Source organism: Macrosteles quadrilineatus, unplaced genomic scaffold, assembly GCF_028750875.1.
Source record: "Macrosteles quadrilineatus isolate MER2022 unplaced genomic scaffold, UCM_ALF_1.0 Scaffold_5__1_contigs__length_97177068, whole genome shotgun sequence".
Classification (NCBI taxonomy): Eukaryota; Metazoa; Arthropoda; class Insecta; order Hemiptera; family Cicadellidae; genus Macrosteles; species Macrosteles quadrilineatus.
This window is the reverse complement of record NW_026542598.1, coordinates 78058160-78130248: the sequence shown is the minus strand read 5'-3', so window position 1 is coordinate 78130248 and position 72089 is coordinate 78058160. Positions and strand designations below refer to the sequence as shown.

Below are 72089 nucleotides of genomic sequence, written 5' to 3'. Positions count from 1 at the left end.
TGTTGTGACGTCACCTCACAGAGCTCTCGGCCACAAGCGTTACATTTATGCATGGTTGTGGGACATAATAATTATTAATGTACTTGTGTTTGACACAGCGTAACTGCTGTGACGTCACCTCACTTGACAAAACACGCCGTTACAGATTTCAACCATCAGCGACTGATTGACAGTTATAATTAAAACACAGCTGAAGTAATTTCCTCGATTTATCAACAATTCATTTAATTTGTTTAAAACTATTATGATTTGTCATTGACTTTGAATTTTAAAGTAGATTTCTTATGCTATTGTATAATTTGGGGATAGTTTACTGTGGAATATCAATAAGCACTTTTAAGTGCTGAAAACACTTTCCACATATTAGCAAAACATACCCAAAATTAATCCAGCTAATTCACAGGGATAAAGAATCTGGGAGGAAGTATTGGTTTATTGGTGGTTGCCAAAGCATTTGTGACTGTGCATCTGAGTTTAGATATCGCGTACAGATTCAAGATTCAAGATTACGCACGTGGAGAGCTACGGAGAAGAGGACGCGCAGAGAAGAGAGCGGATGGCATCCACGTGGAGAGCTACGGAGAAGAGGACGCGCAGAGAAGAGAGCGGATGGCATCCACGTGGAGAGCTACGGAGAAGAGGACGCGCAGAGAAGAAGAGAGCTGAAGGAGAGGAGCGCAGACAGAGGCTCACGTGTTTCTAAGAGCGGTTTTGTTTGTTTATGACACCACACAAATAAATTGTCCCTTTGTATTCTATGTTTCATGTTGTGATTTTAAGGGTTGAGAAGACAGCTAATTACAATTATTATTCAAAATTATAGTTAAATAGCATACCCTATGACTTGGTCCTGGTTAATAATTACTACAAACTTATATACTATCTTATAGTACATTCAAAAATACTTAAATATATATTTGAAAAGAATTGCATTTTAAGATATATGATGAATATTTTATCTGTGATCTAAATAAAATAAAATTTAATCCATTTATATGTGATCACCAAAGTTGAACATAGAGTATTTAAAAATTAGAATATAATACAAATTAATAGTCTATCCATTATGATTATTAAAAGGAAATATAAACTATTTTTTTCAGTTTATATATCTTATATTTCTTTTCTGATAATTATGACCACACTAGCATGTCATGCGGTTTACAGATTTCTCAACAGTTCATCATCCTTTCTGCATTACAAAATATTAATTACATTCCACTTTTTACTGTTGCATTCAGTAAAGTTGAAATTCATTCTCGGGTTCTCCCCGTCTACTTCGGTCAGGTAGCCTGTCTCAACTGATTCCGAAACAGGTTCTTCTGAAGTAGTTGGGATAATGAAGTAGCATTGCAAATTTGGATAACATTTGTGTACTTTAAAACGGCATAAAGAAGTTGTAGTTTTTAAGCATGTAAAGTGTAACTTAAATATTGATCTAGACTTTTCTTCAGCCCGGTCACGTTAGATTTTTGCAACGTCCCTTTCAACGACTAAAGTAATTATTAACTTTAAATTGAAGGCAAAACCTATACAATTCTATGAGTTTTGTAACGAAGAAAATAATTATTATAAGTGTAGCGAAAAGTAACGTTCAAAACACGAGTGAAAGTGGGTCTATACATATTCTTGACCATTTAAAGTGTTCGACAAATCTCGCACTTCAAACATGGTCTCAAATATGTAATGACTCACTTTCTACTCTTGTTATACAATATACTATTACCTACGTTTCCATGTTTAGGAATGGTAAAGGGCAACTTTCCAGTCCATCAATACGGATGGAAATGTACCTGTTTCTTTGTAGTACGATGTAAACCATTATAAGAAATTGTAGTACTACGCTTTTGTGAAGCACTAGCTACAAACATATTTTAAAATAGAATTCAGGATCAACATCTAAAAAGACTATTTTGTTACAAATGGACGATTTAATGGCACATTATATTTTATAACTGAAGTTGGTGATTTCTATGGATTCACTAATCATTGAGGTTCCCTAGTTTAACACTTTTTACTATATCATTGGCTTTCTTCCTCTTGAAGAAGGAGATGCAGTTTGCACCTTTTGGTCCAAATCCGTATGGTTTGTGTTTCATGGTGTTCAAATAATACGTCCCTTGTGCACTGAAACAGGTCAAGAATAATCGGTAACAGTAGAAGACACATGCTCTATATCATACTGATATCATACCCTAATTATACTGATTGACTTTTTCTTCTTCGTAGTATTTAGGAATACACTTCCTTATAATAATATGTACTAAATGTTATCAAAAATCAATTTTTTAATTATTTTATATACTTCTGTGACCTTAAACAATTTCAAAACAAATATTACCGATTCAAATAACAACCACTTATTGTGTGTGATTAACTGTCAAGTTACAGCAGTCTTGAAGAAGAATCTCGTTTAAGCTACGTACTGGTTGAATGCTGTTACAGCCCAAACCAAGAGTACCTACTTGTTATTGTTCGACTGTAATTTACTAAATATCTAGTAAATAGTTATACAAAGAGTTTATTCACCCAGGAGCTGGTGGAAATGTGAGTGAAGTCTTTTCCTTGAAACTGCAGAGACAGGACGAGAACAAAAGATAACTGCTGCACTTCCTCGCTGTCCACAACTCAGGGTATAAAATGACATACCAGAATAACGTGACAGACCTTTGATGACTGCAATACATGTTGCGACCTATAAAAGAGTATATAAGAAATATGCGGAACATTTGGCCAGTTTTGGGGCCCTATGGGCTTATTGCGGGAAAAGGGAAACCTTTCTATATGACAAGCGGTGTTTACACTGTCGTGGGGCCACGTCCGTTAACAGGCGTGGTGGCCACGCCAAATGGACAGCCGTACGCAAATGCCGTGGCGCTACGGTACCGTCCCACGGCCACAAGCAGCCGTGTAGTGTAAACAGTTTTCTGGTAGAAGCGTATTCATTAAAGGCGTGTTCATTTTTATTTACGGGTGGGTTATGGATTGTGCCAACAGATTAATTATTGAAGGTTGTGCTGCAGTGATTGCTATTTTAGCTGAAGAAATAGCACGGCATTTAAGTGTTATTAAAATATAGAAACCAAGCGAGCTTTCAATATTTGTATTAAATAAATAAGGTTCACTTTGATACAGATCAAGCCTTCGAATTGTTTGACCTTCCATTAATTTTAAAGATTGCTTTGTTTTCACCGCTTCAATTGATTTGACTTGTGTCAATGTTATAGATTTCTTTGTTTTCACCATGTTACCGTAAACTAAGACGACAACAACCACTAACTTTAAAGAACAATTAGTTAAACCCTTAGTACACACAACGACGAGACGGAAGACGATAACTCTTCACCACGTCTAGCCTGGTCTAGCCACACCTGCAACTGGCGTAGCAACCAAACACGGTTTGGTTAGTTCCAAAGGGCGTGGGGAACAGGCGTATTGGGTTGCCACGTCTGGTGCTCTCACGTCTCCACTGATTACACGAGGCGTGGCCACGCTTCTCAAGAAAGTGAGAAAATTTCTCACCTACACGCCTGATTTTAGTCGTGGCCCCACGACAGTGTAAACACCGCATGGTGGCAAAAATAGGTCCGCCCACACCTCCACCGCCAGCTGTGACGTAATGCATTCAAAACCTTTTGACAACGGAACATCTTGACATAAGAAATAGGTGTTTTCACAGTTTTAGTAACCCATTATCGTTAGCAAGCTAAATAATGTGCATTTAGATTGGCCGGAAAAAGGATTAATATCACAGATTAGTATTGAAGCTGTAATATGAATTAAAATAATTATCGTCTAATACTTACTAAAGAAACACCCAGGCTGGAACCATCCGTTGTTTATGACGAAATCAGCTGTTGCCTTGTGATCAAATGAACCAGCGTAAATTGAGTTGGTGTGGAAGACAAAGACCATTTCAGCATCGTCTTTAGAGATCACTTTGTTTTTCATACTGAATAACGTCGTTGAGAATGGTTCTAGAGCTGAGGAATAGAAAACATGCATATGATAATTTACTCGATACCAAAAAGGTCTAAAATGTATATACTGTTCTGAAGTATCCTTAATACATTTTAGTATACTCAGTGATGTTATTATTTTATGAAAGATTGTTGTTAAGTCAATTTGTCATCGTGATATTTAAAATGTCTTTGTTCCTGCCAGTCTATCTGTAATTCCAACCCATCACATAACTATATTTAGATCTCCATTGATGCATTCATTAATCGCAAATCACCTTTCCTACAAAGATGACGTATCACATTGGGTATGTTACATACAGACTTTACCTTCCTTATCATTGATTGAATGTCCATCATAGTGCTGTTCCTGATCAAAATAAAACAAACAACACTAATATATCTATTTAAGATTCTTTTTTTATAAGTATTATTTTCTTACAATGTAACTTCCCAAAGGATACATAAAAATTCTTTAAGCTTAAGAAGAGTGAAGCAATTTGCTAAAATTTAATTTAATTATCACTAATATATTTTTCATACCCACCCGTTATAGATTTTATCTTCTTGCCATCGTTTTTCGAAGATACATAGCGACCTATATAGCCTGAGAGCTGAGCAGAGAAGCTAAAACCAAAAAGGTGTATTTTGTTGATTTCTATTAGATTTTCGGCAATCGCAGAGTTGAAAAAGTTACCAATGACTTCGCTTAAATCCTGCAACGTTAAAAGTATGTTATTACAGTCGTTTAAACCAAGAATTCAGTCTTTATTATTCACCAAACACATTTACAATACTAGATGAAAGCAAAATCAACAATGGTTATAAAAACCGTCTGTTGTGGTTAGCACAATTACAATACATAGTAAAACACAATAGTAAAAATTACATCATAGCCCTAAAAGCATAAAAATGAAAAGCTATCATTTTTCATAGTCCTGGCCACTCTTCCACCAACCTTTAAACCCCACTCCAACTCAGACGAAACGTAACGTCTTCCAGTTTACACGTTCCGTCTTGCATGAACATTTTGTCGTTGCAGACAAATCGTTACGTTTGATCGTAGAGTAACCACGCTTAACTTGAGACAACCCAAACTGACCTGCAGGGCCATTACCGGCTGGTCCCGCACGACACTTTTAAAATCCTATTAGTGACACTGCTGATTATTTTCAGTTCGATATTAACATTAATACACATATAAACGTATGTATTAATTTACTCGTTTATGTTAAACACATTGATTAAAAAAAACATTTCTGTTTCTGTCCCATCTAAAACGGATATCTAACACTGTCGTTTTAGATGGGACAAAAACAGAAATGGTTACTATTTTAGATAGAGAAGAGGTATCAAACTCTGGTTTTCAGCATTCCTCAAGATTTTGTAAACACTTCAAAATGAGGTCTCACTTGAAGGGTGTTTACATTTAAAGATTTTGAGTTGCCCCTAAAATCCCCCATTTTCAAAATCGTCAAATAAAACTTCCTTCTAGGTTTGCACGAGTACGAAAGGGATCTCTATATATTTACTTAAAACAATATTATATGAGAAGGGTCTTGACTTGTTATTCACCTTGTAAAAAAGCAACTATGCAAGGACCAAGAAACTACTTGGTTTCAGTTATTTTCAGGTCAAACCGGTGCTGTAAACCAAAATATAAAATAATATTTAATCTGAATGATTAAAAATATAAAAATTACAAATACAATAAATTAAGTCTGAAACATATACATTTACCTCATACTTTGATCCTCGCCCAATCATTACTTCGCGGATAGTCTCTTGCATATAGCGCTGCAATTCTTTTATATCAAATGTAAAAACATTATATTTCTTTAAGAAATTTCTCAATGCCAAAGCTGCAACAATAGGAACAAATTTAATATATGTAATGGATCAACTTTATGTTTATAATTACAATTAAACCTAACTTGTTACTTAAAACAGTAAAGAAGCTATGCAGCTGTTTTAATGTACTGGTAAAAAAACTTAAATAAAACCTTATAATAACAGTCCATTTGATTTAGGAGGTTTATTGAGAAGAATATTACAATATTTTCCCCATTTTTTGCCCTAAAAACATTAAAGTTCAAAAATTTCTTTCCATACAGTTTGCTATAATGAAGTGTTTCTGAAGGCAAAGGTATGAGCACATAATTGACGCAAAACACAAAAGTACGAGGGAAGGTGCTAATTGAATACCGAGAAGGAAAAGTACTCAGGGATAAGTGCCCAGGACTTTTTTCTGGGAAAGGCCCGCTCTAGAGGCGTGTTGAGCTTGGTGCAACCCACACTAGAAGGGTCTGACTTAGGGGAGGTACGAATGAGGCATTAGTTTCAAAATTCCTCCGTGAACAGCGCTGTAGTAGAGAGTACTTTGGCAAAGAAGGTTTACTAATCGCAAAAATAGTTCTGTTCATAAAATAAAATTATAAATGCCTCAAATTCAATTTTATTATTTTTTTATTATAAAATTAAACTATCATAACCTAACCGAACTAACCAAACTTGCTGATAATGAAATAATATAACAAAAGTTTAATAATAGAAAAAATAATTCTGTTTATTAAATAAAACTAGAAATTGCTCTACTAAAATTTTATAATGACTTAATAATAAAATTAAACTGTCATAACCGAACCAAACCAACCAAACTTGATGATAATAAAAAAATCTTGGACAAAAAGTTAATGCCACGAGCGGGATTAGAACCCGGGAACTTCAGCACATCAGCCCGGCACGCTAACCATTAGACCACCGAGGCCGATGACTACTGATCGTTTTGTTACGGTAATGGCGTTCCCTCAGCTAATAAGAAGCGCACAGCTATCATCGTAGCCTCTTCTATACCTCCCCTGAGTAAATACCCACACTAGAACCGTGATGAACATAGAATATCTTTGTCTGCACATAGATTTGCATAAGAAATAGTAAACATCTTTATTATGTGGTAAAATTTTAAAGTTATGTGATGGTTCTGTTCATGGATTGTCTGTGGATACACCAAAAATAAAACTCTAAAATCTTATTAAAACCTGCCTAAAATAAGTTCCTTATTCGTTCAGTGTTATTTAGCTAAGGGTCGAGTTGATTTAAGTTGTAAAATCCGTAATAATCATTGAAGTGTTTTTGACTGAAACTATACCTGTAATTGTGTTTTTGACCATGTCGTCGTTAGGAGAACCATCAACAGTGTGGATGATAAAGATAGACTCTTGTTCTGCTTTGTAGCCATTTTCTTCTTTTAACAGCTCCTTCGCCTCGACTAAGGGACTACTGTGGTACTTAAGTTGTAGTTCTTTAGACATAAATATTTTGAAGGCATCTTTCACTGTGCCGCGGTATTTGGGAATGACATCATCACTCTGAACAGCATTGGTTCCAGCTGGAACCCACTGTTTGCTGGAAGAGATTTGAGTTTTTAATGTTCTACATTCTTGTATGTACATTACAACTTAACCATCGTTTAAATTTGTGAGCTGGACAAACTATTGCACTTATAACTAATAAAGGGAACTTATATATCCCTACTAATAAAGTGGAATTTTCTGGTGAGTTCACTTGTGAGTGGAAGCCGAAGCTTTAGTTGAGTGCGGCTTTACATTTCGAGAGCAGTAATACACTCAATATGTTGTCTATCCCCATAACTGACTTATCATAACACAGAGGTGAACTTTTTAGTTTTATATGAAATGTCATCTAGGTTATGTTTGCTTTTATATAATTTCTATTCCCATGTCATTTTTATAGAGTAAAAGGAATCTCTTGTGGTGTTCTTGTTCGTGGATTGTTTGTGGATACATTAAATTTGGCAAAATTATTTATTTAACCCAATACTATTAACATATGGACAACAAAAACCACAATGTACCTGCACTGTAGCAGCAAACCTGAGTGCTTGTTAAATCTAATGTTACTTAAAAGGTGAATAACAATGTCTTGATTAAGAAAAATATTTGAGTAAAAATACAATCAGACAAATTGAAATTCATGTAGCCTACTCGTTGTTAGATAATGTGTTAGTAGTTAATAAAATTATCATGTATAAAACTGTAGTTGTAATTATTATAACGATCATTTGCTGTAGCGGTGGTATTTTTTAATTTTTTTTATGAAGAGTGGGAAAATTTATGCAAATAGGTGGCTAGCCTGTTGTGTGGGACTCCAACGGGCTTAAGGCCCAGAGGCTACCCACTAAAAACCTCCTCTACTCTTCGGCCACTTGCCTAGGGAACACTTGTCGTACTTCATCAGAACTAGTCCGAATTTGCCTACGCCCGAAGGGCTTACTCCATGTCTAGCTGTTCATTTCTTACAGAATCTAGACTGTGATCCGATCTAGATAGTTATTTTTAACTTAAATGACATTCCGGACAAAGTGCGACCAACAGTCCCAGTTGTCCTCACTCTCCAGCAAGGTCTCACAAATCGATTCAATCGACAGCACCCCAAGATGTTGAGTGGCCTCCCGGCGGAGGATATTCCGGCGGAAAAAATGTGTTCCTCGTCGTCAGGAATGCATGGGCAGTAAATCCAGTCAGGTGAATTCGTTTTGGCCATCAAGTGCAGGTACGACTGAAAATAGCCCTGACCTGACAAGAACTGCATGAGATAGTAGTCAACCTCACCGTGCTGCCGTTCCACCCACGGTTGGACCTGTCTGATGAGTCTGGCAGTCCAACGTCCTCGAGTCTCCCTTTCCCAGCTTTCTTGCCACATCTGAAAAGTGCGCTCTTCCGTTTTTTCGGAGTCATCCTTGATGTTGCCTTGTCTCTGGTAGATTGCCTTTGTCTCCCCGCTGCCAAGAGTTTGACAGGAATAACTCCAGAAACCACCAAAACGGCCAGTTCGGAAACCGTACGGTACGCGGAAGCGGAGTGCCGCCTGACAATGCATAACAATGGTGCGAGCCTCAACCTGTACGCCTTTTTTGAGTAAAAATTCAATCAGACAAATTTAAATTCGCTTAGCCAGGCTTGCTGTAGTGGGGTATTGTTTTCATTACAAATAATAATATTATACAATTCTGTCTAAAACCTATAATAATATAAATGTATGTCAATACTTACTCGACAAGGTGTAATCTAATATTCGCTTTGATATCTCCTTTTGGCAAACTCTTGGGTGTCGGTAGAAGGTTGTTTAATTTATAGGCATTCTTCCATTTTGTATAACCTGTCCTCCAATTAAAAGTTTTCCTCCATTCAAGAGCTTCCACATTCAAACCTTGCAAATTGACTGAAAAAATGTCAAACATTTGTTACTTTAAATAATTGAATACGAAATCAACAAAAACAAAAACCCAGCTTATACAAACTGCTTAGTCATTGGGAATTAGCCATACAAACTGTTTATCCATAATTCAAAACAAACACACACACGCACACATTCACGCATACAATGAAACAATGATATTTACAACATATAAATATTTTCATCAATTAGTAAACACATAAAATAAAATACTTACTAAAAATCAATAATAGAAGAATCTGTTTCATTTTCCAACATGTACATCCATCCTAAAACATTTGGAACGTTGTTTCCATGAAGTGGAAAGCCAAACGAGTGATGTGTACCACGTCAGTACTAACACAAGGTTGCTGTTTTTGACGGCTTAATGACAGCAATAACTCAGATGTGAAACATTATAATTACATTGCCTCCACCTCTAGCAAAAATGGTTACCCAGCAAAATAAAATACTAGTTTTGCAAATATGAGTTGAGTGGATAGGAGGCTTGAGTAGAATTTACGTATCAGCTGAGATGATATAGGCAGAGATGACTATTTACCGATGACAGACGACTGTATCAAGTTAAAGGCTGAGATTACTTGAATAACGGCTGTCAATGATGTGAGTTGATGACTAGGGTATATGATTTGGTTGAATTATGCCAAAGGGTGTGGTGTTAATAGATTTTGAAACAAAATAAAGAATTTTGCTGTTTTTTATATATGTTATTTTTATAACAGACAGCTAATCTATACTTATACACACGAGGTGGTGCCCGTCTGTCTATCTGGGTGGCTGTCCCAGCCCGACTAAAGTACTTAGGTGATAAATCCAAAATTAATATAAACAAGGTCCAAATATCTAAGGATGTCTTAAGCCTATTCACTTCCATTTACCTGGTTGGTTTTTCACAACATTATTCAATTAAAATTGTCAGATTGTTTTCCATTTTAATAAGTGTTTGGTTTTGCTCGTACAGAAAAGGTAATACGATCAATTTATTACATTGAAATGCTGATTGGAACTAGGCAATAAACACTCTTGATAAATCTGATAAAAATATACTCATAAGCGAATTTTGCCTCTTAAAAATCTTATATACATATACCAACCATTCTGGTTCGCGAAATCGTTCTAAAAAACGTTGGTTTACATTTTTGTACAGAATTTTAATGGATCTTTTTACTCGAGTTATAGCGTATGAACTTGAATAAATGGTTCTTTAAGCCACCTGGTACGTTGAAACGAAAAAGTAAGTCGGTCCCGGTTCTAGGTATTACCATTATACCAACGGCAATAGCTTATTTCCAAATGGACAAATTGCTAGTACAAAAAAATAAATAAAACATCCCTAGGTAATTTTTGTACTCAATATTCATCTGACCATCGGTAAAAGTTTCACAAAATTACACTTAACCTGTGAGTAATTGTTGTCAATCGTCATAAAACACCTGCGTGGCAATGGCCTACTGTACATGTGTCGGTACACTTTACTAGTTCCAACTACTCTCTCACTTTGCTTTTTTTCATTTCAATGTAGGCAGCGTTAAAAAGATTGTAGAATCGATACACTTCTTGAAAATTTAAAATATACTTTTACTCATAATTTTTAGTAGTGTAAATAATTGAATTAATTCAGGTTTACTAATTATTTATCAATAATGTTGGTTCAAAAATAATGTAATAATTTATTCAAGATACAAATTCAAATATTCATGGATAGTCGAATCAATAAGACATGAAATAGTGTAACGTTTGAAAAAACCTTATAGCGATTTCCCACTAGCTATTACCTCTCATGATAAAACCTCAAACTGAACCCGATTTACTTTTTAAAATTTTGATGTCCCCAAAGGCATAAATACACCATACGTTTAAATTGGAATATATGTATGTACATGGTACATACATGGTATGAAATGGTACGAAACCCCCATTTCTGAATTAATTGCGGTTTACAAGTTATAGCAACTTTTGTGAGATCCCTTGCAAAATATGATAGTTACTCCCACCCCTAATTCACTATAAGGGTCGTTGACAAGCTAACGGTAGTATTTATTTTTAATTTAATATACACTTGACATCTGTTTCCAGAATTATTATTTTTTTTTCAATTGGCATAACAATGCGATAGACTGAGCCGCAATTGGTTTAGTTCATTTTGATCTATAATCCAATTTTACACCAACAGTTGTAAGGGCGTGGTGCAACTTTAATGTAACTTTATTTCAAAAACAGTAATGTAATAGTTAATGATTGTGTATCTTGCAATATATTGTCTAGGGGTTAGAAATAAATTAAGTATTTTTCAAAATCGTCAATATTTAAGTATCCTAAAAAGGGAAACCCGTTTTATAAAGTATATGACAGTTTCATCAGTAAAATTTTGGAATTTGCATTTCAAAATTAACATGGAAGTTGAAAAACATGAAAATGATATAAATTTGAAATAAAAACTTCACTTATATTTTTAGAATTTTCAATTTCATGAGGCCTTTTGCCAGCTATAGTTGATATAAAGTTGATATCATCAGACACATCACAAAACTAAAGAATAGGGTAGTAACTAAAGAGTGAGGCGAAAGGCCTCAAATTTCTAAAATATTGGTGAATATGATAAGAATATGATTTTTAAGTAGAAGCTTTTGTAACCAACACTATAGAAACAGGATGACGTTATTAATTCACTATTAATTGTTATGCCTATATTCAAGAGATGTATAATTCTATAGATTTCTAGGCCCACAACCATTCTAGTTATGTGATCCGTATACGGTTACATGGTTATATAGTGTAGGCTCGTCATTACCACATGATTGCATAGTGATATGCTGCAATATGCAATCTGTTTACCACTGGAATTGCTACACCTAATACCACTGCATACTAGGGTTGTATTCCATATTGCTCTCTTATAAGTAAATGGTACACAATATCATTGTGTAAAATACATAATTTTTCACAATCCATGAGGTTAAACATTAACTTTATCAGTAGTTTATCGTTCTTTGCCATATTACCTTACATTTCTAATTAATAAATACTAAGATAACTTTGTAATGAAAAAGGCTAAATCATGTAAGTAAATGTTCACTTATTTAATATCCATAAAACTATTTGGTTACTTTGGCAGAATTAATTGGTTGATGTCGAAAAAAATGTAATTGCTAAAAGAATTATGTAATAAAACTATACTCTGAACCATGAGTTTAAGTAACAGGTAAAAGATCTAATAAACGTTTATCACACTTAAATTTATGAAACTGAAAAGAGGTGAATGTATGGAATTTACAATAAAGTTGGTGACACTAAAGTGTTCTCGAGTAAAAAAAGATCCAGTTGTATGAAATTTTGCACAAATGCGCAAACCTATGTTTAACCAGCATGGTTGGAATATGTATGGGGAATGAGGTAAACTTGGCTTATCGATGTATCCTATTTTGCTAAAAACTTTTATTGCCTAGTATCTATCAGCATATAAATTAAATAAATAGATCTGTACTATAGATGAAACATATTCCCTTATTTGGTTATATTATGCTATTATCTTCCCTGTAGTAGCAAATCCAAGTACTTATTAACATTAATTAAAAAGGATATGTATCTGACAATTGTAAGGGAATGATTTTGTAGAAATCCTGCCATTGTGAATGGAAATTCGTTTAGTCCGCAGTTTTGCTGTTTCGAAGATATTTCTTTATAGATGTGAACCTATCATAGGTTATGGAATTAGCAGAATTAAAATGAAAATGACGGCATGATTTAACCCATGAAAACATATAACCTAGTTATAAACTCACATAATTGATAGGCAATATCCAGGTCATTTCACCTTTAAACTCGACACAGTTCTCTGTCATCGCTGAATAGTCGTCTCAGTCGTCTGCCTAAGTCATCTCAGCTGATACGTATTAATAAATTCTACTCAATAATAAATAAATAAATAATAAATTCTACTCAAGCCTTCTTGCCATAAAACTCATATACGGTGGCGACGTCCTGTAATCCAGCTACTAGGAGGTCACGAATTGTGGATATTTATATGCATGCACTGTGTATACGATACACCCTGGTGTGGATTAACGTCCACACTAGTGAATACTACGACTATCCGCAGTGCTATCCTGATAATTAGACCAATTCGTTAATACCAAGGCAAAAATGTGGTTCGGATTCCACTATAAATTATAGGTCCCTTAGTTGCCATTAGTTGTATGAGCTATTAATTAACAGCTGTGTCTAAGGAATATGTCGGCCTTAGTCACTAACAAGACTACAAGATTGCGCCACTCATCCTACACTCATCTCCATTCATACTTGGCTTAAAATACCTACTTTGTATGGTCACCATTTCATTAAAAAGTATTTAAGTATTAAAAAATATGTAACGCCAGTATTTTATTTTGCTCAGTAGCCACCTAACTACTATAGGTCGGCCGCTTAGAAAACGACCTCCTCCAGCATTGGTTTAGCATTAGCGCGCAGGTCGTTTTCTAAGCGGCCGAACTATAGTGGTGGAGGTAGTACAGTATGATTATGATGTTTCACATCTGAGTTATTGCTGTCATTAAGCCGTCTAAAACAGCAACCTTGTGTTAGTACTGACGTGGTACACATCACTCGTTTGGCTTTCCACTTCATGGAAACAACGTTCCAAAGGTTTTAGGATGGATATACATGTTTGAAAATGAAACAGATTCTTTTATTGTTGATTTTTAGTAAGTACTTTTATTTTATATGTTTACTAATTAATGAAAATATTTACATGTTGTAATTATATAGGCATGGGCGTTTCATTGTATGCGTAAATGTGTGCGTGTGTGTGTCTATGAATTGTGGATAAACAGTTAATATGGCTAATTCCTAATGTTTTTGATTCATTCATTGACTAAACAATTTATATCAGCTCAGTTTTTTTTATTTAGTATTCAATTGTTTTAAATATACAAATGTTTGACATTTTTCAGTCAATTTGCAAGGTTTGAATGTGGAAGCTTATGATTGGAGGACAAGTTATACAAAATGGAAGAATGCATTTAAATGGAGCAACCCTCTACTGACACCAAAGAGTGTATCAAAAGAAAATATCGAAGCGAAAATTCAATTACACCTTCTCGAGTAAGTATTGATATTTATTTATATATTGAATTATATGCTATAGAGAGTATTTTATAATATTATAATTTGTTATGAAAACAATACCCCCACCACAGCAAACCTGGCTAAACTAATTTAAATTTATCTGGTTGAATTTTTACACAAATCTTTTTTTACACATGACATATTTATTCACCTTTAAAATAACCAACCAGGTTGAACCACTGGTTAGGTTTAATTCTACAGGAAGGTAAATTATCGTGTTTTGTTGTCCAAATGATTATAGCATAGAATAAGACATTTTTTTCAAATTTAATCAATCCATAAACAATCTTAAAAATAGCAAAACCCAAGAGTTTTTTTTCATAAGAATAACAAGGAAATATAAATTCGCTTAAAGCAAACATAACGAAGATAAAATTTAGGTGAAACTAAAAAAAAGTTAGCTCTGTGATATTTTAGTCATTAAACTATGGAGATTGACAAAATATTGAGTGTATTACCGCTCTCAAAATTCATGGCTTCTACTCACAAATTTAAGTATGCACCAGCCACTTTCAGTATTATAATTGGAATATACTATTAAATGCAATATTTTGTGCAGATCACAAATTTAAGCAATGATACAGTATAGTTGTAATTTTCAAGAATAGAGAATTATAACATTCAAATATATTCTAGCAAACAGTGGGTGCCAGATGGAACCAATGCTGTTCAGAGTGATGATGTCATTCCCAAATACCGCGGCACAGTGAAAGATGCCTTCAAAATATTTACGTCTAAAGAACTACAACTAAAGTACCTCAGTAGCCCGTTAGCCGAGGCCAAGGAGCTGTTGAAAGAAGAAAATGGCTACAAAGTAGAACAAGAGTCTATCTTTATCATCCACACTGTCAACGGCTCTCCTAACGACGACTTTGTCAAGAACTCAATTACAGGTACTGTATATCATTGGTCTAAGAATACTCCACTGATTGTTACGGTGTTTTACAACATTTCAACTCGATCCTTAAGTTACTGAAAGATACAATACGATGAAGTCCTTTTACAAAGTTATTCATGGTTTCCATTAGGTAATATTGGTTATCGTTATTTTGAGTCTCAAAATCGGTACAATACTGAACTTTTTGTATTTTTGATGGAATTTTAAAACAAAACATGGCATGTGTCCATAGTGTCATTGTTTGTTTAATCAAAGACTCATTTCAACTTTCTATAATTTCACCGTGGGAAACTGTGCTGTCATTTAAATACCGGGTGTCCCAAAAAGAATGGATTAAAAGTAAACTAGTATAAAAATAATTATAAAAGATAAAAAGTGAATTTTAGCCTGGATACAATTTTTTCTTTCACTTCGAAATTTTTCCCCACCGTGTTTTCACCGCCTAACCTCTAAACTTTCTCCATTATTTGCTCGAAGAATGTCAAGTCAGAGTTCCAGCTGTGACTGCACATTGAAGGCGCATTTTATTAGATTTTTTCTAAAGGCCTCCCTTATCTATGCTTTAAGTACACCTATGTTTTATATCAGCGGTTAAGAGACATACTTGATCTTTCACGAACCCCCAGACCAAATGAATTACCCCACAGATTTTGGCTCTATAGACCATTCAATACACCGTGCTTTCAACTGCAACTCCGTATTGCAACTTATGTAGACAAGTTTATTGCAACTTTAACTGGGTTGAAATCCCGGGATATCACCAATGGATTATATCCAAGCGATAATGCCACAACCCCCAGATCTAGCCTGAAGTAATGTAAACCCCCGTCGCAGCAAACCTGACAACTAAGCGAATTTCCATTTGTCTGAATTGATTTTCAATTAAATATATTTAAATAACATTATAGGTCGAGTGCCTAGGTTTGCTGCTACAAAGAAACTAATAAAGTGTGTTTTTTAGTAAAATATTAATAGCTTAGTACAAAATAAATAAGTTTGCCAAGTTTGATCAAAATACATCCTTAAACAACCAAACTACAAAATTTTACAATATTCTCTATAAAAATAACATGGGAATTTTTAATTTAAAATTTTTTAAATTTTCTCCGTTACCAATAACCGTACAAAAGTACTTTTATTTTCTAAATCATTTGTTTTTTAAGCTCTTTAAAAAGGTATAAAGAGAAATTGGGAATCTTTGTGTTTTGAGGGTCAAAAGTGAGAAAACCCAATTTTTACCCCATAAAACCCCCCGTAAAGCCCTGTTCCCATGGTCCGATCATGCTGGTTCGCGAACTCATTTAAGTTTTTCCCGCTTTACACCTTTAAACCAAATTTCATCTGACAAAAAATACTCAAGTTATCGCGCGTTCACGGACACATATATATATATATATAAATCTATATATATATATATATATACATATATAAAAATTTGAACTAATGGTGTTTTTGGCCTCTGGGGACATCAAAATGAAAAAGTAAATCGCTCCCGGGCTTAGATCTTACCATGCCACCTACGGTAATAGCTATTTCCCTATAGGGAAATTCGCTAAAACGATCCCGGGCTCGTCCCTGGCGTCTTAGGACGAAAAATAGCAACTTAATTTTTTGAAAGATTAAACGTGCTAACAACAATAAACCAGCTGATTACTGCCGAAGGGTACAAAAAAAAACATTAATATGCCTTAAAATGCATTAAAATTAGCCATAGTTGTCTTTTCTATGACCCTTGAGAACACGAAGACTATGAGCGCGTTCTGGGAACATGCACCGGTGCACCGGTGTTGCCCCGGTTGACACTCTTTGGTGTCAGTAGAGGGTTGCTCCATTTAAATGCATTCTTCCATTTTGTAAAAAAAAATGTGTCGTTCTGGGAGACCGGTGAGTTAACCTAGCAGACAGCTATTTCCTCTTTTTCCTCCACCGGTGCAAGATTTATGCACCGGAGAAATTGTACGGTGCATTATACACCGGCGGCCTCTGATTGGTCAGTTTTTTTGACAACAGCTTGCAGCCACGGCAAGATGGCGGGTCCACCTAATAATGTTCATTAGTTTTATAGGTTATGTTGCGTAATGAGTGAATAATTTATTCTATGAGGGGGTTAAATTACGTATTAAGTGAATAATTTTCAAATAATTTATTCTGTGAGGACAAGTTTGTTTGGTTTAAATATTATAAAGTAAATAATAGGTGAATGTGTAAATTATAATCCGATGTGTACCGTAAACCGGTGAATAACCGTTCTGGGATACCAAGACTCTTGCTCCGGGGCGGTACCGGTGGCTAAGTCCATGTTCCCAGAACGCGCTCTATGTTAAGCTGATCCATTCTTTTTGGGATACGGTGTATTTGTTTAAAATTGGTACAAAAAAAGCTACCAATAACACGCAATGTTTAAAACATTTTTCTATTCGTTTAAGTAAATCTCCTCAATCAAATAGTCTATAAGGGTTTTTGAGTTTCATACCTAGACAATACAACACTTCCACCTCTTATTGATTTATTACATATTAAAATTGTTTTTATATTTAATGTTGCAGCTTTGGTATTGAGAAATTTCTTAAAGAAATATAATGTTTTTGCGTTTGATTTGAAAGAGTTGAATGACTATATAAAGCAGACAATCTTCGAAGTAATGTTGGGCCGAAGATTAAATTATGAGGTAAATATACTTTAATATACATAGGTTATTTATATTTGAATTTTATCTTACAAGATAATCTGAAGTGATAATGCCGTAACCCCTAGGTCTAGCCTGAAGTAATGTGAAAAACAATTCCGGGCTCGTGCCCAGCGTCCTAGAAAAAAAGTTATTTATATTTACAATTTTTAAATTTGTCATTGTTTGGATTAAATATTATTTCGTATAATACTAGCTTACCCATCGAGCGTTGTTGAAGTTTTATAGGATTATTAGGGAAAAAATAATATTGAGTAAGATCAAACAAATCGTACTTCCACCATAAATAACCGTTATTTGACGAATAGACTTTCGTTAAGGTTATTGCTATCAAATTCCAACACGAGGTAAAATTTAAGTTTAAAAACAACCAAAATCGTAAGATAAATAGTGAATAACCCTCTCTATACAATGACATAATCATGAACATTACTTTAATAGGAAGTACCAGGAGACCGAGCATTGTTCGTATTGAATTAAACAACAAACCTATTAGATAAGTTATTTAGCTAAATAATTAAAGATATTGTTATTATGTATGGTAATTTATTGATGTGAGGAAATTTTAGATGATACAAAGATTACTCAACACCCAAGACGTGGCTTCACCCTGACACTCCCTCAGACAACTTCAAAATACCAGGATACCGTTTGTTGCGCTCTGATCGCCACCACATTTCTGGCTTATTTGAGGAGGAAGCCAGAGGGGGCATTGCCTTATACATCAAGGAAGGAATTACGTATGACCAACATATTTTTCCAGCCAACCTTCCACCTGGAATAGAAACACTTTCTGTTGTCATAAGGCTAAAAAGCCAGAGACTGGGTCTGTATGTAGTATACAGGTCTCCAAACGGATGATACACTAGGGAACCTTGATTCTTTGATTTACTCCCTATTTGTTGACTTAGCAGTTGAAGTCGACTCTGTGATCTGTCTAGGTGACACAAACGTTGATCTCATGTCAAAAACAAGTAGTGATTCTAAATATTTATGCCAACTCTTGAAAGAATCAAATACAATCCAGTTAATTAATGAGCCTACGAGGGTGACAGCAACTGCAGCCACCTTGTTAGAGCACATAATCGTGGACAGGTCGGTTGAAGTCAAGAACCCTGGCGTTATAAATGCACCTAGATTATATTAGATCACAGAGGGAAGTCACTTATAGACCACAAGCTTATTTTTGTGAATTGGTCCTGAGAAAAGAAAAAAAAGATACCAAAGTTTATCAGATATAGTGATTTTTAAAATTCAATGTTGACCAAGCGGTAAGAGAACTTTCTGAAATAGATTGGAAAAAGATAACGATTTTACAAGGAGTAAATAATATTGAAAATGCGTTGACCAATGAAATAAGAACAGTATAACCACGCACCTATAGTGTGTAAAAGGGTAACCAAGGAAGTAGCTCCGTGGAGAAATGGTATGATTAAGAAATTGACGAGAGGAAAAAATAATTAAGGAATATATATTGGAAGTCAAGAAGCAATCTTGGTTGGCATAAGTATAAGGACATAAGAAACATATTGAATTTAATGGTCTGGCATGTGAAAAAAGGTTTTTTACCAACAAACTGTCGACAGCAAACAGCAAAGATTTCTGGAAATGTATAAAGAATAAGAACAATTGTATATACATTATTGACGGTTTTTAAGCTAATGATATTAATGAATATTTTACAAAAAGGGGTCTGGTATCAAGGCTGATGAAAAAATTATTACATTTTATATGACTAAAAACAAGATGAAACAAGAAACGAATTTAGATTTAGTGCTGTCAACGAAGCAACTGTAGAACTAGTGATGAATCAAATAAAGTCTAAAGCTGTAGGCGGTGATGAAATATCAATAAATATGTTAAAAGCTGTGAGTCCGTTTGCTATTGAAGCAATCACACATCTTGTAAATGAGTCACTCATCAGTGGAGTATTCCCGAATGCATGGAAGCAAAGTATTGTCAGGCCATTGCTAAAAACAGCTGAACCAACTATGGTAGAATATCTCGGACCAATTCTTCCAGTACTTCAAATACTTCCAGCAATATCTAAAATATTAGAGAAAATTTTGATTGACCAGATATCCCAATTTATGAATGACAATAGGTTGCTACCTAAACTACAGTCAGGTTTTTTTTTAAACCATAGTACATGTACAGCTTTGACAAATTTATTTTGTGACATGATTGATGCCAAGGACAAAGGGAAACATTGCTCACTTGTCATACTTGATTACTCCAAGGCATTTAATTCTACCATTCCAACCATAGTATGCTGATTGCCTAAATGAAATATATGGGTTTTAGTACTTCGCTCTTACCTTATCGACCAACTGCAGGTTACCAGATTGGGTGGTGAAACATCTGATCCCCTCGTCAAAAAACGGGGCGTTCCTCAAGGTACCTGTTTGGGGCTGTACTTTACACGCTTTACACAGCTGACTTTCCCAGCTGTGTAAAACGTTGTACTGCTTACTTGTGTGTGGATAATTCCACTTGTCTTATGAGCCTGGTTAGCTTGTCTTATGGAGTCGATCAGTCGACTCATGTTTTGTCGATCTTGTCGACAAGATCGACAAGATCAACACTGATCTGGATAACATCTCCAAATGGTCTAACATTAATGGGCTTAGGCTAAATCCAGACAAGTGCACTGTACTTCATACTGTCCCTGTGAACCTAGTACAAACACTAAGAGATAATGGCTGGAGCATCAATCTTCATGGCAGGAGTTTGGCGGTCTGTGACAAAGCCAAAACTCTTGGCGTCTGACAGAAATTTGAATTTTAAAGATCACATCACGCATGTCTCCCAACGAGCAATAGGAAGACTGAGAGGTCTGTACAGGTTCAGAGGTATGCTACCTGAGGCTGCAAAGCTTTAACTCATGCAGTCACTGATATTGTCAGTAGTCTACTACTGCTTCCCTGCATATGGCAATAGTAGGAAGACAAGTGCAGAATACAGCAAATTCAAAGCTCAGCAATCAGATTTGTATTCTTCCTTAAAAAATGTGATCATGTTTCCCCTTTCCGTGAAGCAGCCGGGATGTTACCCAGGGAAGCCTTGCGCAGGTTTTGACGTGCTGCATGACTCACAGTGTACTGACTCTCTGTGAGCCCGACTATCTTTGCGAGAGGCTTTCTGTCCGGGATGACATCATACAACGTAGGAAACGTCATGGTGGGAGGCTTCACTTTCTAAGGGTCACCTCAGAATTGGGAAAGATAAGTTTCTCATATTGTACCAAGATTGTATCAAGATCGGACCCACATTGTACATCGGACTACCCGAGAGCCTAAAGCCCGTTGCATCCAACAATACCTTTAAGATAAAGTTTAAAAAGTTTTTAAAAGATATAAATTTTTAGTTGTAAGTACAGTAGTTTAATGACAAAAGTTGTCCTGAAAAACTTATATGTATCAGAGAAACGCTGGCTAATAAAGACGCGTTTATATATTTATTTAAAGAAAACATTTTGATACAACTTTACAAATACATATATTGCTTTAAAATTACCTGTATCAGCTATTTTATTAACTACAGCTACAAAAAGGCATTGACGATAGTATGATCAATTTAAAGAGCAGTAAATCGGAAACTGGATATTTCCCAGCCTTGTGAAAAACTCCAATTGATTTCTCGTGGCCAAATGCCCCATGATAAAAAAAAAATTAAAATCCTCGGACGAAAATAACAGTTTGACGGTTTGTCCGTACATGCGCTTGTTTTAGATTATAGGATTAAAACAGGTAGCCCACTCAACGACGACCAAATAGGGAGGCTAAGAAAGCTCTTGCGGCCTTCTTTTTTCGATTTTTCATTAATAGCTTAAACAAATTTGGCAGAAAGTTTTTCATGTGTAAATATTATATACGTAAGATTGTCTATAAAAAGGTCTCATGCATATTTTTGCTAGGATTATTACTTATATTTAAGACTATATTTAGGGGAGAAATTAGGGGGAAAAGAATTGCAGAGCCGCTTGAGTAACTCACTTACTGGGGGATAAAAATTCTACTACCTCTGGATGTACTAGAGAATTGAAATTTGGCAGAGTCCTTGGTCTTGGACCTAAACCTCCTGTAACATAACAAGTCGTATATTCAAATGCCCCCCCCCCTAAAAAATGAAATTCCCTCCATGTTATTGTTTTGTATGCTGATTCAAACCCCTTAGAAACGAGTCTCAAATGTAAATGAAATGAAAACGATCAAGGCGTTGTGTAGAAAGTGATCTAAAATTTTCTGAAAAATCCAAAAGTGATATTTTAAAACATATACTCCCTTTAAAAATTTAATATCGTGGACAGCTAATAACGCCTTAATTTTGTTAATTCTATGAGCTCTAACAGGACAACAGCGTATCGTAGCTCATTTTTGACAATTTTCAACCTTTTTAATAGCTCATTTCTTTCTCTCTGGCACTAGTTGTCGGGTTATTGGCAAACATTTACACTTAAGGATTAGTAAATTGTTATTGTATCAAGGTTATAGAACGTTACTTTGAATATATTTTTCGATTTATTTAAGTGATTAAAAGCCCTGGAAACTAGAATTAGTATTTGAGGAAAAACCACGAACATTTAAAATTGATTCAGGGGCAGATTTAACAGTAATTCCCCCTGTCATAGTTGATCCAAGTAGGATCCAGCCGACTCTAGTTGAGTTTGAGTTATGACATAAAACAGTGCATCCACTTAATTCTTAGTAAAATAGTACACAATTTCTAAAAAAAGTAAATTTATCATGTCACTGAATTTTAAGACAGAAATACAGCTGTAACACAGACACTCGCCACTAACATCTGATTCCTACTGCACTAACTAAATGAATTCGTTTGTAGGAGTATTTTAATGTAAACCATTTGTATAAATTGTAATTTTTATTTTTCATTCAGATTTATAGCAGCACTTTAACCTGAAACTATCCGAAGCCAAGTATTGTCTTGGTCCTTGCTTTCTTGCTTAGTTGTTTTATATAACCATTCTGCAATTTTTCCTAAGACTGAATTCATGGTTAAGCAATAAGCAACTATAATAACATATGTTTAATATTGCAGGCATTAAGTGAAGTCCTTGGTAACTTTTTCAACTCTGCGATTGCCGACAATCTAATAGAAATCGACAAAATACATCTTGTTGGTTTTTGCTTCTCTGCTCAGCTCTCAGGCTATATAGGTCGCTATGTATCTTCGAAAAACGATGGCAAGAAGATGAAATCCATAACGGGTGGGTTAAAATATTTTTTTCGTGATTTCGCAATTTGCTTTGCCCTTCTTAAACTAGGAGAATTACTATGTATTCTTTAGGAAGATAAATTTAATTGTAAGATAATAATATAAAAGAAAAATTAAATAGATTAGTGTTGTTTGTTTTTGTTTGATCAGCAACAGCACCATGATTGACATTCAACTTATGATAAGGAAAGTATAGCCAATTAACTTAATTTGATTATTGTGTAAAATCTAAGGAGAATTTTCGGTGATAACATACATTTGTTCTTAACAATTGGCCTTCCTTAGTTACCCTTCGTATATTATCAACATTTCTGGCCATCTATATTTCCTATTTAACGTCAATCACAACCCTAGTACATTTTAAAGTCTTAGAACTAGAGTTAATAAGTACACGCATTTTATAACCGAATAAACAATTTTTTTATTACAACAATTATAACCTGTATGTATAAAAATTCAAACATTGAACATTTAATCATTGTTTCAATGATTAACACTTTTTATCAATGATAACACATCAGTTGAGTATAGAAATTTTAAAATATACTACAATGGAGCTGACATCGGAAGATGTCGTGGAACTATGGGAATATGATATCGTACTTATTCACATTAATGAAAACGGACCTTCTTCTTTTTGTTTTGTTCTGAAACATTTCTGAGTATTAAACTTATTAAGGTCACAACAGGACAGTACACCTGTTTTATACCTCATTGGTAACAATGTAAATTAACTCAAGCATTTTTTTAACACACCATGTTTTCCGCAGCTCTAGATCCATACTCAACGACGTTATTCAGCATTAAAAACAAAAACAGCGTGATCTCTAAGAACGATGCCGAGCTGGTATTTGTCTTCCACACCGGCTCATTTTACGGTGGTACATTTGATCGCAAGGCAACAGCTGATTTTGTAATAAACAATGGAGGGTTCCAGCCTGGGTGTTTCTTTAGTAAGTATTAGCATAGACTAAACAACACTAAGGAAGTATGTTTTATCTATGGTATTAGACGATAATTCAATTCATATTACAGCTTCAAAACTAATTTGTGATGTGACCCTTTTCCAGCCAATAAAAATCCACAGTACACAGTTCCACAGTTGTTGCTTGCTTTTTGTTCGTCGGTAATGTGTCAGTAAAACTGTGGGAACACCATAATATATCTTATGTCAAGATGCTCTGTTGTCAAAACGGTCTGAATGCATTATGTCACAGCTGGTGATGGGGGTGCCAAGGTGTGGGTGGACATCTTTTGCGCACCATGCCTAAGTTATATAGAATAGTTTTCCCTTTTTCCCATCGAGCCTAGAGGACCCCACCAGGTACCGTCTCTTTTGCGCTTATTGGCGGCATATTTTGTAAAATATTTGCACTATCATGTAAGAAGTTTGAATAGTCCAACATGGATATTTAAATGGGTCATAGTTATGTCTACCTGATGAAATGACGGTTCTATAGAAATGCTTTTTATAGAATATCGCACTCATATATTAACTAAACTTTTAAGTTATCGTAGTACTCATATGGAATATCGAACCTAAGCAATATATCAGACTTTTTTTTCTATGGTTGTATTTTTTCTACCAAACCTAAATGTTAAATTATGGAATAAACGAGTAAGAAATGGCAGGTATTGAAAGATTTCTTGTATTAGCAATTTTGAGTTTTTGTATGGCTCTTATTTTTTACTCAGTTGTCCGTCTAAATTCGGGTTTGTGGTACTGTGTAAGATCTTTAATTTAACATGCGTATCAAGCTCTGCTTACTTTTATGATTTTCCTCTGGAATCCTACCCTGCTACTCACTGTACTCTATTTTCATTTCAGACTATGTGATATAAGCTCATAATGTACCCAAAAACCAACCAAAATACATTTATTTCTCCTTAAACAACATATGAAAAGTAAATTTCGCAACTAACTTGTGACTTAAAAGAGTTTAAGTTACCTTTGTTTTAATCTGGCCAAATCTTCCACATATTTATTGTATATATACTCTTTTATAGGTCGCAAAATGTTTTGCAGTCATAAAAGGTCTGTCCCGTTATTCTGGTATATCATTTTATACCCTGAGTTGTGGACAGCGAGGAAGTGCAGCAGTTATCTTTTGTTCTCGTCCTGTCTCTGCAGTTTCAAGGAAAAGACTTCACTCACATTCCCACCAGTTCCTGGGTGAATAACTACGCTTTGTTTAACGTTATAATTATTGACTAGATATTGAGTAAAAGTCAGTCAAACAATAACAAGTAGGTACTCTTGGTTTGGGCTGTAACAGTCTTCAACCAGTACGTAAGGCTTTGGATTTTTGATCAAGTTTTGTAAGCATCATTAGATTCCTAAAGAGTATGAATAAGAAATTGTAGCATCAATCAGTAATAAAAGGAGTTATTTGGCACGTGTCCCCTACTGTAACCAATTTCTCTTGACAAAATAGTTTAAAAATTGATTTATGATTAAATTTAGTAATCATCATTGTAAGCAAGTTTATTCCTAAATAGTATGAACAAGAAAAGGTCAATCAGTATAATAAGGGTATGATATCAGTATGATATTTAGCAAGTGTCCCCTACCCTGACCGATTCTCTTGCTCTTGACCTGTTTCAGTGCACAAGGGACGTATTATTTGAACACCATGGCACACAAACCATACGGATTTGGACCAAAGGGTGCAAACTGCATCTCCTTCTTTAAGGGGAAGAAAGCCGATGATATAGTAAAAAGTGTTAAACTAGCCAACCTAAATGTTTAGTGAATCCATAGAAATCACCAACTTCAGTTATAAAATGTGCCATTAAATTGTACACTTATAACAAAAAGGTATTTTCATGTTAATCCTTAATCTTAATTTAAAATATGTTTATAGCTAATGCTTCACAAAAGCGTAGTCTACTATTTCAGTTAATCTTTTGATATTTGAAAAGCAACTTCGTTATAACATTTCTTAGTACAAAAATGCTTTACAATGACATGAAGTCGAGTGCGGAAATACCATACAAGTACGGTAAACACATTTTGAACGAGTGGCGTAAGATATTTATCACCATACTACTCTAAACTAACCTAACAATAAAACAAACAACTTACAAATCCGTTATATATTCCTAACGACTAAATCACTTTCACTACTCATAGCTTCTAAGAGAGGCTAATTCGTTTTATCACGACTTCTTGCAAATTATAATCAGCTGGTGTCTAGTAAAAGTTATGTATGTAATGAAGCCCCATTTGATTATACCAGCAAACAGCTGTTTTCCGGACAAAATGAATGCGTGGAAGTTCATACAACGAAACCGGACACATTTAATTTTTTCGTTGCACGCAAACGGCAAACAGTGTAGTGTGGGGGGGGGAATTATTACCTTACAGTAATACGCAATGAAATCCTACTTAGTTAAGCAGCTGTTTTCCGGACCAAATCCTTGCGTGGATAGTCTATTAAGACTTTAAAAGGGAGAATGACGAAGTTGGACAACGATAAACGCGGACAACGCTAAAAACTTCATTACAAAAGGCAATGGTGTCCTTAAAGAACCATTTATGTTAATGAACTAAATTTCACCATTCAATGACAAACTGTCGATGTAAGAAATTACTAGACATAATAGAAACCACCTAAGCATTAATTATTTAAATAATGATAAAGTTTTTGTTTTAATTATTGAATTTGAAACCAATTACCAACTGATAAAACAACGGAATAAATATATTTTCGAAGTTATTATTGTGCAAGGATCTTCATTAAAACGTAACAACGGGAACGATTGTCAAATTGATCTCGTTATCCAGTTCTTATTTTACCCGTGAAACAAAGAGAACACAGTTGTTATGCTTTAAACTACGTATATTTTTATGTTTCCTTGTTTTTCCCACCGAACCTAATTTAATTTATTTAATCTACCTTTTTATAACATTTTATTTTGATGTAGCTCAAACAAAAATGTGTCATGATTATAAGGTGTGAGGTTTCTGTAATGACGAAAGCAGTACATTTAGTTAAATATCAAAATTAAAAAAGTATAGCAATGCCATACTATACAAAATAACAAAAAAACAAAAATTATATTTGCAAAAGGAAGTTTGATATATTTTGTTTATTAATATTACTTTTCAATTTTAAGGAGTACAGTAATAGGGAACTGCCATTGGGTTTTAATTTAATTTTATTTAATAACAGTTCAACGTTACATAATACCAGGACCAGGGCATAGAGAATTCCGTTAAAAATATCATTAATTTTAAAGACGTATAAAATAAATAAGGATAAAAGCGACAATAGCTATGATCACTTCAGTTATAACTAAAAATATAACATAAAATATAATGTCAGTTATAACGAAAAAGGTTTTAAGCAGCTATACTACTCATTTTAGGTAACAAAGTAACACACTTGTAATATTTTGTAGAAATGAAAAATTTACACTGAGCTATTTATAATTAAGCACGTGTTTGAACGTGTTCATTTTTTAGCCCTGCACTACTGATTATATTTTATACCTTGGACTTCATATAAGTAATAAATCGAAGGGGATCATACATGGGATGCATGTGTTTACAATAACCTCTACCCCTCTAGTAGCTGGCTGCTCTTGTACTTTCTATTCGGTGAAACTAGTATAAAACTACGGGCCTAAAGCATGGGTCTAAATTCTAAATTGCTAAACCTCCCTAAAATTAACCTGTATTCAAGCAAATTAAAATATAAAAAAATATAGTAAACATCCTTATAACAGTTGTTTAAACATTACATTAACTAACACAGTCTTACTTTCTCTTGATTTACGTTATTCTATCTTATGTGATGTATCAGCAGCAATAGTGAGACCAGCTGAAACACATAAATGTAGCAATGCAGCAGGATTGCCGCAATAACAATAACACTTACAGCAACGCCCTGACCACCTCTGTCTACAGAATTGCTGTCTTTGCTGGATATTTTCCTTCATCTTGAGTGATATATCAGCAGCAATAGTGAGACCAGCTGAAACACATAAATGTAGCAATGCAGCAGGATTGCCGCAATAACAATAACACTTACAGCAACGCCCTGACCACCTCTGTCTGCAGAATTGCTGTCTTTGCTGGATATTTTCTTTCATCTTGCGTGATATATCAGCAGCAATAGTGAGACCAGCTGAAACACATAAATGTAGCAATGCAGCAGGATTGCCGCAATAACAATAACACTTGCAGCAACGCCCTGACCACCTCTGTCTGCAGAATTGCTGTCTTTGCTGGATATATTTCCTACTGTGTGAAAGGAAACTTTCACCAATCAAATTCAATTCCCATTAAGGTTGCATTCGTATTATGTGCTCTACGAAATTCAAAAACGACATTTTTGCGAATTAATTTTACTAAAAGGTTAAATATTTGTTTGGCTTCCTAGAAATCCCTTGCAATGAAGGTTTGATACTAAAAGCTGCTGAATAGTCTCATAACGATGGTTGTAAAGACAAATACAATCCTAACAGTGAACATTAGTGTAATTGTCTGTAAATGTTTCTGCTTTGTTCATGTTTTTTTCACACTAAAACCAGCAATGCTATAAACGTGCTGAAGCCTTTTAATTGGGGCATTCACCTAGCGAATAAAAATGTATATAATGACTCCCCAAATATTTATATTTTAGTTGATGAAACTTTTAGACTAGAATTTTGTCCTACAACATTCTTAGCGTGTCTGTCGGGTCCTGCTTGATGTGTTTAAGGTATCCTGAATTTTACTTTATAATATTTTTTCTTAGCTTAATTTAAAACTCAAGACAACGTACTGTTTATTACTATTTATTAAAAACAAACTGTTTCTAAAATATGTAGACCAATAAATGCTAAACATCGATAATAATTGTAAATTAAAAATATATTACAAACTGTTTATTACTGAGATCAAATGCATTTCAACGGTAACATTTTTGAAAAAAAAACATGATCAATGTATATGCTGTAGTATACGTTAGAATTATTGTAGAAAATGTGCTAAGAAATAACAGTTATTTTCTGTACCATGAATTTCAGCTGCCATTCTTGGTGGAAAAAAAATATTGCCACTTTCATCCAAGCTGCTTTACACTAAACATAGCTCAAGAAACTTAATGAAACTTGGTAAAGAACTTAATAAAACAACTTCGCGCTAAATTCATATAATGAAATAATTGCAATCGTACTCACTTTTACGAATGATAAATATGAATAGGTATACGCTTAAACGAAACATTAAATACACTTTTAAATAATTGAATGCCAATGTTAGTGAACTATTAACGTACATTGATGCTATTAACTCGAAGTCCGTTTCGTTTTATAATTGGTATTACTGCACCAGTCGGAATTCCTTATCTATAATATAAAAGGCCGAGTTAAATCACTAAGCCAACACTGTGCAAATTCCGCAACGATTTGTCTGGGCGAGTATTTGTCTATTGGGAACATTCTTAAACGATTGTAGATAGAAATAGATTTACATTAATGTTCTATTATTTTTAATGTCTAGTCATAAACTTTAAGACAATGTGCTTAGATATAAGATTATATTGTAAAATCTAAATCATATTTTAATATGTGATAAAATTCGTAAAATACAATTCTAAACACTGGCGTGGTTTTAGGTTTGTTTTGCTTTGGTGCACGTACGTCGACTTAAGTTTTTTTTCTTCTATTTTATGTTTTTTTGCGAGAACAATCGGTTTGCTCTTTGTCAATAATACCGTATGAAAAGCAGTGGTATACAGAAGAATATTTGTATATGGTCATTTACCATAGTTTCTTAAATATAATAGAAAATATCAAAATAGTTCAACATAGAATTCCTAAATATATAATAAATATAAATGATAGCTATTCATGAGGGCAAAAAATATTAACTTGGTATTGTCTTTAGCTATGTCATGTGGATGGTTAATCTACATTACAGAAGATGATTGCTCCATTGTAATATGTTTCAAAAGTTTTTTAACTACAGGATACAAATATCGTATACATTTCCGCTCATCTTAAAGGGAATCCTAAACTAAACTAATTAATTTTAACCCCAGAAGAATTTAAAATATTATTGCCAAAGTTAGATTACATTTTCACTACATTAAAGCAATGATCTGTGTTTTAAATGTTAAAACCTGTTATATTTGTATCAATCAAGAAACCCTTACTCATGATTAGGGAAACGTGGTATTGAACAACCACAAAGTGTTGAAATATATAGGACAAAAAATATACTATTTGCAAGAGTAGCCTGACTCGGTTCTATTTGTTGTAGTTAATATAAAAGTTAATAATTGTGGTTAATAAGATTCAGATGACATCTACTAGCAAGTAGATATAGAGACATTTATAATTATTTATTTATAGGTTTACATAAAGGCATATTACTATTATACAGTGAGGGCTTTGCCTTTTATATATATAGATAGGTAATAAGAAAACTGTGTAGTTTAATAAGTTTTAAGTAAACAATTGATTTAATGTTGTATAAAAGTATCTGTATCAACTTTTTCGTAAATACAAATCTCAATCACTAGGTTGATGAACAATGGAACTACAGTTTCTGTTAAAATAGTGCCAATAAACTTGTCAGTGTTCAGTGCCTTAACGACATCGTTCGTCTCAATCTTGGCCAATCTTCTTTTGCAATTTCTACAAAGTTCTTACAGTTATCATTCAGGAGTGGACCATTATTTTGGTAAATAAAACGTAAAATTCGATAATTTTTTAATCAACATGGATTGCACTTTTCGGCCAAAAAAAGATGTAACCCTCGCAGATATTATTTATAAAAAGTGCACTCAGACTAATGTAGTTAACCTCTAATCTATTACTCAGGAACATTTTTCAACGAGGTACGATAATGAATTTTGTTTTATAAGCTATTTGTCAAGTAAAATACAATGTAACAATGACGGTATTGGATGATGTATTAAATTGAGTTAAAAAGAAGAAGTCTACATATAGATTGCAAATAAATTGTCGGCGACGAGCTAAATACAAAATTTTTATACTGCAACCTTTATATTCTGATCTGGAATTGTGTAAATTATGTAAAAATTATATTTAAAAAAATTTAAAAAAATTAATTTAAAATAAAATTGTTTAAATTATAAAATAAAATGTTTAAACAATGTGTGATTGTATCCAGCTAAAGGGTGCTAAAGGGTTAAAGTGAGGGAGGTTTCTAGCTTTTAGATAATACTAGCTGTAACCCGCGGGCTTTGCCCCGTTTAACTTCTTAATTTTCAAGATTATCTCGTTCGCATGGCTCAATCACGTCCTAGTTGGAGCTCGTTCGCTTCGCTCACTCACCTTTAGGTTGGAGCTCGTTCGCTACGCTCACTCACCTTTAGGTTGGAGCTCGTTCGCTGCGCTCACTTGCCTTCAGGTTAGCTCGTTCGCTACGCTAACTCGCCTCCAGGTTGAAGTTCGTTCGCTACGCTCACTCACCTTTTGGTTGCAAATTAGCTGTTGTCATAAATGTAAAAGAAATAATAGTGCTGCACCCTGTTGGTAATCCTTGTAACTTTAATGCTATTGAACATCATAGAACAGAACCAACTTGTTTAATTGAAATAGCTGTTAAGATTCAATAATTCCATTTCTCATAAGGTTAACATGGGAAACTCCAGAGCCACTGGGGCGGAGCCCGAAAGGATTTTTGAAATAAGAATATGCCTATATGTTAATCGGGAATGTGAGCTATCATCATGCCAAATTTCAGCCCAATCCGACCAGTATTTTTCGAGTTTACTTTTCCCATACACACATACACACATACAGCAACCACCTCTTTTTTATAATAGTATAGATAGATAGATAGATTATCCACAAAAATAATTTTTTAATCACTAAAATACTTGGTAAAGTGCATAAGTAAAACATAGGGTATGTTTTGAAAGCAAATAACATCGTGTAGAATAAAAATAAATTTCTGATCCAAAGTTTGTTTTAACAATTTTGAATAAACTAGAATATACGTTGAAATATTTGTAAACAATGTGCCAGGAATAAAAAATCAAAGTACAATGGAGGAACTAGAGCATGAATGTTTGCCACTTATTTCCGTTGACACATCAGAAACTTTATTTTATCTACAATCGCACATTCAGAACTGAACTTTTATGTTTTAACTTTTAAGCTACAAATTATTTTCATACAACTCTCTCAGTGAATCCTATATTTATTGGATTCATGATTTTTTAATGTATAATTGGATATCCATACAAATATCCTAACTGTCAATCTAAACTCTTTTATATGGCAACAATAATATTATATTTAAAAAAGGGTACTATGGTTTATTATTTCTACAAAGACTAATAACAGTGGCACTAAAAGTGAAGATTTTTCGATAGTATATTTTACCTATTAAGTTGTACTTTTTTACTATTATTATATTGTCTTGTAAAAAAGTGCCTACTTTGAATTGTTTTCATAGGAATTCATATTTATAGTATATCCAAACAAAGCTTACCAATTGTCTACTTCATTTAGCTGGAATATAAAGTATAAAAATAACTACACTTTTATACGAATTTGAAATAAAAAGTAACTTTAAAATTACAAAGGGGATAATCAGATAAAAGACATAGGTCAAAGCAAATATTAGAGAATAATAGTATTGTCTATGGTGTTTATTAGAACGTTGAAGCTATTCTGGCTCTATTAACTATTGTTGGGTCGAAAATATGGGTCGAAGAAATTATTGTTAAATTATTTATTCTTGGAAATTGATAAATATTTTATGTACTACAATCCACCCTCTATTTTTCAATATATATGCCTACTATCGTTCATAATATCAGCGTTTGTTCTTTTTGAATGCGTGTTGTCTGATAAATCTGCATTCATTGGCTTTAGTATGTTTCTAATCCATAGGAGGTTACGAGATAGCATTGCTGGTTTTAGTGAGAAATAAACATAAACAAAGCAGAAACATTTACAGACCATTACACTAATGTTCACTGTTAGGATTCCAGTTGTCATTACAACCCTCGTTTCTGAGACTATTAAGCAACATTAAAATATCAAAACTTCTTTGCTACAGGTTTTTAAGGAATTTAAATTCATGTATAGTTATTTTACAATTGTACTTTTACGTTTAGTTTAATTCACAAAATTGGAAAAATAAAGTTGATTCACATTGAGAGTGGATTTTAAACTGCCGCGAACATAGCCTATAACTAATTAAAAATGCTTATGTCAACCAAAATACTCTTAAAACCAAAATGAAACCCTGAAAACCTTTCTTCACTTCAGCAGGAGCAAAATATCCAGCAAAGACAACAATTCTGTAGACAAAGGTGGTCAGGGCGTTGCTGTAAGTGTTATTGTTATTGCGGCAATCTTGCTGCATTGCTACATTTATGTGTTTCAGCTGGTCTCACTATTGCTGCTGATATATCAAGCAAGATGAAGGAGAAACGGTACATCAAGATTGAAGGTGTTACTTGTTTCGGAATTGAACGATGATCAGGTGTTTTTCTACCTAGCAAACTGTGAAAACAATCACATATATTATGAGTAAACTTTGTAACGTCACAATTTTTTCTCAGACTTGGTGGATACTTTAAAAGGTAGAGTATAAAATTAGGGGGTTCTACTTTAAAATAAGTCCTACGCCAGTGCAACAACTAGTTTACCACATTTATCTGATGTAGGTAATAGTAAGTCATTTACATTCTGTTATTGACAGAAAAGAGAATACGTCATTTTTACTAAGCCTTAGTAAAACAAATTTTAAAACACAATAATTTTAGTTAATGCCACTAATTTACACTGTATTTCAATGATTTCAACAATTAACCTAAAACTACGGGAATAATGCATTCTTCTATAGTTTTCTTATATTTTTAGGCCAACTGCTAAATTAAAATTACTCTATGCTCATTAATGGCCAATCAAACTCTGTTTAACCCCAGTTGCCGCTTCGTTGATTTTAACGAAGCCAAAATGAAGCCATTTGTAGCGCTTGGGATTTGGCAAAAGAGGGTCTTAAGCTCTTCATTCAAACAACGTTCATTAAAACTTTTACTCATAAACTTCCTATAACAATCTTTATTTTGTCATTTACTGTTGAGAGTGCATTGATTGTTTTTGTTTTATTTCCCTAAATTAATTTTCCGTGTACTTTTAAAGGTAAAAAAATGTTTTGATAAATTTGTATGGCGTTCGAAGATTATATATCTTATAATTAAGGGTCTCCGTACGTGATATTTTTTACGTGATCTTGTAGTCAGAGTTGAAATTCTTCTATTAACCATTTAATACCACCCTTCTATGTGAAATGCTCTAAGCCTTTGCTTCAAAGCCCAACTTAAACATGAGAAACGCTTATAATAATCTGTCTCGATATTCAAATGTTTATGATTTAGTATGATTGTGAGCCTTGAAGATCATATAGTAAGTTTTGCACCTTTTTTACACCAAAAATAGCATTTTTCTTTTTTTTTTATTAGTATTGAGGTTTTGCAGACTGTTCTTCTTTTGACATCTTTACAATATCGTTAAATCTGCTCTCAAACGTAGACAAATTGTTATTTTTCGTACAAATAACCTTTGTTTATAATACGAGTACATGAGATGAATATTAACATATCTGAATTAGAATCCTCTTAAGCTTCATGTTTGTAGCCCATTAGATGTTGGATATAGTGTAGGACTACATTATTTACATAATCCCATCACAGCCCAACAAAATATGTAAATTTTTGAAATTAATGTTTTGGTGTTAAAACGCCTTTAGGTAAAGTAATCTAAGTTGGTAAAGTAAGTAGGCTAAAGTAAGTATTAGAGTTAATCAGTTAGTTGTTAACGTTGCTGTAAGATAAACACAGTACGGCACGAATACAATTTCAATAAATACAAAAAACATTTAAGAAAAAAGGTCTGTTCTAACAAGTTGACCGACCACACAGTTATAGCAATGGGCAGAATGCAATATACATATTTTGTTGAACTGTGACAGGATTACGTAATTTATTCCTATAATAAAATCCTCTAATTAAACCCAGTTGGATACTCAGGTATTCAGGGGTTTTTTAATCATTAAATGTTGGGATAGCTCTTTTTAGCAGATCGTCAAAATATAGGAGCTGCTTAAGGTAAAAATAATATCAGGCAAACAAAAGAATCGTTTTCTCTTGTTTAAAAATGAACTTGCACATATGAAACAATTTTTTTTATTCAGTTCCTTTGGATTATGACTAAGCACTACAGGCAACTGTTGAGTGAATGATTGTGTCGTTCATCTATATATATATATATATATATATATATATATATATATATTTATATATATATATATATATAAGGCAAAGCCCTCACTGACTCACTGACTGACTCACTCACTCACTCACTCACTCATCACTAATTCTCCCACTTCCCATTTACCTAGGAGGCTGAAATTTGGTACACTGATTCTTTAGGCATTAAATAGGAAAACTAAGCTATTTTTATTCTGATCGGACTCTCGGGCTCCGCCCCAGTGGCTCTGGAGCTTCCCATGTTGACCTTATGAGTACTCATATTTAAATGGAATTAATGAATCTTAACAGCTGTTTAATTAAACAAGTTGGTTCTGTTCTATGATGTGTAATAGCATTTAAGTTACAAGGATTACCAACAGGGTGCAGCACTATTATTTTTTTTTTTTATGACTACAGCTAATTTGCAACCAAAAGGTGAGTGAGCGTAGCGAACGAACTTCAACCAGGACGTGATTGAGCCATGCGAACGAGCTCACTTATGAAGTAAAACGGGACAAAGCCCGCGGGTACAGCTAGTGTTAATATACATTTGCCACGTTTATGACAAAAAAAATATGTTAAATTACTTTTTAAGCACAACAAATTCCAAGCCAGTAGTTTAAACTTTTTATTGGGCGCTTTAAAAGGAAACAGAAGGGCAAAACATGAAAAGTGTTTTAGAGCCACTGCTTTAAACTTTGAATATCAACACATAAACAGAATGAAAGAGGCGCCACCAAACTCAAAAACTCTTCCCACTTCATTACTTTCACGTTGTAACAAAACAAGTTTTGTTTTCGACTCGGAAGGGTGGAGTTTTTTTCACCAAAGTGTTGCTTATATCAATATGAATTAAATTGTTGAATGTTGAAGCCAACTCCTAGGTTTTCCTTAGTTTTGGTTATAATATTACAAAATAATAAACCAGTACTGAACTAGTGTAATTAAAATATCTTACTTTACTAAAATTATGTCACATCATGATTGTCTTGGGTCCTTGAGCATGATACTGTAACCAAATAATAAGTGTATAATATTTCCTTTTTTAAATACATGTATACTAGCCTTATAAATTCAAATCATATTTTTATATCTTTGTAAACCAAAGAGGTTTGTGTTCTCTTTCTAAAGTTAACCCATTGGTTATATACATAAAAATATATAAAATTAACATAGTTTTTATGTATTGGATTATAAATAATGTACATAATTATAGATCTCTAAGCCTTCCTACAAATCAAGGGTAAAGCAGCTGTCTATACTTGAAGGTGTGTTTCTTGTCCGGAATGTAGGCACTGACGACAAGGGAAGTAGATAATTTATGTTCATAAAATAAATATTATGTTATTATAAATAGTGGACAAATCATTCATATTCATAATAAACGTTAGGAAATGAACATTTTAAAGTCCAACCTTTAAAAAGAGTCACTTTGAAAGATAATGGACGTTGGACTTTGGAGATAAATTCATTGGGAGACCAAGACCCTCGCTGGCAATCATCCAAAGTAGAAGCTCCAGATACCAGGCTGTAGTAAATTATCGCCTAAATGTGTTTTCCCAAAGATCCATATTACCTTTAAAGATATCAACGTTTGAAAAGAAGATAAACTATTTAATTTAAACATTTATATTTTTAATTCCGTAAGCGAATTGGCCCCCACTAAATATCTCGAGCTAGGAAAAAAAGGCTTTTGAGGATTCACATTAAAGCTTAAGGTCCAAGGACGATGGGAAAAATATCAGAAATGTCAAATATTACCCCTGCTCTACCCCATAGGCCGTCAAAGATCTAGTCATTTGTACTGGAAGTACTGCTAAATCGTTTTTATAAGCTGTTTAAAAAAAATGTATACCAGATGAATTAAACATTGCATATTCGTTTGTTTATTTAATGTTCTGTTTTAAGGTTTAAATGCTAATGCAGTATTGAAATGTATCGTGTTAGAGGAAGACCTCGACTACGAAGGAGAGTATAGGAATGGTGTACAATATAGGGATTTTTTAAGGCAAATTAAAACGGAGGTGAAGGGGGTAATAATGATAGTTACAAAAACTGTAGGCACCCTCTTATAAACGAAAACGATGTAATCCAGAATAGTTATGGTAGCTTAGAACAACGCTGCCAGCATTGTAATGCACTTCATTTTCCTTGTGAGTCGGTAAGTGTCCTAGCAATATTTTTTTTCATTAGTAATTACTATGAAAAGTATCGAAGGAGAAAAAAGTAATAATGTATGGGAAGATTTTAACCAGGTACTGCATGTTGTTCCAAGCAAAAAAGGTTCAAACAGCATAACCTAGCATGCATAGTAAGTGTAAGGGAGCATCAACAGCATAACAGTAACACCTGGTGGTAGTTTCAGTTTCTTTAATCTATCTATATCAAATCCAATGTATGTTCGTTTGTTCGTTTGCTTGTCCTTTATAGACTCCAAAACCTCTTGACAGATTGTAATGAAACTTTCAGGCATTATTGAGCATTATTCAAGGATGGTTTGTGTGAAGTTTGGTGCAGATCCATCAAAATGGCTCCACCCCAGTGGCTCTGGAGTTTCCCATGTTAACCTTAGGAGTACTCATATTTAAATGGAATTAAAGAATGTAACAGCTGGTTCAGCTAAACAATTTGATTTTGTGATGTTCAATAGCATTGAAAAGTTAATAGGTTTACCGATAGGGTGCAGTAGTATATTTTTTTCTTTTAATTTATGACAACAGCTAATTTATGACAACAGCCAGGTCGTGATTGATCCTTGTGAACGACATCATCTTGAAAATGAACGAGCATTTGACATAAAACCACATTAGGACAGGACGAAGTCTGTCAGGCCAGCTAGTATCTTATATTATCAACAACACCAAAAGGGTGCCAATGCTGATAAAAAGGTTGGAACCTTAAACAGTGACAAATGATTTAGAAGCCAATCTATGATAGTTCTTTTTACCCGTAAATAGATAACAAAAACGTGAAATATGTGTCCAAACAACATGATTTATGGACATATCAATTGAACGAGAAATGTCTCTTAACTATTAAATACTTGAAAATATGAATATTAAATACTTGGAAAAGCAGGTGAATACGCCAGTGTGGTCTAAACTAGCATCGATGAACCCGCTGAACAGCCTTTTTCTATTCCACCTATTTAAATATGCATATTATGATAGAGCATAATACCGCCATATAAAATTACACTAAAAGCATCTTTGATTTTGATGTAGGTCAGAAATATAAACGTCAGGTTTGGTCTATGGGGTACCTTTGTACACTATTTTGATGGACCTTACAAAAGGAGTATCAAGTTAGAAATAATAACTGGGTCAGGGGACTAATGTGGGCTAAAGGTTACATTGTCTTTTCATGTTGCGATTGAGGTGTTGTGGCATGAAAGACAATCAAGTTCCAACATTCGGAAGACTTCGTACTATCATTGATAAAACATAGTTCCATAGTAGATCTCTCATTCTCATGGAACAGCTTAAGCCAATTTTATTGTTATTTCTGTCCGGTGCACTGAAGAGGTCGTGTTTTGTTTGTTTCCAGTTCTTGTTATTTCAGTTAAACTTGTTAATTAACTGTATAACCTTGTTTAACCAAATGAAACGATATAATCATTAACAATAACTCGTATCCTAGATATAAACCCAAATAATGAAGCACAAATCATGAAATTAATTATAAAATAATACAAACAAAAAATTTCGTCGTGAAAAAACCAACAAAAATGGTTTGACCAGTGTTACCAGACTGGAACTAGACGGAGAGAAAGCTTCAAAATTTACAAAGGGATGAGAAGTATAATTGTGTTGCTTAGTCTATGGTAATATTTATGGTTTGCTGGAATACTCAAATCTAAGTTTAGTAATATCCTTCAACGTTTGACTACTGTGATCTTTCAAAACCTAAGGTTTCTAGATTATTACATTTCGAAAACCAACCAAAACAATACTTCAAAAGCTAACCGAAGGGATCACAGCAAAATGTTATGAAATAAATTGGTATAAAGAACGTGAAAACAGCGTGCTTGCTTAAGTAATAAGAAATTCCTCTCTGGTCAGTCAACAAGTGGAATTTCAAAGCACAAAGGCGCTTTGAAGCCCTTATTGGCTTTACACTTGTTACGCTAACTTGTTGACAACACTTGTTGAAAACCACTTGTTTATGGGTGTTGCTTCTGGCTGCCTTTGATTCATAATATAAAAAAATACAGTTCGCAGAATTCAATTTGATTGTTCTATCATTTAAATATAATTAGATGAAATTGTTATGTATTTTATTAAAATTATGTCGGATACTTAAGTTTCGATTGGGCGTTCATTTATCTCTACAGCTTTCTGTCATCCTTAGTAGTGGAAAATTATTTTTTTGCCAACTTAGTACCTCACTTTATTATATACAGAACTTCAAAGGCCTTTGAACACTTTAAAGGCCACTTAAATTTATACGTTTTTGTTTGTTTTTTTTTTTTTACTTACCCCATTAGATTCTTTGCGTTTTTTGAGAGGTAACGTTACAAACCTTGCTCTTGTTACTATCTAACGTCCTGCTGATTTAGAGCATTTACGAATCAATTCATATCCCAATTACAAATGGCTTAACCCCATTAAAAGAGTAGAATGCGTGAATTGTCAACTGCAGCATCTTAAAAGAGCCTTGAGTATTAAATCAGAGCATAAAATCTTGTTCAATTTTGGGGCAAACATGATCAGTCCCCATTGACTGAAAAAAGATCGACGACTTGTACAAATATATCAAACAAGTAATGAAAACAATGTTTACTTTTCTAAATAGAATATTTGCTAACCATCGGAATATGTGATTTTAAATCAATGTTTATCTAGACTTTTGAAAATATTGAACACTTGGAATATGTTGTATCTGGATCCAAGGCATCATTAGAATCAATCGAAGAAAGAACGGTAAAACAAAAAATCTAAGTACTTGTGCAACTAATAACACACAACTGGTTACTACTATTAGTTACTAGTATTGTTATTAGGCTAGTTTAATTCAAAATTTTTGCTTGGTCGTATACCGTACTTAGCTGTTTGAATGCTTTCATACTAGAGATAATGTGTCGGCAAATATTATGGATGTAAAATAAAATCCAACGCAAAAATCATCTCTCGTTATTTTGTGAATTAGCTAAGCTGTCACCTAACAAAATGTTACCGGTTATTATGGACCACCCGGTACAAAAAGGTGGTGACACTTTCCTTCAATCCGCTTAAATATCGTGAACAGAGTATAATAAAAAAGCACGTATATTATAATGGAAACCCATCACAGCAACTGTGCTCGTTTAATATCGGAACCCTTTACATTTTCTGCATGGCGTTACACTCTAGCGGCAGGCCGCTGAACTACATGCCCTATTGTTAAACTCAGAACAATGTTCACTTTGTAATTTTTTAGTGAACCTCATTTCGAAATAAAATATTGAGCTGTAAATACATTTAAATACCCCCGCCGCAGCAAACCTGCAGACTAAGCGAATTTCCATTTGACTGATTGGATTTACACTGAAATGTCTACTTAAAAATATAACATTTATTCCCTATTTAAAAAGAATTAGTTTAACAAGTACTTAGGTTTGCTTCATCAGGGAGGGTAAAACTGTTTTTTTCATAAGATATTAATAGTTAGTAAGAAATAAAAATATTTACCAAATTTGATCAAAATATGTTCATAAACAAGGAAACTACAACAGTTTACTTATTCTCCATAAGAATAACATGGGAATTTTAAATTTCCAATTTTTTGTAATTTTCTCCGTAACCATTAGGCGCATAATAACGCTTCAATATACTGAATTATTTGTTTTTTTTAAGCTCTATAAAATGGTTTGGAAAGAAATTGCAAAATTTTATGTTTTTTGGGTAAAAAATGGGAAAAACCTATTTTTACCCCATAAAACCCCCCATAAACCCCTGTTCCCATGGTCCGATCATGCTGGATCGCGAACTCGTTCGAATAAACGTAGGTTTACACGTTTGTACCAAATTTCATCAAAATCGGATCATTTTTGCTCGAGTTATCGTGCTAACGGACACATATATATATATATAAATATATACATATATAAATATATATATATATATATATATATATATATATATATATAAATTTGAACGGATGGTGTTTTTGGCCTCTAGGGACCTCAAAACGAAAAAAAAATCGGTCCCGCGTCCAGGTCTTACCATGAGTACTACGGTAATAGCTTATTCCCTATATGGGAAATTCGCTAAAAAGTATGTATTGACCTACTTATTGATTCAACAATTTGTAACTAATAGATATCGGCCTACTGGTTATATCCATTCTAGTTTTTATTTGATATTTCTAAGGGAACGTGGAATTATGACAGTGTGCTTTTTGAAAGCCCTGCCTGAGTACCTATTTGACGGAATTTATTTCTCCTACTAAAACACCAGGCATTTTCATGGAACAACTATTTTCGTATGAAATTTTTCAAACATTTTAATAATGTATTTAGAAATGAATCATTGGTTAAGGTACCAGCAGACCCTTGAGTTTTAACAAAAACATTTTGAAAAATAAACCCACATTGATATACAAAGTGTTTTAATTGTATTTATGTACTAAATCCTTGTGCAACAGTAAACGTTTTACGCAACTACGATCAACTTGTACTATACTTAAGTTGATGTCCATACGTAGCACCATGTACTCGATACAGTACATAAAATGTAAATAACTATACCTTATTGTTCGAATCTACAGAACTATTAACGATGGTCAACATCTTAATTACTAAGCAAAACACAAACATGGACCAAAATACAATCGGTAGCAATGGAATTCGAAACACTGAATTGACACATAACACAGTGAATACGTAAGCAAACACAAATGTCGGACTTATATACCAAAGGCTAAAAAGAAGTCCAATAAAGTTTTTGTACTCGCTACATTCATGTATCCCGGGACCAAAGCACTTGGAACAGCGTTCATGGCAGGGGCGGCAGGCAAAAGAACCTTGAGTGTTAAAGCAGTATTCAAAGTCTTCACAAGGATTAGCCCAGCATTCATCTACGTCTTCACAAGTCCCTGAATAGCCCAACACCCAACCTGGTGGACAATCTACTCCTTTAGGACTTGGCGCAAGCGATGCTGAAGACGAAGATACAGAAGACGTCAACTTTGGATAACAAAACTTGACTTTGGTGACGCAAAGATAATGCTTCAAGTCAGGTACTTCAAAGCGGCCCTTCATCCACCAATCTTCCAAATGATCTTCAAACTCTTCAGCCAACATGCGGCACTGATCAATGTTTGTGTTGTTGTCCTCACAAAGGGTTTCCATTATCTCGACAAACCTAACTTCACTGTTGGCGTACGATAACATTTGACTCTCCTCCCATGCTGTGTTGCCTCCAGCGTGGTTGTTCTTCTCAGTTCGTTTCACTCCTTTCAGAAAAGAGTCGACTAACACTTCACAAGCTTCGCACTTAGGGAGCTTGGTGGATTTTCTATGCGTCTGACAGTAACACAACTGTAAAACTACTACAAAGTAAAATAAGAAAACAAACGATTGGTAAGTAACCATTTTCGTAAAACGTAAGAAATACTCATCCAACAGTAATGAAGTATTTGTTAATTACTCTTGAAGTATACGTCAAAATTATTTCGAAGCGTTAAATTTGTCACTGTTTATGTTTGGACTGTTTTGTAACAAAGTTGCAAGTCAGCTGACTAAATATTATTTAAATGTGTTGCCAACTTAAGCAATTAAATCATATTGAGAAAATTATTCTAAATATATAACACTGTAACTACTGTACATTATGTATATCGGCGCAACCTAGCAATATAGAACCAGGCGCGTTCTGCAGGTATTGCATCATGAGGTTGTGACGGCGCAGGCAATTGACATTGATGTAAGATTTAATTTACAATTCTTTGATTATATGAAAATAAGTAATTTTTGTTAAAATAAAGACCGGGCATTTTTGTGGTTTTTGGGGTTGATAGTCACTATCGTGTCCAAATAACGTCATGTGTTTTACATGCTTAAGTATATATGCTGTAGATCATATTTTACTATGGCAAATATGTGTTAAAAATAACATAAAATAGTAACTCACAGAAAATTTTAATCTAAAATTATACTTTTTTTTAGTTAACGTTACTATATGTAACTAAAGATGCTATTCATCACAACAAGGTGTCTCTTTTAGTTTGGCTTGATAAAAACATTGACATATTTGACATAAATCAGTAACAAAAATCAGCACACACTTTGGCTAGCATTAATAACCTTGATTATTTTTCTAAAACTAGCATACACTTTAATGATTGCAGTAAATATCTACGTATACTCATAAAGCTATTACTTATAGTCTGTTAGGTCATTTCAGTTGGCTTTTATTTGGAACAGATCAAGATAAAAGCTTTACTTTTTATTTTATTGGTTTTATTTGATTCCTGAATTATTTCAATGACACAAACGTTTTCTAACAATATTTGAAAACATTAGTTTCGAAGCAAAATTTTTTCAAGCGGAATAATTTGTGTAATATTCACTGGTTTGTCTTATTCGTTTTAGGATGTTCAACATCAAAAGCGATTGCCTTAATTTTCTCTAAAATAAATAAAACGAGATTTGCTTATTTAAATTGTCAATGTTATGTACAGTGCCACACAGTATCCTCATACGGTTTGTCATAGTTACATTCTAAATAAACACTATAAAAGTATATTCTACAATATCCAAACGCACTAGATAAATTCCAAAAGAACGCAAGCAGAGGATGTTTTCGATGTCAGCCGACCTGCGTTGATTGTTTTAAATTAGATTAGAATGAAAAATGTGTTTTGAGAAAGCCGTAAAAGATCAGAACCAAAAGTTTGCAGCAAACGTAACCGCAACCCCATAAATAACAAAGATAATCCGCTTTGTTGTTTGGCCCTGTGCCTTTCCAAGCCCTCGCTTTGGCTCTTTGTCTAATTAGAAATATCCCTTCGTAGTCGAGTACTGTGGGGAAACAAACGCAACAGTATTTTAGTGCGAGAGGTAACATGTACCAACAGTGTTAGTCTTGGCAAGGAATCTAACTCACAGAACTAACCATCGTTTTCTGAACGCTAGTTTATAAAATGGTACTGTACGTAGTACGTAGTACTAAAATAGTAGAAAGTACTAAAGTAGTAGTAGAAGTACTTCATTGTAGCACTTTTTTCATGTACGTACTTTAGTATAGTTCATTCCAGGAGTCAAGCTTTTCTATACTATCACTAGTCATTTTATACTCTAGATTTGCTGTTGTGAAACTTGAGGTCGTGGCAAGAAAATAACTAAACACGTTAAGGGTCCTTGTAGCCTAGACATTTTACTCATAAAACAATTAAAATACTACATTGCAAATTTCCAATCTCACAGTATACTAGATATTTACTTTGGTATTTGGAAAAAAATGGTAAACAACTCTTCAGCAGCTGTTGAAATTGACGAAATTAACATTGCTCTTATAATGGGAAAATCCAAGATGGCCGTTGGCTTCCATGGACTCCCTTGGAAAACAATTCAAAATTACAAAGACATCTTCTAATCTCACAGTATATTAGATATCTAAATTATAATCACTTTGGTGTTTGAAAAATAGTTTTGGGTGATAATTAACATAAGCAGCTGTTTAAAATTATCCAAGATGGCAGATAGCCTCCAAGGACTCAACAGTAAATAAAATTCTCTAAAATTACGCTACCATTTTATATTTACTCCGGTTTAACATCTCAACAATGATTTATTATCTCATCAATGATAAAGATTAACACATCTGGAAAACGTATTTACATGCTAGGTATTAAGGTATCCTGCAAAAAAACAGGATATAATATGTGTATTTACAATCAAAAATTCATATTTCAGTGATTATTTGAGATGTATATTGATAGTATAATATAAGTTTAACACTCTAGCAATGTCTTAGTGTCATCCAGTCAGACGCATCTGTCACATGGAGAGCGTTGCACTAGAGGACATAACACTGATAAAGTTCAACTTGGTATTCACAATCATTGAGGCTTGAAGCAATAATACAGGCTTGTGTGGTAATTTAATAGTTTTCAAATAACTCTCCGTTGGTCATAAGCTAAGGTTATGTACAACCATTGTACAACTGTAGCAATAATTTCCTAACGTGTAGTGAAAGTCTTCGTGTTAATAAACAGGTAAATAAAATAATTAGGCCTATATAGTTTCTAACCCCCTGAGTCTTGTGAACCTAGTAATTCGATAGTTCCTCACAAAACGTCAATGCAAACCACTTCACTTAATTGAAGTCTATACAATAGAATTTGGCGCTAATTCTGACTCAAACATTGAAACAAGTGATCAAAACTATTAGTTTAACTATCATCAAAGAACATATTCGACTCTGTAAGGGTCAACTTTAGTAATGCATTACATTAAATGACCGCACAAATAGATCTTTGATGATGTACCACCTTCAGCCATTATTGTTATCTCAGTTATCTACAGTCTAGAAATGTCTCCGTTGCATGCAGCCAGACACATTAGTCAGAGGGCGGCACTAGAGGTGGGACACTAGACACATTGATATTGTCCACCTTGATATCGCACATTGTTCACCCTTGAAACAATATTGTCTTGTGTGTAATATTATTTAGATTTTTACATGATTGTTCTTTTCATCACTTTACAAACGATCAAAGGTGTTTTATAGTTTTACCGTGAGTATCGTGATTTGTGTTACCACTTGAATATTTGAAATATCAGCATATCAGTGTGAACATCAGAATATTAATCCACCATTCTGACTCAAACCTATAAAATTAGAAAAAGTGTTACTTTAATTACTATCCTCAACTTGGTTTTAAACCCTAGCAGAAGATAGTCCAAAGTTAAGCTTTAACAAACGACTTGAAGCCCCGTTTTTAAACCAGTCTATATCCATTTTGTACTTATCAGACTTGTCATCACAAAAACAATGTTTTCCAAGACCACCGCCACCAACCCAATCTCCAGAACAAACAGACGACAAGAGACATGGGAGCTGCGATGTATGTTGGCCAGGATCTGATGTTTGACAAGTCTCCGACACTCAGGATCAGTCTGGTGAAGTAGAGCATTCAGCTGATGTCTAGTAGCTCTCGAGGTGGCGAAGGCCTCTTCACTGGCGACAATCACCCACAGAAAAGTGAGGATAAAAATAACATAGCTTATAGAATTTAGTAGAGATTTGTAGGCCAAAAGAGATATTACCACCGTTACTTCAACATAGTACTTCAAGAATGCCATCGGTATCGAACAGCGGCTCTCGATGGCGAGGAAGACGCTGTACAGAGAGTTTTGAAGGGTGATTATCTGTTGAAGGTTTTCTTTGCAGTTAGTCATTTCAACGTTGTTTCTCCTAGACGCCCATCGCCTTTGAGAACGTATGGATGGTTCGGCTGGTGTAGACAGCTTTTTCAATAAGCTCTCCTGCAGAGTCGTGATCCCTTGCAAGAACAAGATTTGCTCTCCTAAATGAAGCATGATATTGATGCTGAAAAACGGGTAAGTAAACCATGGTGTTATGCGTTTGTGGTTAGATTGTGTTAAGGCTGAAAACAGAACCAGCAATTTTAAGGCTATGAACAGAATCATTGTTGCAAAAACAGATTTCTTGGTGACATTTGCATCGCCTACCTTTTTTGCGATATAATTCATTTGCAAAGCTGAAGCAACCTTCTCGTTCCAATTGCAAACAGAATCAACGCAGGAGTACACCATGAAAGAACTTCCTATAAACGTCGACACACTAATTAGTATGCTAATTCCAGGCCAGTTGATATCTAGTTCTCTGGAAAGGAAAACAATGTATTCAAAAATAAAAACCATAAGAGCAAAAATGTTGTAGATAACTTTTATCGTACTTCGTTCAAGAGTGTTAACGTCTACAGTAGCCATGCCAACACAAGATTCGATTTTAAATAGTGTCTTAAACATTCCCAGATCTGAGTACATTTTTGAGATTAAATTCACCGAAAGCTATGCCTAGAACAATGCAAATATAAGAATAGGTCTATTGCATTATTATGTTGCTAGGTAAAACCATCGATTAATTTACCCTTACGAACTGGAACTTGTCATCATTTAAGAGACGCAACCTACATGTGTCACAAATAAATTATGTAATACAAGTAAAACCACTTAAGGATGATAATATGTTACATATTGCTACATATATATTAATATTATTAAAATACCCTCACCACAGCAAACCCGCAGACTAAGTTTCCATTTGTCTGATTGGATTTTCTTTCACTCCAATAGATCCTTAAAGTTGTCATATTTATTTCTAAAAATAAACAATATTTAAATGAGTACTAATGTTTTCCCCTATAGAGAAGGTAATAAAGTATATATTTTTAGTGAAATGTAGATATCTTAGTATGAAATAAAAAAGTTTGCCAAATGTTATCAAACTATATCCATAAGCAAAACTTAACAAGCAGTTTACTAATTCTTCATAAGAATAACATGAACATCATTAAATTACAAATTTATTGAACATTTCTCTGTAACCATTTAGCGTACAAAAACGCTTCAATATGCTAAGCTATTTATTTTTAAGCTATACAAAATATTTCGGAAAAAAATTGAAAAGTTTTATGTTATAAGGGTCAAACACGAGAATACCCCATAAAACCCCGTTCCATTAGTACAATCATGCTGGTTCGCGAACTCGTTAGAATAAACGTAGGTTTATTCCAAAAGTTTTGTATCATATTTCATAAAAAATTGATAAATTTTATCATCCTAACGAGCACACGTCTTAACCAAACTTGTTTAAAGCAAAAATATTTAAATTAAATTGTTGATCAAGCAATAAATCAACAATTTAAACTAGCATTCTGAAAGATATATTGAAATACCAACGCTTACTTCTTATATATAGCAACTAAAAGATGACGAATACTCCAAAATATGAATCACCACTAATAACAGCATTACCGTTAGTTTTTAACTGAGAAAAGATTTCCATAATTGATTTCCCTCTCTTAAAAAATTCAAAAAGTTAATTGTAAAATGTGTATCACCAAATTTTCTATTAGATGTATGAGGTCCCCAGTGAAGAGATTATTAGGTCCAGCTAACGACCTGGCAGCTCTGTAGGTGACGTTTTCCAAGCCCAAAGACCCCCAGGTCCGTTATGACGGTCATTTGTAAAACACACTGACTAATGTCTGTTGAATGTTAGATCCCTCATGTATGAGATCCCCAGTGAAGGAGAACATTAGGTCCTGCTAACGACCTGGCAGCTCTGTAGGTGACGTTTTCCAAGCCCAAAGACCCCCAGGTCCGTTATGACGGTCATTTGTAAAACACACTGACTAATGTCTGTTGAATGTTAGATCCCTCATGTATGAGATCCCCAGTGAAGGAGAACATTAGGTCCTGCTAACGACCTGGCAGCTCTGTAGGTGACGTTTTCCAAGCCCAAAGACCCCCAGGTCCGTTATGACGGTCATTTGTAAAAACACACTGACTATATCTAATGACTGTTGGATGTTAGATCCCTGATGTATGAGGTCCCCAGTAAAGACATCATTAGGTCCTGCTAACGACCTGGCAGCTCTGTAGGTGACGTTTTCCACGCCCAAAGACCCCCAGGTCCGTTATGACGGTCATTTGTTAAAACACACTGACTATATCTAATGTCTGTTGGATGTTAGATCCCTGATGTATGAGATCCCCAGTGAAGAGATCATTAAGTCCTGCTGACGTTTTCCACGCCCAAAGACCCCCAGGTCCGTTATGACGGTCATTTGTAAAAACACAGACTATATCTAATGTCTGTTGGATGTTAGATCCCTGATGTATGACGTCCCCAGTGAAGAGATCATAAAGTCCTGCTAACGACCTGGCAGCTATGTAGTTGACGTTTTCCACACCCAAATATCCCCAGGTCCGTTATGACGGTCATTTGTAAAAACACAAAGACTATATCTAATGTCTGTTGAATGTTAAATCCCTGATGTATGAGGTCCCCAGTGAAGAGATCATTAGGTCCTGCTAACGACCTGGCAGCTCTGTAGGTGACGTTTTCCACGCCCAAAGACCCCAGGTCCGTTATGACGGTCATTTGTAAAAACACAGACTATATCTAATGTCTGTTAGATGTTAGATCCCTGATGTATGAGGTCCTCAGTGAAGAGATCATTAGGTCCTGCTAACGACCTGGCAGCTCTGTAGTTGACGTTTTCCACACCCAAATATCCCCAGGTCCGTTATGACGGTCATTTGTAAAAACACAAAGACTATATCTAATGTCTGTTGAATGTTAAATCCCTGATGTATGAGGTCCCCAGTGAAGAGATCATTAGGTCCTGCTAACGACCTGGCAGCTCTGTAGGTGACGTTTTCCACACCCAAATATCCCCAGGTCCGTTATGACGGTCATTTGTAAAAACACACCGACTATATCTAATGTATGTTGGATGTTAGATCCCTGATGTATGACGTCCCCAGTGAAGAGATCATAAAGTCCTGCTAACGACCTGGCAGCTATGTAGTTGACGTTTTCCACACCCAAATATCCCCAGGTCCGTTATGACGGTCATTTGTAAAAACACACAAACTATATCTAATGTTTGTTGGATGTTAGATCCCTGATGTATGAGGTCCCCAGTGAAGAGATCATTAGGTCCTGCTAACGACCTGGCAGCTCTGTAGGTGACGTTTTCCACGCCCAAAGACCCCCAGGTCCGTTATGACGGTCATTTGTAAAAACACAGACTATATCTAATGCCTCTTGGATGTTAGATCATTGATGTATGAGGTACCCAGTAAAGAGATCATTAGGTCCTGCTAACGACCTGGCAGCTCTGTAGGTGACGTTTTCCACGCCCAAATATCCCCAGGTCCGTTATGACGGTCATTTGTAAAAACACAGACTATATCTAATGCCTCTTGGATGTTAGATCATTGATGTATGAGGTACCCAGTAAAGAGATCATTAGGTCCTGCTAACGACCTGGCAGCTCTGTAGGTGACGTTTTCCACGCCCAAATATCCCCAGGTCCGTTATGACGGTCATTTGTAAAAACACAGACTATATCTAATGCCTCTTGGATGTTAGATCATTGATGTATGAGGTACCCAGTAAAGAGATCATTAGGTCCTGCTAACGACCTGGCAGCTCTGTAGGTGACGTTTTCCACGCCCAAATATCCCCAGGTCCGTTATGACGGTCATTTGTAAAAACACAGACTATATCTAATGCCTCTTGGATGTTAGATCATTGATGTATGAGGTACCCAGTAAAGAGATCATTAGGTCCTGCTAACGACCTGGCAGCTCTGTAGGTGACGTTTTCCACGCCCAAATATCCCCAGGTCCGTTATGACGGTCATTTGTAAAAACACAGACTATATCTAATGCCTCTTGGATGTTAGATCATTGATGTATGAGGTACCCAGTAAAGAGATCATTAGGTCCTGCTAACGACCTGGCAGCTCTGTAGATGACGTTTTCCACTCCCAAATATCCCCAGGTCCGTTATGACGGCCATTTATGAAAACACAGACTATATCTAATGTTTGTTGGATTATAGATATAGATCCCTGATGTATGAGGTCCCCAGTGAAGAGATCATTAGGTCCTGCTAACGACCTGGCAGCTCTGTAGGTGACGTTTTCCACGCCCAAAGACCCCCAGGTCCGTTATGACGGTCATTTGTAAAAACACAGACTATATCTAATGTTTGTTGGATTATAGATATAGATCCCTGATGTATGAGGTCCCCAGTGAAGAGTTCATTAGGTCCTGCTAACGACCTGGCAGCTCTGTAGTTGACGTTTTCCACGCCCAAATATCCCCAGGTCCGTTATGACGGCCATTTCTGAAAACACAGACTATATCTAATGTTTGTTGGATTATAGATATAGATCCCTGATGTATGAGGTCCCCAGTGAAGAGATCATTAGGTCCTGCTAACGACCTGGCAGCTCTGTAGGTGACGTTTTCCACGCCCAAAGACCCCCAGGTCCGTTATGACGGTCATTTGTAAAAACACAGACTATATCTAATGTCTGTTGGATGTTAGATCCTTGATGTATGAAGTTCCCCAGTGGAGGAGATCATTAGCCCTGCTGTCGATTCGGTATTTCTTTGGCTAGGTTTCCCCACATTCTATGATCCAGGTCCTTTTAAATGCCAGCCACTTGTAAAGAACACTCACTATAAAGGGTGTTAAAAAAGGTGGGGACATAATTTACGTACTGATTCCTTGTCAAAATAAAGTGAAAATCGAGAATAACATTTTTTCCAAAATCGCTTCGTTAATTAGATATCCGCCATTTTGTATTTTTACATAATCATTTTTAGCTTTAAATTTTTTTCAACCGATCCTAATGAAACTTAAATGTCTCTAAACTACACAAATAGCACAGACTACCTGAGTGCAGCATACGCTCATTATCTAGATATGAGTATGGACCATAATCCTGAAATCTCTAGATTCATCAATGTGCAACAGAGTATAAGGTTTTCTAAATGAATGATGCGGTTTTGATTGCTCATACAAAAATGACTGGGAGAGGTAGTTAATGGTGTAGTTTAAATTTTATGGATATTTGCATATGGAGCTTTAGGAATAAAATAAAGCCAATAGTACAACAGAATATTGAACAGGTTGATTCGTATTGTCTGTGAGTTACATTAGATATGAGCAGACCCTTGCTGCCTGATCATAGCTGATAGATAGGTTATCATTAAGATCAGTCCTGTTACTATAACCTGGCTACCTCATGATGCAACAGAGCAGTGTTCAGAATGATATGGATGGTATGTCAGTTACAACGCCACATGTAGACTTTCCCGCCCTGTGTAATGACAGCTGATGGATGCGTTATCATTAAGATCAGCCCTGTTACTATAACCTGGCTAACTCATGATGCAACAGATCAGTGTTCAGATTGATATGGATGGTATGTCAGTTACAACACCATATGTGGACTATCCCGCCCTCTGTAATGACAGCTGATGGATGTGTTATCATTAAGATCAAGCCCGTTACTATAACCTGGCTACCTCATGATACAACAGAGCAGTGTTCAGATTTATATGGATGATCTGTCAGTTACAACTCCACATGTGTACTGCTCCACCCTGTCCGGTGACAGCTTATGAACCTTACATATTACGTATGACGTGGGAGTGAATCTATCATTTAAATTTGCTTTGAATAACATATTTATTAAAACAGCTTTGCTACCTTTGGTACCTTTTTGAATGATTAACTAAATGTCACTGGGCTGAAAATTACAATTTTACTCAACTACTTAATACTCGGTTCGTTGAAAAGTAAACTGGTTTTTGCTAGGATATTTCCTAATCTTTTTTAGAACTGTCTAGTTTAGAAAGATCAAAGTTTGATCCAAAATTATAATTATTGTTATTATACATTTAGCACGATGAACGTATGGGCAATTATTTACTCCTTATTGTACTACACACCACTAGCTTACCCTTTTTTTATTGTTCATAGCTTAGCCTTACTTTACATCATGTAACCACGTTAAAGCATCAGACAAAAACACGTAATACAAGACATTCTGAACAGTGTCATATCCAGCCACTACATTATTCACCTCCACATACCAGATCCAGCCATTTCATGACTCTGACGTCATCACTATCTGCGGCCAGGCTCTGTCAGATGACTTTGCTGTTACAGCCACATAAATGTGGCTCTTAGCTAACAACTCATCAAGGCCTGATTGGTTGTGTGGAATCACAGACAATGGAATGAATAAGGTTATTGGATAAGTAAGTTATATCCTCGATTGGCATTCTCTCCATGTAACCAATGAGTCGTTGAGTAATAATAATTCACAAGTTTTCTAACATAACAGACATAAGACAGTTACATAAGACTACTACTAAAACATTTAGACTTTTTGGTTTAATTTAACATGAAATGGAAACTCTTGAAGACTTTTGATAACAACTGTATGATTAATAAAAATTATATAAAGGCAAAGTTATATTATTTGTGCTTACTCAAATAATATTGCTTTTGCTGTGTGGTTTTAAAATAATTAATTTATCACTAGAGCCTTCATGACTCTTTTTGAAATTAATTCACTTCTCAAGACTGAGGCGAAGCCTAGGCCTATAAATTATGAGTGATGGTCAAAGTATTAGTTTACGCAACAACCGCGTAAAGATAGTCTTTACGATACAAATAGAATTTGTGTGTACCTTGAAAACGTACGCGTATTGTAAAGACTAATTACGCGAGCTGCTTACACTATTTTATCTACGGCCGTTTCGCTAGAACTATCTGACATTTTAAAATCTTTGAATAAACCTCCTGCAACTGCTGGTTATCTAATCGTATAGTTCACCAAACGTTAAGGAAATAATGTGTAAGTTTGCGACGGAAGTCGGCAGATCAAGGATTAAATTGGTCATACGTTGGCGTTCGAAGGATGACAATGATTTTACTTCTTTTCTCTCAATCCTTGAATCTGCCGTTACTTATCCCCACTAGTGCTGTAAATAATGTAAAAAATGCGGTAAAGTGATTCTTTTCTCTTATAAAAATTGAGATGAAACCCCTCGCTCAAAGAACTGTTGTAGCTAATACACTTTAGGCTGCAGAATGACCAGTATTTTTCGTCACTGCAATATATTTAAGCCATAAAATGAAAATAAAACTGTTATACTGATAAACACAATTAGATAGCTCCTAAATTGATCTTTACTCTGTTTTTTCATAGTTGTGCTATTCTACAACCTAACTTTGTCCAGGTTGTTTCAGTAAAAGCCTACTACTAACTGATACTAAAAGCCTGTGAATTACAAAGCTGCATGTTAATTAATATCCGATTGATTTCAGTTGTAAGTGTGACCAATCACTGCTACCTCATGATACAACAGCAGTGACAGATTGATACGAATTGCCTGTCAGTTTCATCGCTATACATAGCCAGCCCCACCCTGCCTGATGACAGTTGATGAATGTCAGTTATCAGTTCGACCAATAGCCATTATTTTGTGAGATTAGAGTGAGTGCATCAGTAAATGACCGTTTCGTTTAGAAAAGTGTTCTAACCAGTACGTCTTCAAGCTTCCCACTATAGCGTTTCGTATATACTAATTTCGAGCCATGCACTAAAGCAACTTCCTCCCTGTACATTTTTTATTGAGTTAAATTTGGTTATTTTGAGTTCGTTTGGCTCTTCTTCCTGACGATTTTCATAATTTTGATAGTTAATTGATTGTGTTTTGAAATCTTAACAGTAATAGTAGAAATTGAATTTCACCTAGTCTTACTTATTACTCCAATCAATAACGCAATCTTAAAATAAACAAACCTACTACATGGTTGCAATTGAATTAACCAGCCGTTGCCATAATTGACAGTGTAAATTCAAAAGTATTCATATGTTCAAATGTAATAAAGAAATCTATTCTCCATAAGGATAACATGGGAACTATAAAGACAACTAGGAGAGAGCACTGAGGAGTTTTCCAACGTTTTATCTCACACAAACCTTTCTGGGTGTGTATATAAAATTTTCCCAAAGTTTCATCACGATCGGATGGCCGGTTTGGTAACGCATAAAGGACAAACAAACATACATTGGACATTTAATATATAGATAAATTCTATATGTTTAAACCCTTGACGTCAAGTATAATTGCAACAATAGAGGAGTATTGTAAAACATTTTATGTTTTGGATTGAAGAGCTAACGGTCTGAACAGCTCGGTCCTTTTGCTTACGTAAGCTGTAGACCACATCGCGGCGTTATGGCCTATTCACAGGGTTTTTATCGTCCTACTTTTTACATCTGCAGTAATATTTTAAAGCTTGTTAAGTTATAGGTGAGTTTTATTGTTAAGAGTTATCAACATATATGTTACTCCGTAATTACAATTACATTTATTGATGAACATAATCTATTTAATAAAACAATTGTGTGGGTGAAACCTTATTAATATTAATACTACAGTAGCAATTTGATCGAAGAGTTAATTGAAGTTTGTACAAACGATGAGGTGAGCACGTTCCTGTATTCGAGAGCACCACACAAAGCCAGAGATAAGAGCTGGGCACTAATGTGGCTGTAACAGCAAAGTCGTCTGACAGAGCCTGACCGCAGATAGTGATGACGTCAGAGTCATGAAATGGCCTTTACGAGGCTGGATCTGGTCTGTGGAGGTGAATAATGTAGTGGCTGGATATCACAGTGACATACCGCCCTTGTGTTATGTGTTTTATGTCTAATGTTCTTATGAGAGGTCAGAGGTTGTAAAACAAGACAATGTTCTTGGCATTTTTAACGTTTTACCTTTTAATTAAGAATGAATTAAGAAAATCCTAAACTTTTATTTAATTGTTATAAGTTGATGATGTGATGATGACTTTGTAAAAATTATTTTTGGAAAGCAAATAGAAATACGTATAATAACCCTAAAGATATTTATTTACACTTATACTGTTAACTCACAATATGTTAAAAATGTATTATACATTGTTGTACGTGGTGATCAATTTGATTGGACACTCCAATCATCATCAGACTCAATAGGTGACCATCCCTTTTAGGGTAATTGGCTACAAGAAGTGTCCAGTGAAAGTTAACAAAAATAAAGTAATTCAAATTGTTTTATTCCATTTTGTTATTCCGACAAAGAAGGCTAAGTAACAATTTTTAGATTAATTTTTTGACTTATCTATTACGAAAAGTTTAGAAACTGACGTAATTCAAGTACATAAGAGTATTATAAAGTAATCGAAAGTAATTGGTTAGTTACCTAGCAACTAACTGCAATAGGTGAGTTTTGCACAACATTAAAATGTAGTGACCATTTACAACATTGATATTTGCAAAAGTTAAAATGTACTCAGAACTAGGAGTTTTCAAGACATTTTTTCAAATCGAGTCATGTTTTGGTTTGACCACCGTTGACGTTAAAACTTTACAACAAAGCAGAACAAAAGCTATCTACTGTTTCCTTGCTATTTTAGTTTTTGTATTTGAATTTTTAGACTACTTTTTGATCAAACTCAGATCCGACCAACCCATTTTAGCTATAGCAAGAATGGTTCCAAGAACTCTGTTAATTGTGTACTCCAGCATTTCTTCAATGCGCAACTGGAAACATAAGGTAACTCAAGCATTGCAAATGAATACAATCGCAAAAACACTAGATCTCTCTTATTCCTCTGGAAAAGTGGGTTTCGCTGCAACCACAACGGGTCTGTGCATTGTTTTTGCTTGGAGATTAGCCGTTGTTGTTTTTTTTACTAGTCGATCTGACGACATGCGCATTACATTTTGGTTTACCGCTCCATATTACAATGGCAACCTAATGCTTCAGATAGCAGAGCTGATCATGTTATTGTACACATTCACAAGCCTACAGAAGAGTTTATCGAAAGCTTTTTCTAATGCAGCTAAATCGCTTGGGCGTGTTCAGGTACAACGGGCATCTAGAAGAAACAACAGAAAGAAGGAAGACCTTAGAGAGAAACTTCGACAGATAATCAATCTCCAAAACTCTCTGTTCAGTACCTTTCTTCTTATCCAAAAGGGCTGCTGGATTCCGATGGTAATCATAAAATACACTGTAGAAGTGAAAATTGTATTGTCCATGTACTTCCATAACAATCTTCCTAATATTGTTAGCTGTGTCGCTATTACGCTCACTTTTCTGTGGGTGATTGTCACTAGTGTAGGAGCCTTCGCCACCTCGAGAGCTACTAGACATCAGCTGAGTGCTCTACTTCATCAGAGTGACCCTGAGTGTCGGAGACTTGTCAAACATCAGATCCTGGCCAACATACATCGCAGCTCCCATGTCTCTTGTCGTCTCTTCGACCTAGAATTCGGGTTGGTGGCGGAGGTCTTGGACAACATTATTCTCGTTTTTACTGGTCTGATAAGTACAAGCATGATGTAGATTGTGTTCTAGCAATTGAAAATGGAGGTCAAGCGTTAAAATCCGGCTATTCATTTTGAAACACCCGGTATTTTAATACGAAACAGATAAGGCCTAGTGCCGAAATATTTGTGTGCGTCAGCAAAAAAACTCTAATTTAGTAAATAATAGTACTTATTGGTGTAACATGAAGATAGTGAATTCAGCGTTGAAAAGAAAAAACAACTTAAGAGTTTGAACATTAGCTCACACAAGTGAGTAAACTAAGCTTAACAATGAACAGTACGAAGGTGAACCATATATGTGTGTTATGTCCTCTAGTGCCACCCATTCTGTGTTACTTATGTGTCTGACTACATGCAACGCAGACATTTATTTATATACTGCTGATAAGGAATATAAAATGTCGGACAAAAGGTTAACATCATCAAAGCTGAATAAAAAAAATATATATTTTAATATTATATAAATTGTATTTACAAATACCATAATTTTAGTAATTATTAACCTTACAGCACCATTCACTTACTGATTAAGAAAAATTCAATGTCATTTTTGTTAAACTGTTAAAGTAAGCTTCTAAAGTGTCCACCCAACATAGTTTAATCCTTGATGGATTTGACTGTAAGAGTATTACTAGTTTCTTTGAACAATCACTAAAAAAATAAAAACACACTTTTGTCATTCCTATTCTTCAAATCTGTTTAACGAAACATTATTGATGATACACATATGTATGTCTTCTTAAATACACATAGCCAAAAATTTACCATTACCTTGCTCCACATATCAATCTGCAGTATTTAACAGATTTATCAAAATAATGAAGTAATAATTTACGACCTATTCACCATATTTCTATAGTTAACCTTTTCACCTTTGTAAAACTTTCTTCAAACTGGTGTTACTTTTTCATGTTTAGCAATTTAAATTTTGATTACACAAAGATTTTGGCTTCACATGTGGTGGGCTACATTTAAAAGTACACAAAGGAACATGAAACTTTGAAATAAAATATATTAGCACAGATACATTACATACATATCAAATGGTTTGTACTTCATTTATTAAAATGAGTCGTTGAGCATGGAACTAGATGGATAACACGTTTGCTGCATTCATGAGAGCATCACACAAAGCTGAGATAAGAGCTGGGCACTAATGTGGCTGTAACAGCAAAGTCGTCTGACAGAGCCTGACTGCAGATAGTGATGACGTCAGAGTCATTAAATGGCCTTTACGAGGCTGGATCTGGTCTGCGGAGGTGAATAATGTAGTGGCTGGATATCACAGTGACTACAGCGACTTATGTTGTGTGCTTTATTTATAATTTTCTTCTGCTTTGGCAGAATATATAATGCATGTTAAGCCCCTTTCCTTAATGTTTAATAGTGGTAACAAAATTTACTATATACGTGGTTTAAAAGTTGACAATTAATGTGTACATGCAACAATACTCACATAACATTTTTGTGTAATAGAACATTCCTATTTTACCTAGATAAGAATTAGTGGATGGATGTATTGTAATTAGTAAAAAAATCTAATGCTACACTTCAACACCCACCATAATGTCTTACATAACAAACTAGAGGTAATAAAATTAAAATAAAGATTCTGTGTACATTTGGAGACCATATTTCCAATGTTTTCATGAACTAGTTGAAATTTTGGTGGATTCATAGAAAAGTGAAACTGGAATATTCATCAGCTGTCGTCAAACAGGGTGGGACGTCCACATATATCGTTGTAGACAGACCATCCGTATTAATCTTTATATTGCTCTGTTGCATCATGAGGTAGCCGGGTTATAGTAATAGGGTTTATCTTGGATAAAATATCCATCAGCTGTCGATGGACTGTCCCACCCTGTGTGCCCGCCCTGTGTGATGATCATCACACAGGGCGGGACAGTCCATCGACAGCTGATGGATATTTTATCAATAGCAATTTGTTCACTCTTATGTTGCATCATAAGGTAGACAAATTCAAGAAAGGGCTTGTGATCTTTAATGATAACCTATCTATCAGCTGTGCTCAGGCAGCAAGGGTCTGCTTATGTCCAATGACTCCAATGTAACTCAGAGGCAATACGCATCAACCTGTTCAATACTCTGTTGTACTATTGGCTGGCTGTCTTTATACCTATTTACTAAACCTATTACGTTTGTACCAGTCGATATGCATACATGTATAAAATGTTGATTGACTGTTGAGAAAATTGTGGTTGCCAGTTTTAACTGCGTGAAACACGTTTTAGGTTGGATTTACAACATTTCAAGGTGATCGTCGGAATCGTTTCAAGATCGTACAAGCAAACTTTGCTCTTATAAGAGTATATGATTGTTTGTTTCAATAGGGAAGAAATATGACAACCTAAAAATATTTCAGTAAAAAACCAATCAGGCAAATTGAATTTCACGGTTGGCAGGTTTGTTGTAGCAACGGCTGGATTTATTAGTATTATAAATATGTGTAGTAATATGCTATATATTATCTCGTTTAAGTGCATTTACTTGCATTACAAAACTTATTCAGTATAGGTTGTGTCTCTTGACGTGACACGATGATATGATCGAGTTCGTAAGGTCAAAGTAATCGATTTTGTATTCCCTAGCAACATTATGTTATACCTTCTACTTATATTTGCATTGTTCTAGGCACCGCTTTCAGTGAGTATAGATTCAAACATGTTCTCAGATCTGGGAATGTTCAAGACACTATTCAAAATCGAAACTTTTGTTGGCATGGCTACTGTAGACGTTAACACTCTTGAACAAAGCTCAATCAAAGTTATCTACAATATTCTCGCCATTCTAGTTTTTATTTTTGAATACGTCAATTACTTCTTGAGAGAGTTACTCTCCGGGCAGTCAGAAAGTGCTGTGGTTCATTTAACGACGTTTATAGGAAGTTCTTTCATGGTGTACACCTGTATTCGGTCCGTTTGCAATTGGAACGAGAAGGTTGCTTCAGCTTTGCAAATTAATTATATCGCAAAAAAGGTAGACAACGAAAATATCCCAAAGAAAGTTGCTTTCCTAATAGTCACTTTGGTTCTGTTCATAACGTCCAAATTTCTCGTTCTTCTTTCAATCTCTATGCCACTGTTATCTAAACGCTTGACCATAACAACATGGTTTACCGCCCCGTTTTACAACATAAATTTAATTCTACATTTAGGAGAGCATATCTTGTTCTTGCATGGGATCACGACTCTGCAGAAGAGCTTATCGAAAGTGCTGTCTACGCCAGCTGAACCATCCAAACGTTCTCAGAGATGGGCGTCTAGGAGAAACAACGTTGAAATGACTAACTGCAAAGAAAACCTTCGACAGATAATCACCCTCCAAAACTCTCTGTACAGCGTCTTCCTCGCCATCGAGAGCCGCTGTTGGATACCGATGGCATTCGTGACGTACTATGTCGAAGTAACGGTGGTATTATCTCTTTTGACCTACAAATCTGTACTAAATACTGTAAGCTATGTTACTTTCACCCTCACTTTTCTATGGGTGATTGTCGCCAGTGAAGAAGCCTTCGCCACTTCGAGAGCTACTAGACATCAGCTGAATGCTCTACTACACCAGACTGGCCCTGAGTGTCGGAGACTTGTCAAACATCAGATCCTGGCCAACATACATCGCAGCTCCCATATCTCTTGTCGTCTGTTTGTTCTGGAGTTTGGGTTGGTGCTGGAGGTCTTGGAAAACATCTTTTTTGTGATAACAAGTCTGATAAGTACACAATGAATGTAGACTTACTTAAAAACTGAGCTACAAGTCGTTTGATAAAGCCTAACCTTGGTATCTCTCCTGCTAGGTTTAAAAATAAGTTGAGGATGATAGCCGAGTTAAAATGGATTCAGAGTAGTGCGAAAATATATTCGCGTAGTAACACAAATAACCACGGTAAATCCATAAAACACTATTGGTCATTTGTAAAGCGATGAAAATAATAATTAAGTAAACATTTAAATACTACTGTACCTAAATGCAAGACAATCTCGTTTCAAGGCTCAACATTGTCCGACTACAAGGTGGACCTACCAATGTGTCAGTGCCTCTAGTGCCGCCCTCTAGGTGACTAATGTGTCAGGCTGCACGCAACGGAGACATTTCTAGACTGTTGATAACAGAGATAACATTACTGGCAGAAGGTGGTACATCATCAAAGATCTATTTGTGCAGTCATATATTACATTACTGTTTTTGCTTTTACCAAAGGGAGTATGTTTTATCTATGCTTTGCTTTTACTGAGTCACATGTATGTTCCTAGAATTTATGAAATAAAATATTGAGTTATCTAAAAGTGTATGACTTACCCACCTACACAATGTTTCAGAAGATGTGAAACATTGGCCTAGTTTAAATTATAGTTTTTATCTATTGAGTTTGGAAACAGATTATTGTGTGCTAGAACTAATATAAATACTGTAACTTGATAACTATGAATCTGTGTATATCAGCTGATCGGCAATGAAGTAAAGAAAACAGGGATACCAACATATGACCTGGTTTTGTCATTAAAGTTCAGGATACTTGTAATTTGGGTTGCGTTGAAAAGAGACTGACTGTATATCTATGGTCAACGATCGTAGCTTATGCTTATATCATGTGCTTCTGTTAGCATATTCCCAACAAGGTTTTTTAGTCCACAATTGTCTGTTGAACGGTAGAGGTTAATGTCCCGTGACCCACGCAGCGTGATTCAGACACTACTGGTCTTGCATGATATCCTGAGATGCAGATAGTGCACGTGCCACAAGGGTGGGAACTACCCTGGCCGTGGTAGTACACCGTCACCACGCAATCTGATGGCGGTTACTATGCAGCTGTGGGAACCGCGCTTGGCGTCAGGTCGCATTCTTTAGGAGTATAGTATATACAGGGTGTCTTTCAACCGTATGACTAATTTGTCATGTCACTCGGCGTGTCAAAAGAAACAGAAAAAGGAACACGATGTCCTATCTCATCCCATTTTCGGTATAACGAATGTTAACCAAAATGTAAATTTCTTAGTTATACCATGGATAAAACATCCTTAATTCCTTAGTAAATTTCTCAATCTTGTGGAACAGCTGAAGCCAGTGTTATTGTTAGTTCTGTCCGATGCACTGTAGAGGTTGTGTTTGGTTTACAGTTTGTTTCTTGTTATTTTAGACATTTAAAACCTCGTTTGATCAAATAAAACGATTTAATCATAAACAATAACTCGTCCCCTAGTTATATAACCAGACAGTAAAGCACTATTCATGAAATTAGCCCTAGAAAGTAGAAACAAAATTTATTTGATACTAGCAATCAGTGTCACCGGACATGAAAAGACGAATAATGATCTTCAAAATTTACAATGGGAGGAGAAGTCTACTTTTGTTGGTTAGTCTATGTTTATACTTCAGTCCAATAAGAGTAAATTGTATACACTATTGTATTTGTCTTAAAACTGTATAGCTTGTCTGTGTCTCAACAATCTTTTGATTATATTTGTAGTTTTTTAGAGTTATTAAACTTTGAATACTTTTAACTCCTTTTAACTTTGAACGGAAAGATGCATGAAAACTAAAATTTATTGGTATTAGTAACTTTTATTGGTATTTTATTGGTAAATAAATTTTTTATTACACTGTCAATACACATATAAAATCGTAGAATAGAGCAGAGTAGTGGCAGACTTTAATAAAAAAAAACCTGATTCAACACATATCTGACCCAAGACCAGCTCACATTAGGTAAATTTTTCTGTTAGCATTAAGTTAGTTGTAGTGTTTATTACTTCAGTGTATAATGTTAAACCACTAAAAGCAATGTAAAAAATAAAGGATTTTAACACACCATAGAGAAGTAAAAAACCTCGGTTTTGGATTGTGCTATGTTAAGTTTACTGCGGCGCTTCAAGCTTCATAAACCTAGCAATAAACCTTCCTTTTATGTCAACAAAGATCTGTGTTTTGTTTGTGACGTTTTACTGTGTCGTAATATTCCCAGAAGTTAACAGCTGCAAAGATAACCTTAACTAGCCATTTGAGTGTTAAACGCCAGAGTTTTGTGGCTTCCCATGCTTACTATGTAGAAAGTTTTTTTTTATATGCTTGACGATTGTTTTTTGGCAAAAAAAAGAAACTAATATTTCTAAATAACATGAGATTTAGTCATTTTTAGATTTGGGTGAGAACTAACCTAAGCACTACACTCTTTAGTTGTAGTATTTTAAACGTGAACATATGTAAGTTTGTAATTATATCGCTCGATGATTCAAGACAAGGAGTGTAAGGATTTAAGAGTAACCAAATTCTCAAGGATTATATTGTAAAGCTAAACACAATAACATACAAAATGGGTATAGCCAACTAAAACTGCAATTGTTTAATAATCAGTTTCTAATCACGAACGGACGAATGTTAAGTGTTGCGGTTTTCATGTCTAGTACATTTTGGCGACACTGAGCGCTAGTGTCAATAAAGAGTTTTTATCCTATTTTAGGTTTTAACAATATTATTTGTGCTCTACTTTTTGGTTAAAAAACAAAAGATCAAGCTAGTGTTTGTAATTAGATCTTGGATTTTGCTAAACTAGTTTTGAAATAACAAGAAGCAAATCGTAAACAAAAACCCGACCCTAGTGATACCGGACGGAACTATAATTGATATTTTCTTCATCTGATCCATGAGGATTAAAAATCTACTAAGGAAGTATCTTTAACCTATGGTAACACTTAGAGTATCCCAAAGTTAATTTGCTTATTATATTTCAAGAACAATTCAAGAAACAAATTGTTGTATATTTTGCAAGTAATGCACTGTATGATGCTGCATGCCTCATAAACTTTATAGTGAACCTCGCCAACAACTAGCCCGGCTTTGTAGCCATGTTTTATTAAGCTATGAAAATCTCAGCGTTCAGCTACAACGGATACAAACCAACAGACAATAGCCTAGTTTAAAATTCTCTTTTCATGATGTTTTGTAGCAATGGTATGCATTTAATTTTAAACACACGTATTTACAAACGCAGACACAGAAAATACGTTGAATAATAAAATGTCCTCTGGTTCATAAAGGGTGTTTTATTTAACTATGAGTAGGTGTTAAAGAATCATTTGTGGAAAATACAGTTAGTGAATTTATTTTATAGGGGATAAGCTTATACCGTAGGTCCCATGGTAGACCCACCCGGGACAAGTATACTTTTTCGTTTTAATGTCTCTAAATAAAAAAAATATATCATCTCAAATTCTTATATATATCAAATGTGTAATTAAGTTTATTTGATCGAGTTTGAAAACCAGTATGATCGGATTATGGAAACCGTGTTTTATGGGTTAATCGGCTTTTTCAGTTTTGACCCTTTAAACCTAGATTTTCCCAACTTCCATCTAAACAATTTTGTAGAGCAGGGCATAAAAATAAGTTATTAAATGATTTTAAACAATTTTTTTGGTAAAGGGTAAAATTCCAATAGCTGTTGATTCAAAAACGATAGCTCTGGAGGTTAGCTGCGACGGGGGTATTTTCAGACTTCAAGCCACTCAAAGTTACTGTCATTATATCCACATTTGGGTTGATTAGCGTCACTATATACAGCACAGGCGTGGATCAACATGGGCTCAGATATCGACAAAACCTTTCCCAAATCTGGAATATATTAGCATAATTGCCGTCGCGTGAAGGTCACGCACTGTTGGACATTATGTCCAGCTGTAAAGTCAGAGAGTATGAACGACTGAATAACAATCAGTTTTGTATATACACGTTTTCTAGAGTGTAGCATCATAGAGAAAAAGAATTAAATATAGACTGTCAGCCGTGCTACCATGGCTACCATAGGTTCTAGCGCACACTTTTGGGAGCGTCATGTAGTTACGTTGCGCTAGGCCGTAACTACATGGCGCTCCCAGTGGTGTATGCCAGAACTTATGGTAACCGCAGCTGACGGTCTATATTTAATTCTTTTTGTCTATGGTTGCATATAGACTCTTATCCGGACACCTCAGGACCAAAATCAGTCCGGATAGTGGATTATCCTGATTAAATCGACGTCCAAAACTCGTTAGTAGAAACATAATATGATTCATACTACATCAATTACTTGAAAACTAACCCAAATATTAAGACATACATTTGGAGATCATTGTGTTTAAATATGTGATTACTCATCTCAGATCATTCCCTAGGAAAGAAGTTGTTTCAGTTCCGATTTCCGGCTACTTATTGCGGATATTCAGTCCCAAGTTCGGTTATCCGATGCTGATAAAAATTTAAAGATAAAATAGATGTTACTTCTGCCGAGTGTAGTTCGGTTAAACCAATGTCCAGTCGAAAGGTGTCCAGATAAAGAAGTACGTCGTATTAAGTTTAATGTAAATGCATTTAACTTGATAATTTCTAGGCTAATAGACTTAGAAAAAGTGATAGTAAAAATGGCGATCCGTACTCACTTGTAGAATTTCCAAGACAGCGAGCCGGTCCTCTTCGCCTATTCTCCGCGTCTTCCTCATGGCCTTCTTGATAATAACTTGCCAATATGTATAGGTACTATATGTAATATGGTTACTACCGTTGATTATATAATAAACAAAACAATATCTCTTCTGGTTCATAACAATTCCCTCCCAACCATCATAAAAGGATAAAACAATCAATATATCTTCTCAAAATAAAAACAAAAATTAAAACTTCTTCATGAACATAAAATACTTATTTTTCTTGGAGGGAACTTATTTACTTCGATTAAAGATCGAGTTTCCTTGGAGGTTTTCTCTCACGCTGAGAACGGCGAAGAGGTCCTCCGGGGCTTGGGGTTTTTACTGTCTTCACTGGGTCAGGTTCATGTACTTCGTCTTGAATTATAGGTTGATCCATCTCGCAACCATCCTTCATCTCCTCTACTGTTTTATTAATACCCGGGCTAGTCTTAGGCCTTCCTGGGGAAACTGGTGTAGGTAATGTCATAAGGGTTTCTTCTTCGACATTTGTTCCAAATTTAGGACGCAAGTGGTCAGCATGAACAAAGCGAGTACGGCCTTGTACCTTCACTAAATAAGTCACTTGACTCACTACCTTAACAACCTGTCCTGGCATCCAGTTTAAAGATTCCTGTCTTACGCTTTTAACATATACTTCCTCCCCTACTACAAATGATCTGAATTTGCCTCTTCTCTTATTAGCCGCTTCTTCCATTTTCAACTGTTTTTCATCAACTGAACGAGCGAGGTGGGGTTTTAACAAGCTCAAATGATTTCTTGGTACAAATCGTAAGAATAACTCTGCTGGGGTACTTCCTGTGGTCGAATGCGGAGTATTTCGATAGGCGAAGAGGAAACTGTCGATGCGATGTTGTAAAGCCCGAGGTTCTCCGGACTTCTCATCATGTAAAAGCTGACGGATAAAAGATTTTTTGGTAGTCTGTACCGCTCGTTCAGCAAGGCCGTTCGAAGCTGGGTGGTACGGTGGGGTGACCACATGAAGGATAGCATTGGCTTTCAAAAAATCATCAAACTCTTTTGAATTAAGTTGAGGGCCACCATCTGATACCAAAGTTGACGGAAGACCGTAGGCAGAAAAACAAGTCCTGAGTTTCTCGATTGTCTTGGCTGACGTGATTGACGTCATGTAGAAAACCTCCATCCATTTTGAAAAGCTATCAATAATAATCAAAAACTCCTTATTGTGGAATGAGGCAAAATCAATGTGTATGCGCTGCCAGCAATGCTTGGGCCACGACCACTGTTGTAACGGGGCTAACTGCAACGAATTCCGAGTGGACTGACAAATAAAACAATTTTTAACCATCTCCTCTAGGTCATTATCCATGTTGGGCCACCACACGTAACTGCGGGCCAGATTTTTCATTCGACTTTCCCCTGGATGTTCCTTATGCAAGAGTGCCAAAACTTCCTTCCGATGCGGCGCCGGTATCACAACTCTCCTTCCCCAGAGTAAGCAATCCTGCTCAACAGACAATTCGGTAGACCTTGAGAAATATGGCTTCAATTGGGGGCTGTTGTTATAGCTAGGCCACCCATTCAACGTATAGTCCAACACCTTAGACAAGACGGGGTCGTGGCGGGTGGCGAGACTAATCTCCTTGAAGGTTATAGGCATTTCATCAATGGAAGAAAAGAAAGCTACGACTTCATCTGGGTTGCAATCAACATTACAGGGCAGTCTTGACATTGCATCTGCATTACACATATCAGAACCTTTTCGGTAAACCAGCTCGTAATCATAAGCTGCTAGGGTCAGAGCCCATCTCTGAATCCGGGCGGCTGCTAAAGTAGGGATTGACTTGTTATGACCAAGCAAAAAGGTCAAAGGACGGTGATCCGTTGCTAAGATAAAACGTCTACCGTACAAGAAGGTATGAATTTTTTTTACAACAAATACTAAAGCGAGCGCTTCCTTCTCTATTTGTGAGTACCGAGCCTCATGTACTGATAGTGTTCTTGATCCAAAGGCTATGGGTTTTTCGGACCCGTCAGGAAGCCGATGTGAGATTACCCCCCCTACTCCATATGGACTAGCATCCGCCATGACAACTATGTCTAGTTTCGGATTGAAGGGTATGAGAACCTTGTTTGTCAAAAGGAGCTCTTTACTCTTTTGAAATGCTCTTTCACACTCTTCCGACCAGGACCACTTGACCCCCTTGTTTAACAAGTTGTATAAAGGGTGTAGCAGAGTAGACAAATTTGGGAGAAATTTCCCGTAGTAGTTTAATAAGCCTATGTATGACCGCAGCTGGGTTAGATCGGTTGGCCTAGGAGCCTTAACAATATCTGCTGTTAATTCCTCACTGGGGTATATTCCCCTTGCATCCAGACGATGTCCCAAAAATGTAAGACTGTCCCTAAAAAATTCACTTTTCCCTGCGTTAATTCGCACTCCGTACTGTTGCAATCGGGACAAAACCTCCTTAACCTTTTCGTACATATCTTCAAAAGACTGAGAAGTAATAAGGATATCATCCAGGTAACAGTGTACATTTTCAATCCCTGCTAGAATTTTATCCATAACTGACTGGAAAATTGCGCCAGCACTTGTTATCCCAAAAGGGAGTCTCTTATATCTGAATAAACCCTTAGGTGTATTAATTGTCAATAGCTCTTGAGAGCTTGGACTAACACAGATTTGATTATATGCTGAACTCAAATCAATTTTTGTGAAAACTTTTGCACCGGATATGTTTGAGAAAATATCCTCGGTTGTCGGTAGTGGATAATGATCGGTTCTCAACCAGGGGTTCAATGTAACCTTAAAATCACAACATATTCTTACTTCATTGTTAGGTTTCCCTACCACCACAATTGGTGTACTCCACTCAGTTTGCGTAACTGGATAGATTACTTCATTTTCCACAAGTTTTTCGATTTCCTTCTCAACAGCCCCTCTTAAGGCAAACGGAATGTTACGAGCTTTACAAAATATTGGTTTAGCATTCTCTTTCAGAACCAATTCTACTTCTGTTCCCTTTATAGTCCCTACACCTACTTCAAAAACAGGCGCAAAAGTTTCCTTCAAACTCCTTACGGTAGAATCTATTGGAAAATTCTTACCGTTTACAACGCCCACCATGTCCTTGTCCTTCACTTGTCTTCCATCTAGGTTATTATCCTTGACCAGTTTTCCCCAGTCCAATTTGATCCTGTTAAGCCAGTTCCTGCCTAGTAACACTGGTTGGTTTGGAGTTTCGCTTCGGATGATCACCATCGGCAGATCTAACGTTGTGTCATTATTTGTGACTCTCGCCTGAAACTCGCCCAGAACACTTAAACGCTGTCCAGTATAAGTCTTAAGGTAAATGTTGCTTTTCGTTAACTTAGGCCTATCCTCCTTAAAGGTATTAACAAAAACATCTTCTGGCATTATGCTAACCACTGCTCCAGTGTCAATAAGCATTTTGATAGGTAAACTATTGATTAACATTTCTACGGTAAAAGAATTCTTAGGTGTTGAACCATGACAACTACCAGTGTAGGCTAGGCCTATACTATACAACTCATATTCCGGCGCAGTAGCCGACTTAGTTCCCGCTAATTCATCTTCATCGCTCTCCGAACAGAGATTTATTTTGCCCTTTACCAAAGGTCTACTTGAAGGCTGCCTACACATTTTGGACAAATGCCCCTTCTTATTACAGTTATGACAGATAAAATCCTTGTAAAAACAATTCTTAAAATCATGGTTTTTCCCGCAGCAATAACACGATCTCTGGCGTTGACCTTTGTAGTTGTGATTGAACCCCCCTGATTGGTCTCTAGGCCTCTGAGCCTTTACAAAATTAATTTCAGAAATGGTGCGGTCTGATAAATCTGGGTGCAAACTCCTTACACTACGAGAAGCATCTTCTAAAACTAGGGCTAACTGTAATGCCTTGTCAAAGGTAAGAGTATCACCTTCGGATAATAGCCTACTCTGAATCTCGTTTGAACGAAGGCCACACAAAAACCTATCCCTGAGAGCATCATCCAAGAACTCCTTGAAGTCGCAGGTGGACGCAAGTTTTTTTAGCTGTACGGCAAACTCTGACACCGCCTCCCCCTCCTTCTGTGCACACTTATTAAAGACAAAACGTTCATAGGCCTTATTTTTCTTAGGCAAAAAGAATGAAGTTAAAGTCGTAACAATGACGTCAAATGTAACCTCACCGGGTTTCTTTGGCAATAAAAGATTTTTAAGCGTGCTATAAAGATCTGGTCCCATAAGGGAGATAAAAAGGGGAACTTTAGCATTGTCCTCAATTGAGTTTACTTTAAAGAAAAATTGTAATCTTTCAATATAATTTTCAAAAGACTCCTGGTCTTTATTGAACTCTTGTATTTTCCCTAGTATTTGTTTCGAAGCCATTTTTCGTAATTATCATATGGTGTCTAAAGTAAGACAATAGGCCTAGGCCTAAAAAGGGGCAACCCTAGACGTGAGTATGGAAGTTTTAAAAAAGTTCATTACTCCATCACAAAACCAACTAGTTGGGAAAAAATAGACTTATATACAACCAAATACCTTTCTCCAAAATATAAAATACTTTTAGCTTCGGAATAATGCTTGAATTCTAGTAAAAATCAAAATTTTCCTTCTTTTTCGACCAGATTTTTCCTGCAAGGCGTCTTTGCCTGTTTGGACCAAACTCCTTTTGGTCGAACACAATTTAATTTTCTCTTGTAAATCGAATAAAAGACTTTCACACGCGCACAAAGTAAAATACTTTAATTTACACTCGTCGCCAGTTAATGTAAATGCATTTAACTTGATAATTTCTAGGCTAATAGACTTAGAAAAAGTGATAGTAAAAATGGCGATCCGTACTCACTTGTAGAATTTCCAAGACAGCGAGCCGGTCCTCTTCGCCTATTCTCCGCGTCTTCCTCATGGCCTTCTTGATAATAACTTGCCAATATGTATAGGTACTATATGTAATATGGTTACTACCGTTGATTATATAATAAACAAAACAATATCTCTTCTGGTTCATAACAAAGTTATAGAAGAGTGGTTAAATATTCTGAATTGTCGTAGACGTTAACTAGCAGAAGAGGAAGTGTTCTCTGCTACCTTTTACGCCTATTTTACTTTTGTATTAACTCAACAATATATTTGATCTGAAAATGAATCTACAAATGCATCTATTAGGTACTATTCATAAGTAAGTATCTGATAATCATTTACTAAAGACTGACTGGGTAGCAAAGTATGTATGATGTTTAATGATTAAATAAATCCATCTGTCTAATGCTTGATTTCAAATTCAACAATTGCCTATCTGAAACTGAGTAGGATGGATTCTGAATTATGTCATTCAAATTTGCAACGATTTCTATTATGTCTTTATTAATAATATTTTCCATTAACAAGTCGAAGTTACATAGGAACAGGGAAATGTTTCGAACCATTTCCTCACAAAGACTACCAAAATCACAATAGGGGTAAAACCAAAAATAAAAATAATTAAAGAGCCTGCATTAGTCTGCATAATCCATACAAGTCTAATTTATTTTCTAAGTAACTTAAATACCTCGTTTGGAGATAAATGTTTTTTAGACATAACACTTCAAGCTATCCCTATTCCCGTGTAAAGTGATGTCGAACATAAAAGAAGATTGAAAACTTTATAGATGTGATAACAAGAACGAGACGATATAGATGAGATTGAAGGGAAACAAGAGTGGAGACAACAACTTTTTGTAACCTACAACGTGTTCAGATAAATATGTTTCGAAACCAAGTTTTCTCATACATATTGTAACGTCAAAAGTAGGTTACCTTTTCATAATATTTTTGTAGACAAATTGTTGCTCCTTCCTAAAGTTTTTTAATTATTTTCGTAAACAATTAAACATTGTTTTTATTTTGTTTCATGGTATTAGGTCACCTTGATTCTCTTCCTTTAAAATTGCTATTGACGTATTAGAAATTCTAAAAGTAGGCAATAGGTAAAAAGAATCCATGGGTCAAGAAAATATACAAAAAATTGGTCAAAAATTGTATGGGTTAAGAAAATCTAGTCCAAAATCTTGATAAAATGTTTGCATTATTGTTGTCTACATTTAAACTAGCTTAATATTTCTAACTACAGTATGTAAAATTATTAGGGAACACATGGAAGTAACATTTATGTCTGGCCTCAGGAATTTACTTAGTTGATAAGTTTGTTTCTTCATGTCTTGTTTGAACCCACAAATCATTAAAAGTACATTAAGGATTAAAAATCTTTTAGTTATTAAAATTTGCCCAAGACTCAACTATATATAGGCTGCACAACGCACACAATGGGC

The 72089-nt window shown here is 35.1% G+C and overlaps 3 protein-coding genes across 3 annotated transcripts; 1 reads left to right on the top strand and 2 right to left on the bottom strand.

Moving 5' to 3' along the window:
* Positions 1-1938: 1938 nt before the first annotated feature.
* Positions 1939-9522, bottom strand: LOC128995921 (uncharacterized). The gene is made up of 8 exons (XM_054420972.1): positions 9433-9522; positions 9032-9200; positions 7108-7364; positions 5700-5821; positions 4507-4675; positions 3807-3983; positions 2530-2695; positions 1939-2127 (listed from the first exon to the last, which is right to left on the bottom strand). The coding sequence occupies exons 1-8, from the start codon at positions 9461-9463 to the stop codon at positions 1983-1985; spliced, it is 1236 nt and encodes a 411-aa protein (XP_054276947.1). The 5' UTR covers positions 9464-9522; the 3' UTR covers positions 1939-1982.
* A 4277-nt stretch (positions 9523-13799) lies between these two features.
* On the top strand, positions 13800-25955 carry LOC128995241 (phospholipase A1 1-like). Its single transcript, XM_054420190.1, has 8 exons — positions 13800-13915; positions 14165-14315; positions 14976-15232; positions 17784-17905; positions 22982-23150; positions 23929-24111; positions 25166-25331; positions 25764-25955. Exons 1-8 carry the CDS (start codon positions 13885-13887, stop codon positions 25906-25908), a joined length of 1224 nt encoding a protein of 407 aa, XP_054276165.1. The 5' UTR covers positions 13800-13884; the 3' UTR covers positions 25909-25955.
* A 40093-nt stretch (positions 25956-66048) lies between these two features.
* Positions 66049-68331, bottom strand: LOC128995708 (uncharacterized protein K02A2.6-like). The gene has a single exon (XM_054420726.1). It carries the CDS (start codon positions 68329-68331, stop codon positions 66049-66051), a length of 2283 nt encoding a protein of 760 aa, XP_054276701.1.
* Positions 68332-72089: the final 3758 nt, after the last annotated feature.

Excerpts from the sequence above, each read along its gene's own strand:
- LOC128995921 (XM_054420972.1), bottom strand. The coding sequence starts at position 9,463 with ATGAAACAGATTCTTCTATTATTGATTTTTA. Across the intron at positions 7,365-9,031 it reads ATTAGATTACACCTTGTCGA|CAAACAGTGGGTTCCAGCTG; the intron begins GTAAGTATTGAC and ends AATCTCTTCCAG. Across the intron at positions 4,676-5,699 it reads GGCGAGGATCAAAGTATGAG|GATTTAAGCGAAGTCATTGG; the intron begins GTAAATGTATAT and ends TTAACGTTGCAG.
- LOC128995241 (XM_054420190.1), top strand. The coding sequence starts at position 13,885 with ATGAAACAGATTCTTTTATTGTTGATTTTTA. Across the intron at positions 23,151-23,928 it reads GAAGATGAAATCCATAACGG|CTCTAGATCCATACTCAACG; the intron begins GTGGGTTAAAAT and ends TGTTTTCCGCAG. Across the intron at positions 25,332-25,763 it reads ACATTCCCACCAGTTCCTGG|TGCACAAGGGACGTATTATT; the intron begins GTGAATAACTAC and ends GACCTGTTTCAG.
- LOC128995708 (XM_054420726.1), bottom strand. The coding sequence starts at position 68,331 with ATGGATAAAATTCTAGCAGGGATTGAAAATGTACACTGTTACCTGGAT.